The 53,309-nt window shown below is 31.0% G+C and overlaps 4 protein-coding genes across 4 annotated transcripts; 2 read left to right on the plus strand and 2 right to left on the minus strand.

Moving 5' to 3' along the window:
* Positions 1-6,772: 6,772 nt before the first annotated feature.
* On the minus strand, positions 6,773-8,740 carry LOC113859261. The gene is made up of 2 exons (XM_027492072.1): positions 8,186-8,740; positions 6,773-6,955 (listed from the first exon to the last, which is right to left on the minus strand). The coding sequence occupies exons 1-2, from the start codon at positions 8,714-8,716 to the stop codon at positions 6,866-6,868; spliced, it is 621 nt and encodes a 206-aa protein (XP_027347873.1). The 5' UTR covers positions 8,717-8,740; the 3' UTR covers positions 6,773-6,865.
* Positions 8,741-12,599: 3,859 nt separating this feature from the next.
* Positions 12,600-15,526, plus strand: LOC113859788 (ethylene-responsive transcription factor ERN2-like). Its single transcript, XM_027492476.1, has 3 exons — positions 12,600-13,569; positions 14,763-14,902; positions 15,491-15,526. Exons 1-3 carry the CDS (start codon positions 12,600-12,602, stop codon positions 15,524-15,526), a joined length of 1,146 nt encoding a protein of 381 aa, XP_027348277.1.
* A 1,653-nt stretch (positions 15,527-17,179) lies between these two features.
* LOC113858864 lies at positions 17,180-19,501 on the minus strand. Its single transcript, XM_027491649.1, has one exon. It carries the CDS (start codon positions 19,134-19,136, stop codon positions 18,051-18,053), a length of 1,086 nt encoding a protein of 361 aa, XP_027347450.1. The 5' UTR covers positions 19,137-19,501; the 3' UTR covers positions 17,180-18,050.
* A 17,504-nt stretch (positions 19,502-37,005) lies between these two features.
* LOC113859790 lies at positions 37,006-38,410 on the plus strand. The gene is made up of 2 exons (XM_027492477.1): positions 37,006-38,013; positions 38,150-38,410. The coding sequence occupies exons 1-2, from the start codon at positions 37,006-37,008 to the stop codon at positions 38,408-38,410; spliced, it is 1,269 nt and encodes a 422-aa protein (XP_027348278.1).
* The last annotated feature ends 14,899 nt before the right edge of the window (positions 38,411-53,309 follow it).

Below are 53,309 nucleotides of genomic sequence, written 5' to 3' on the forward strand. Positions count from 1 at the left end.
TCGATTATTGTATAACATCTATGTACATTTTGATGTCCCCCTTTTTCCTTTTCTTGATTTACTTCCTTTTTGTCCAAGAATGAACATGGAATGAAATAGAAAATCACTGTTTTTGGTGTAAGCTTTGCTATGGGGGAAGGATCTTGGACAATTATCTTTGATTGAGGTGAGGAATATTTCATAATGATTTGTTTTATTTTTTTTGTTCTTTTGGCTGAGATTAAGTTGATTTGTTTCTTCTTCCATTTTAACAGGGGTTTACAGCAGGTGGATTTATATACATCGCAATTGCAGGAGTACTTTTAGAAATGAATAACAGTGGAAATACAACATTGAAAAGTACAATTGTCCAAATAACATTACTGACATTGGGGCATGGCTGTTACACTTGGTATTTCTATTGTAGAATGAATGAAATATGCTCTCTTTAGGACTTGCATATCATGATTCCTGATGTGCTAATTATTTCACCAAAAGTATGCATCCTGTCTAAAAATGTTTTTTTTATTTACTTTCTGCAAAATTGTGAACCCTAAAAGCTTGTAGGAAAAGGGAACTGAAGAGAAAATGATAGATCAAATAGAGTGGTCAGGCTTAAACTTAGTAATGATTCCTTTCTCCCTAACATAGTGAACTTTGTACAAAAAATCAAAATATTGTAGTCTTTCAATTTTAGTGCTTTTTTTCCCTCTAAATATTGTATAAAAAAATTGGTTTTTAATAAAACCGAATTTAAAACCAGTTTTAAATAAAACCACATTTAAAACCAAATCTAAATTTTAAAACTGATTTTAAATCAGTTTTCAAAAAATAAAATAAATTGGTTGAAGATCTAATCCATATATTTGGATTTGAAATGGATTTGGATTGGTTTTGCATAAATCCAATCCATGCACACCTCTAGTTTTGGTTGACATGCAGAAAATAATTTAAATAACTGAAAACTAAAAAAGGGAATGGGATGGATGTCGCTACGCAGATCAACATGTCGTTATTCTTTGGCATGTTAGGTTTTCTGATATGACATTGTGATCATCCAATTCCTATTCTTTTTGGTTGAAGGAGGAGGAATTTTTCATGATCCTTATTTCTGTCACTACCAATCGGAGAGTGTTTGAATCCAAACGTGTTGTCACTTTTTGGTTCATCGGCTCAAGTCTTTAACCGAAGGAACAAATTTTCTTGTTCCTTGTCTTTCCTAATTTGAAATGCAAAAGAGGAGTTGGAGAATTCAATAGTGGAACAAAGGTCTAGAAGAGGGGGTAAATTTTGTGGTCATTTTGGGAAAGTTCTCAACAATTTCACATCTTACTTTTTTACGAATTTTTCACTTGTCACTGGTGTCTTGGCCTTGTGGCAAGTGTTTCAACGGTGGAGAAGGTGGTTGATGTTTTCATACCACAAAAGAGTGACAAACTAGGACGTCACTTTGGTTTTGTGCGTTTTGTGGATATGGTGGATGACAAGAGTTTGGAGGTTAAGCTTAAATCCATTGTCATTGGCAGGATGCGTTTGTCCATCAACTTGATGAGGCATGCAAGGGAGAAAATTGTGGGTCCAAAGGTGTCTGCGAAGGGCGGTGGAATGAGATACTCCTTTGTCAAAAGAGCTACAAGGACGTCAGAGAATACGTATGCGGACAAGCTTAAAGCACTTCATCTAGTTGGGACACACACGAGACAAAAGTGGGTGCAAAAGAAAAAAACCTTGGACGCCTTCATAGAAAATAAGATTTGAAAAGTATGCGAGGGACTTTCTTACAGGAAGGTATGTTGGATATTAATCTCACGACCATGGGTGATGACATGGTGTTAGTGGAATCTGATGCGGGAATAGATTTAAATGATACAATATCGCTCCACAAATTGTAGTGGGAAAAATGGTTCTATGATCTACAAGAGTAGCACCCAAGTATAGTAGCTACACGAAGGGTGACTTGGGTACGTTGTTATAGGGTCCCTTTGCATGCTTAGGGTGAATTATTCTTCCGTAAGTTGGTTTCTTTGCTTGGTGATTTTATCCAGATAGACCATGTCACGACAGAAAAGCAGCGATTGAATTATGTGATGATACAATTAGGTACTACCATTGTTGAGCTTGTCAAGCAAAATATTACAATGAAAGTCAATGATCGTTTTTACTATAGTCATGCTTGAAGAGCATGCCTGTATGTTGTAGCTGCAATAAAGGAAAGCGTGGCTAACTCTTCTAAGGATGGCAATGACTCATTTGAGGTTAGTTCAATGAAGTTGAAAGCGTTGGATAACTATTCTAGTGAAGAGGAGAGTGTGCTACAAGGTGATATCAGAGGTAAGGGTTGTTTGGTTGATTTTGTGATTAGGGGTGAAGTGTTAGTGTCAGCAAAAAGGTGTTTAGTGGATGAGGGTTTAGGGGCTGGTGGTATGGATACTATAGGTCCGGTGGTGGTTATCTGTGATATTGTGAATAAGCCTTCTGAAAATGTGAAGAGAGGAGTCCCAATAGCAAAAGATGGATTAAATTTATCAGATCCGTTTGGATTAGACGCATTGATTTGGAAAAATCCAGAATCAAGGAGTAAGGAGGCAATTGGGACAACGCAAGTCAACCCCTTTCAATCAAAAGCTTGTATTGTGAAAGAGAGGGTCAACGTGCTCGAATCCCTTTGGAGGGCACGCTCTGTGAAAAGTAGTCGTCATAAGAGTGCAATTTTTATAGACCCCTACAAAAAAACCTTAGGGATCATAGTAGAGAAGCGTCAATGTCATCGCAACTTAGAAGAAAGGTATCACTAGCTGATGAAATCTCGACTAATGCTTCTGAGGGCTCCTGCAGATTGTGATGATAAGTTGTGGCGTCGAGGTTATTAGACATTGGTAAGAAGGTTGGTATGGTCGTACATAGGAACGATGAGCATGTTCGAGAGAAATTGATTGAGATGGAGGTATGTGACAGAACGACTAGGAAAGAACATGGGGTTCACTTTAGTTCTAAATGAAGGTTGGCTCATTTAATTGTCGATGGCTAGAGAGTAAGGTGAAGCAAAAGAAAGTGTGTGAGATTGCTTGCTCTGAAGGTCTGGAGTTTTTGGCAATTCAGAAAACAAAACTTGAGACATGTAATCGCAAGTTATGTGTGCGTCTGTGGGATTCTGTGGATTTTGATTGGATTGCCTTTCCCTCCGTTGGTAGAAGCGAGGGTATGCTTTCACTTTGGGATGCTTTCAAAGGTAAAATATTTTTCTCTTTTTATGGTACTGGATTCTTTGGTGTTTGCTTGCAGGTATTGACTACTAGGAACCTATGTGTTGTGGTGAATGTCTATGCATCATGTAGATTAAGTGAGAAGAGAAAGTTATGAGATGATTTACTCATGACAAGAAGGGGTTTTGGCAAATTTATATGGTGTATATTAGGTGACTTTAATGTTGTGAGACAGGTGAAAGAGAGGAAGGGTTGTCAGGCAAACCATGGTATCTCTAAAAGGGATGGCTTCAATTCTTTTATTCAGGAAATGAAACTTGTAGATCTTTCACTTGTGGATAAGAAATTTACATGATAAGGGAGGATGCTTCTATGATCAGCAGGCTAGATAGAGTCCTTATTTCTAGTTCCTGATTTGATTATTGGGAGATGGTTTTATTCAGGTTCTGAGTAGATATGTGTTTGATCATTGTCCCATTATTCTAAAGTACAAAGTGGTTAACTGGGATCTGAAGCTATTTAGATTTAACAATTGTTGGCTGACTCATAAGGGAGTTGTGGAGGTGGTGGAGGAAGTGTAGAAAAGAGATATTAACCTTCTATGGGTTGCCCAAAGGGCTAGCCAGAGGTTGTGAAATGTTAAGATTGCATTGAAAAAATGGAATATTGAGGTGTTTGAAAATGTTGATAAGGTATTTTTGATTTGACAACTGAGGTGAGCTTGATTGATAATAAAAATTCTGTGATGGAACTTTACGATGTGGAGAAGGAGCATCAATAGATATTGGTGGGTGATATTTGGAAGGCTAGGAAAAATAGAGAGAGTCTTATAACCCAAAAAGCTCAGATGCGATAAGGGAAGAATGGTGATTTAAAGACAAAGTTCTTTCATTTGTGTGTTAACAAAAAGAGGCAACAAAATAATATATATATATATATATATATATATATATATATATATATATATATATACGTTTTTTTAAGGAGGAAGTGAGGAGGATGATTTTGGAGTATGAGAGGGATAAAAGTTTGAGGCTTGATAGTTTTAATTTTGTGTTTTTTAAGAGGTTTTGAGAAGTGATCAAGGAAAAAGTGATGGGTATGCTTATTGAATTTTTTAGAAATGGTAAATTACCTAGGTCCTTGTTATCCTACTTTGTAGCACTTGTGCCAAAAGTGTCTTGCCCACAACAGATATTTGATTTTTGACTTATCTCATTGTTAGGCTGCCTTTATAAGACTGTTTCCAAGCTTTTGGCAAATAGGTTGAAAGAGGTTCTGGATTCAATAATTTCAAAACAACAATCAGCCTTTATCCCGAGAAGAAATATGTTAGATAGTGTACTTGTGGCTAATGAGGCAGTTGATTATGTGCAGAGGCATAACAAGAGGTGTTTTGTGTTAAAACTTGATTATTAGAAGACTTATGATTCAGTGGAGTAGGGATATCTTTTGTTTATATTACGTAGCTTTGGATTTTTAGAAAAATAGGTCAATTGGAAGGAAACTTGTGTGTGTGGAGGTAGCTTATCAGCTTTAATTAATGATTGTCCTACATTGGAGATTCATATTGGGCGGAACCTAAAACAGGGGGATCCTCTTGCCCTTTTTCTTTTTCTTGTGGTAGAGAAAGGGTTAGAAATTCTTATGCGGAAGGCAGTGGGTTGTGGGTTGTTCTCTGGTGTGAAGATTGGGATAAGGGGATCGGATATTACTTTGCTACAGTTTACGGATGATACATTAATTCTGGGAGAGGCTTCGGTTTAAAACTTGTGGACTTTAAAAGCAGTATTGCGTAGCTTTGAGTTAATGTCAAGTATGAAAATTAACTTTCATAAAAGTTATGTATTGGGAATTAACACTAGTGATGACTTTGAAAACTTGGCTGCGGAGTTTCTACATTGTAATCTTGGTAATTTCCTATTAAAGTATTTCGAGTTACAGTTAGATGTTAACCTGAGGAAGCCTAGTGCATGGAAGGGTGTGTTCAAGGCTCCTAAGAAAAGGTTGGCGTCATGGAAGCATAGGTATTTATTGATTGGAGGTAGGGTGACTTTGATTAATGTCGTTCTTAATTCTATGTCATTGCACTCGTTATTCTTTTCTAAGGCGCTGAAGTCGGTGATAAAGGAGATTGTCACTATCCAGCGAAATTTTTTATGGAAAGGTGTTAAGGATAGATCTAAAATCCTCTACGTAAAATGGGAAACGGTTTGTAGACGCGAAAGAATGGTGGCTTGGATATTAGAAATGTGCAGTGGTTTAACTGGACGCTTCTTGGTAAATGGTTGTGGTGAGATGTTAATTATTCTAGTTCATTGTAGGTGTGGGTGTTGGAAGCTACATATGATAAATTAGCTTCTTCTATTCAGCGTCCATCAGTCCAAAATAGATGTTCTTTGTGGTAACGTGATTTATTGGAGGTTATTCATCAAAGAAATTTATGGCTAGATGAGAAGTTGGATAGGAATGTGGGTGCAGGTTTGCACACTCTTTTTTGGAGTGATAAGTGGGTAGGTGGGGTGTGATTATGTGAAGCATTTTTGTGATTATTTGTGGTGACGAGGAATGTTGAATCTTGTGTATTGGAGAATAGTTTTCATGATGACACTAGGTGGGTTTGAAATGTTAGTTGCCAAAGAAGACTCTTTCAACATGAGATCTCAAGCTTTAATATTTTGTTGGAGCTTGTGGATAAAGTTTCTATTAAGGTACTACAAGAAGATAAATGGGTATTGAGAGTAAATTCTTCGTGTTGTTATTCAGTGCAATCTGCATATTTATTACTATTTGAACTTCTTGGTGGTCCTAATAGTATAGATCAATATACGGCTGACGCCTTGCAGAGACTATGGAGAGAGAATGTCTCTCTTAAGTGTCTGGTATTTTCTTGACAATTGTTATTGAATGCATTTCCTTGTAAAGGTTTGCGGATTGATCATGGTGTTCAAATTGATGATATAACTTGTTGCTTCTGTCATAGTTTAGAGAAACTTCCAACTCATTTGTTTTTAATGTGCTCAATTTCATCTCAAATCTGGCACTTTACTGCGTGTTGACTTGAATTCTCACTAGTTTTGCCTTCAAATTTTTTGACTTACTTGCTTTCTTAAGTTGATATTAGTTGTAGTAAAAGAGAAGGAATATATTTATTAATTATTTGGGTAAGTACAATGTGATTTTTGTGGTTACATAAAAATAGAATTGTATTTTCCAATAGTATTTTGGATGAGAGAGAAGTTTTATATTCTATTATTCTGAGGTCGTGGAAATGACTATCACTTGTTAGTAAGGGAGAAACTATTTTGTTAGCTGAAATGACTTTAAATGGCATAATCAATAATGAGAGTGACACAGGATTTCAGAAAAGAAAATCAACAACTGAAAGTAATTACATTTATTTAGGGTCATATTATTATCACTTGCCTGTCTTATAATAACTCGCATTGCCCGTTGGAGTGGTTTTCTAACAAATGGTTAAATACATGCTTATGTTACATTTTATTAAACCAGATATGATCAATAAGAATACAACTATAACTATATAGTAAATGGTTATATATATATATATATATATATATGCAAGTGTTCAGTTTCAAGCTCGTATATGCTTTGCAATACATAGTCAAAGTCAATAATGGAAAATTTGCATCACCCTCATCGATTCTGCAATAGCAATGTAATTAGTCGTTGATTCGATGCACCGGAACCTTGCGACGTGATGACAGCACTTCATTTAATTGTGCAATTCGAAGTAAGAGTTGCCCAATTTTCTGCATCAGGGTAATGCTTTCCATGTTACTACTTCGATTTTCAAAAGAAAAATGATCATCATGCAATTAAATATGTACAGCTACAAATACCAGACCTTCATTTAATTAGTTACTAGCTGCAAAAAAAAACTACATTTGATATGAAGAACATCAGGATAAAAGTCAAGAAATTAGTGTATCAATGAAGATGGACACACCTTAAACCAGAGAAGAGAAAGATTCCTTTAAAATGAGTTTGTATTTAGAATAAATACGTATGTGTATAATAAGGACGATAAAAAAAAATTATTTTGTTATAATTATTTTCAGTATAAAAAGTTGCTTAGTATAAATATTCTTAAGAAAAACTAAATTGTTAGTATTAATATTTTGAGTTTATGCAAACAATATCAAATAATACCATTAGTATATAATATTTTAAGTACATTAGTAATTCATAAATGTTAGCTGTTGCATTATTTATTAATATAGACCTTTAAAGTCATTATTAATAATTTATTTTTTGTTAAACAAAAATTTTATTATTGAAAGTTATTCTAATACTTAACAATTTTTTTGTCAATACATAATTTTTCTGCAGTGTCTATTATAGACTGTGAAAAAAATAATAACTTATTTTTTAAAAAAAATTATCTACAATCAATCAAGAGTTCAATTTTAGTACACTATATTATTCTTTGCACTATTAAATAATTATAATACACTATAAATATTACTTTCAAATAAATTATTATAAAAGGGAATAATTTTTAGTTAAGAAATGAAAAATAAAAATATTTTATAAGTAAACAATTAGTTAACAACACCCTTCTATTAATATGATAATTTATAATTGAGTACTATCAATGTATTTTAATTAAATTCATTGAATAAATATTTAGTAATAAGTTATTTAATGAAAATATAATTAAAAAATTTATGTATTAATTTTTAACATCTAAACATAGATTAATTAACATTTAATCATTAAAAAATTATAATATCCCCATGATAAAGAAGACACTGAAAACCATCATATAAAATTAATTATGTATACAGAAAATTGCTCAAAAGAAAATATTTAATAACTGTGACAAATGAGAATAGTAAATTAATATGAAAGATATTAATTTTTCACAGAAAAATAATTTCTCTCTTAAAAGCAACTTTGGAGAATGGTAGAAATGGAGATAGTGATGCACTTCCACTATGCTAATTTTACGTCAGTAAATAGAAAGATGTTATACTCACCTCATCTTTCTCTCTAAGAAGATAAACCCAATGATCCACGCTCTTCCGACGACGCTGTCGAATTCCCACGTAAACTAACGACACAAACACCGCCGCCACCACCGCAGCTCCGGTGACATACTTAAATGACCAAAACACCCCGGCATACATTCCCCAATTACTAACCTTGGAAGCCACCCTAACCACTTTAGCTCTCACAGCCTCCAATCTCAGCTTCAACAGCTTCTTCCCTTCATTCGCCACCCGCACCCGCCAATCTGACGGCGGAGGCGCGGGCACTTCGTCCTCTTCACTCACCGAACTAGACGACGCCGTTAAGGTCGAGGAAGTTCCATCTTCGGAGTCTATCAACATTGTTGGAACGATTTGTAACGAGTCTTCGTGATGGGTGGGACTTGAGTCGTTCGTGGAAGAATATTGGCCACCCTCTTGAAGCTCAACCTCAAGGTAGTTTTCGTTGATCACCACTGTGTTCCATTCAGAGATTTCGGGAATTTGTTGCCACTCGTGAATGTCCTCTGTGTACTCCATGCTCCCAGTTCTCGCTTAGAACTAACTGGTCTCGTGAAGAGTTTCTGCATGTCTCAATCTTACTTGATAAATATCTTAGATGAAAAAATATCTTTGCTTGAATTTTAAATTTTGATTTTTTTTATTTTACACTCTTATTATTGGATAAAATAAATTGGTGCCTTACATTTCGAGGATATGGTGGGCCAGGGCTTTCATCTGAAAGTATCTTCCAAGTAACCCAAAAATGGATGAATGTTTAGTTTCTATGGTATAATATTTTGATTCAAAAATCGAAATTGCTTTATTTTTTGCATATGTTTTCAAGCTGGAGAGCAAGTACTCTGTACATGAGAGGAGTTGAGTCTTCTTCAAATTGTTCTATGGATGCAACTTGAACCGTAGAGGTGTTCAAGTATCTCTTGAAGTGCTAACGGGAGTGTGATTATATTATATATACTTGTTGAGAATTGGGAAGAGTTATAAGAAAATTAAAATATAAAGAAGTTTTGTCCCATACAATTATAGTTAAATCTTAACTTCATTTATTGTGATCCCGTTTGTTGAAATTACACTGTGATTAGTGATTTTTCGAAGAGAAATGCTTAGTACGAAAAACATTTCGGCGAACTACAAGAGCACACCAGTTTGATCAAATTATATATATATATAACTAAAATCTAACATCTGCAAGAACTATCCTGAATGAGCTGTGATAGCTTAATTTAACTGATATTTACATCGTTCAATGATTTATGAGACATAAAGTGAGAATATGTGGATTCAAATCATGTGATATACTTTGTTCCTATTTTCTCTCTCTTTTATATCCTTTCAGCCAATTTTTTCATTTAAATAATGACATATAGATATTCTTTTCAATGATAAAGAATTCTTATTAAATATGTATTATTAAATTTAAATAAATTAAGATTTATGTATCATTTAATTGAAAAGCTTAATAAAAAATATATAAAGAATTTGATTTAATCTTTGTTCTCAATTAATTATAATAATTTTTTATTATTTAATAAATCGATTAATGCACCCAAAGTTTATGCAAATATTTATAAACGAATATTATGGTAAAAAATCAATTAAAATACATTAATAGTATAAAATAATGCTGATGGGAGTACAGTTATCAAACCAATTATTAGACGTAACAATGGCTATATTTAAACTTGCGAAGGTGGAGATATATTATTCCTCATGGGCATGGCTTCCATTTCAAATACATTGGATTAATTTTTTCTAGAGTAAACTCCCATTCTAATTTTTGAAGTTATAAATGTTAGTTATTTTAGTTTCTAACTTCACTAAATTCTTACTTTAACTTTTAACTTTACTGAAATGTTATATTTTAATTTTTTATATAAAATAATATAAAAAATTAAATGAAATAGAACAATTAAAGTTTTTTTTTTTAAACTTTTGACAAAATCAATTTTCTGTCGCTAATTTTTATCTGATTTTTGTCCCATCAATTTCTTGAATTATCTTAAGCAAAGACTTTATTAGTTTCCTATTAAACTAACTTGTTAGATTTTTCTATAACTATGGACATGACAAATAAATTTTCAACTTATTATCAATTGGATCAGTATTTGTCTATTTGAGGAATTTATGATGACAACGGAAACTAAAATATGTTATTCTTTGTGAAATAATGAATTGAAACCAAAAGTTAAATTTAAATTTGTAGAGACAAAAGAAAATTAAATCAGATAAAAAAATAAAGATAGATATAGTTTTTTTGTTTTAAAATTATTAAAATCCTCAAATATTACTCAATATCATGATAGTGTCATCTTATGATAATAATAAAAAAAAAAAAAAAACCAATAACTTGAGATGATCCATGAAATTATTCATACAAAATAATAAAACAATAAAGTGTATGATAAATGAGAAACTAAAGTGTGCAAACTGGTCCACTTATTAACGTTCATGAAGGCTTAAAACGAACTCTAAATATTAATTTGTTTATAAGGAATAGAAAATTTTAGGAAAAAAATTATAATTTTATTTATTTTTTGAAAAATATTTAAGATGAAAAAAGTACTTATTAATTAATATAATCAGTTTTTATTTAACATTTGCTTAGGTGTAGCTTATTAAAATAAATTTTCTTAGTTTGTTTAAATCAATTTTATTATAAATTTATAAGTTTGGATACACTTTTGTATAAGTACTTATAAGAGAAGAAAATGAGAAGATAAAACAAATAAATTTTCTTTCATAAATTAAAATCAACTTATAAATCTCATATTTTAAAGAAATAAAAAAGGGAAATTCTAAAAAAAATAGAAAAACTTAAATTAATTCTTACTTACAGAAAAGGAGATTTTTTATTTTTTTTATTTTTTTCTTGTAAGTATTTATTAAAAAATTAATTTAATGTTTCATATTATAAAAATTTATTAAATAATTACTTCATTAAATTTTTTAATAATTTTTATTAAGTTGGAGCAACTCCCCGTTGGTTAATCAACATGTTCAATAATAAATATAAAACAAATAAAATTGAAAAAAAAATTGACCCTAATCCAAATCAAAGAGGTTGTTTTTTTTCTAAAATAATGATAAAAAAAAATATTCTTAAGTGTTAGTTTTAGAAATATAGTTTAAAGTAATAGTTAATACTTAAAATAAATTCATAAACTAAGATTTCTAAAACTACATAATTCACATGAATTTATTTGACTGCAATTTGAATTGTTAATTTTTATTTTAGAAAAACAAAAAAAACAAAATAAGACGCATTTTCTTAATTAAAAAATCTAATCACTCGATAGATTACTATTATTTATAAGTAATCATTTTTTATTATAAAAATATTATTAATAAGTTCGTTATTGACTTATGGGTAGACCTGCTTTAGTTAAGTGGGGCCTGTCTGCAAACAAATTTTATCAGAGTTAAATAGTGCTTCGTATCAGATTTCATTGGATCTCATCGTACAAGCATCATGCTATGGTATATGCTTTTATGACTGATAAAGGGTGATCTCTACAAGGCTTGTGACATTGACAAAGGGTTCTTATGCCGGAAATTAATCTCATTTTATTATCTAAAGAAAGTCCAACTCAAAAATCTGCTACAAGAACAAACGCCCCACTCATGGACAGCATATTATAGGAAGAATATGGGTGTACCAAATCTGTTCTATAGCGGAACAGATACTGTAATGTTTAAAGATAAACTGAGAGAAGGAAAATGATACATTTTTCCTTATCTACTAACTATTTGGATTAAAAAGGGGAAAGGACATTTGGAAATTTTGAAATCCTAATTTAATATTTTGCTTCTCATCTGTTTTTCCTCCATCTAATTCAGATAAATTTTCTCTAAGTCCAGCCTACACAACATAAGGTTTCTGTTAAAAAAATTCTACATTTATTATTAAAAGGTTTTCTATATGCAAAGAGAAAAATCACCTCCTCAAGGCTATTAGTGGATAAAAGATACAGTCTACAATCTTTAATTACTATACAACCGAATGGAATAATATTCATTTTCATTTAAAATCTCTAATTTTTAGTTTATATCTTTAAGCTCTGGTTACTGATTACATGCTTGTGTTCCAATAGTTTCTAGTTACCGAGTGCAAGAGTCAGTTAATGCAAAAGTTAGTTTCCTTGTGAAACACAAATCTAGTAATTATCTCCCTTGGAATGAAAAGGAAAGCTATGTACGGTTCTGAAGCCTTTGTTTAAGAAAAAAAATAAAGTAAAATAGTGAAAGCCGAATTGGACATAGAACACAAGGGAAGCTACAAGCATTAGCAGCCTCCAAAGATCTCACTCTCAACTGAAGAGCTTCCGCTCACTGTACTATAAATGCGTGTTATCCCCTATGCTACTAGGTACCAAAAGCAAAACCAAGGCTTTTGAATATGAAGATGGTGAACAAGAAAAAGAAAAGGGAAGGTAAAGGAGGACAAAACAAAAGTGAAGGGAATAAAATTGAATGGGAACAACTAAGAGAGGAGGCAGCATCAGTAGCTGCTGTTCTACTTGGAGCAAGAAGAGCCAAAAAACGTTACATTGGGGTGCGTCAAAGGCCTTCGGGAAGATGGGTGGCTGAAATCAAAGACACCATTCAGAACATTAGACTATGGTTAGGAACTTATGACACTGCTGAAGATGCTGCTAGAGCTTATGATGAAGCAGCTCGTTTGCTTAGAGGTGCCAACACTCGCACAAACTTCTTTCTATGCCAATCTTCCCATTCTGTTCCTGCTCTTCCTCCAAAGATTGCCAAACTCCTCCTTCTTAGGCTCAAAGCTAGAAGCATTGCCTCTTCTTGCATGGTTACTACTCCTTTTCCTATTAACCACTTTGAGCAAGAAACAGAAGCAGACCCAGAACCTCATTTTCATCACCAAATAAAAGAACAGCACTTTGAGAATCTTCTAGATATGGCAGGAAATGGGGTTGTTGCTGAAGGTTGTGATGGTGCTCGTTCTGATTCTTCTACCATAACTACTTGTGACATCAGCTGTGGAACTAAAGAAGAAAATTGTAACCAAGAGGGTAGTAGGGAGGATTTCAGATTGGGGTATCATTGTGTTAACAGTGTTGGTGATGAAAACAATCAGATTATGAGGCCTAAAGGAGAGTTTGAAGTCTGTGATGTTGAGATCATGGACTTGCAGTTTTTGGATTCTGGCGGGTCATTGAGTTACTCTTTTTCTCCATTTGAGATAGCAGAGGAGATGATGGGACCAATGGAGGAAGAGAAATATGATGTGGATGATTCAACATTGCTTAGAGAAACTTTCAGGATGAAGTATGAACGTAAATTCTCAGCTTGTCTTTACACCATAATTGGGGTGTCTGAGTGTTTGAGGCTACAAGTTGGACCAGAAAGTGGAAAGGAATTATAAAATATTTTAGGATGGGAACTGTGACATTACCAGAATAAAGATACCACCAAAGAGGAATAAAATGAAGAGACATATCAATAGCAAGGGTGGATCACGGATGACATTCTTGATTTTCAATCTAGCAAGAATATAAAATTGGAATAGGATAGGTTATTTTTTTCACTTATTACAGTAGAGGATGACATCTGAGCCCGTATTTTTTAGTTTCATTACAAATAAAAGCTTATGCCGTTCTGCTATATGATCAATGGATTTCTTCCCTATAAATTCTCGAACCTTTCCTCAAGATGTTACAATACCGCTCTTGTCGGAAGTTTGGAAATTGAAACAACCACAAAATGTTTATATTCAGCAAAAGAATCATGATTTACATTTTGGCTGAAGAAAATATGAATATGAAAAGCTTTGATAGTGTTTATTAGAATAGAGAATTCCGTTTGAAACCAGAAAATAAGCATCTCGAAGAGTATAAAGTGATACAAATATGGGAGAGGATAGAATAAGTTTTAGCTACCATGCTTCTAGACAAAGCCCCCAGGGGATATAATCTTTGCGCAATATCTTCAAAATGGAAATATTCATCTATAAAAACTTTTCAAGATTCTTTTTTTGGCAATATGGAATTCAAGCCATTAGCCGAAAAAATATTTCAGGATTTTGAAACCCTTCAAAATCCATAAGGTTGGATTACAAATGAAAAGAAAGACCTACCATTGTAACAGAACTACATATATATATATATATATGTATATATATATGTATATATATATATATTACCGTGGGTTACATATGCTTTTTATATCCCTACAAAATTAACAAATTTTGGTACAGGTCCTTTCCCTTTTTTCATCCCCTGTTAATGTAAAATGTTTAGAATATCCTCGCCATTAATGGATCTTTGTTAGGTGTAAATTTTTCCAGCTAGCCTTCGTATCATCGTCTAAAGTCATGTAATTGTTTCGAGAGTAAAATAATTTTGTAATTAACATGCAAAATATGATGAGAAAAGGAAGTTAAAACGTGTGGTCACCATTGTAGAGAACCCATTTTCACCTGAGTCTCAGGGAACGGGTTTGAGAGTTTAAGTCTCGGGTTTTTAACGCAGCAAAGGAACTCCTGGTAGATGCGTGTTGTAGTAGGTGGTAGTTAAAGCCCATTGATACTATAATTGGACAGGGTGCATGTCAAAGAGGCACATGTTGAAGAGCGTAGCTAAGGTTGTGATTAGATTCACAAAGAAGAATATCTCTTTGAAGACAGTGATGGTGAATCTCCTTATAGAACTGGCTCTAAGACAAATTTTAAGACACCAGCTGGTATGTCTCTATATCAGTTAGTCTTTTGCATGGCTCGTTACCTCCCTATAGAACTGGAACATAAAGCATATATAGCCACGAAGTCCTTGAAATTTAATTGAAGAAAAAGTAGAGAGAATGGAGAGTTGCAAATGCATGAATAGGAAGAAGTTTGTCTCTACACATGAGAATGCAAGACCAAATAAGGAAAGAACCAAACAATGATTCGATAGATTCATTGTAAGGAAAAAAAAATTTGAGCCGGAGCAATTGATCATGCTCTTCAAAGAACCTTTCTTGATAAAGAAGTGCTTACGCATGGTGCCATTATTATAGAAGACTCGAACTCAAAGAAAAATTTCAAAGTCAATAGACAACGCTTTTAGCATTATTATTGTGGTGACTTTAGTGTAAGGCCTCTTTTAACTTTCATTATGCCCTTTGAGGCTTAGAACGTCTGCCTTGTGATATTAAAGCGCTATATGAGAAGCTGATAAGATAGTAACTCATTTGGTAGAGTCGTGCGTGTGTGTATGTAGGATTTTTAATAGTTAATTCAAGTTTGGTGTCTCTATGGATCTGATCCTCAATTTTGATATGATTCTGCAGGTTAAGCTTGGCGGTAATGAACCTAACACAGAATAATGAAAAGTAGTGGCTAAACTCCCAATTTTCCATAACATGTCAAGGAAATGATATATTATGTATTGTCACTGATAATTGTTCATATATACATCCAAAAGTAAAAGAATTTACGGGATCATGACTTCTTGTTTATGTGCAATTCAGCATGAACCATATCTCTTCAGAGAACTATTGTACATAGCTTTTAAAAACTAAAACTATTGCATTAGTACCTCATTTTTAGACTTAAGCAAAAATATCTCAGCTTTCACTAATCTTGGGTTGTTTTCGTCTTAATGGTCACAATTATATCAAACATTGATATGCGTATGTGTGCGGTGATTGTAACATGTTTTTGTGACCTTCATAGCAATTTTGTTCACATCTTAACAATCAAGTGCTTTTGTGCTGAGTTTGGAAATTGTGATGTGTGGCATCCACATGTATGAAGCTACAGCCATATACATGGAATTACGCTAAAGCTCACGCGTCTCTGCCATGATATAAAAGATGCGTACTTGTGTTTGCATGCCCACATGTTCCTAGAATGCAAAATCAGCATAGCTATGCTCAATCCTAACTCAGTAATAGACCAAGTCTCTCCACCGGCAACGCATGTTTCTATAGCATGTTATGAACGTAAATCCGCTTGAAAGATAGTAACAATGGTGCATTTCAGGTAACAAAACGTAATTCCGCTCAATTTGACCATAGCAAAGCCATCAGCATTTGAAATGTTGCTGTCAATCATGTGTTTTTATGCTGGTTTTGGGCATAGCTCTACTCTCAACACAAATCCACTGGCACATGTGTAATTTTGCTCAGAAACGGCCATAGTTATGCCAAGGCACTCGTACAAAAAATAAGATTTTTCAACAATTTTTGTTAGGATTAAACGTGGCAATGTCCACATTCAAATTCATTCGAAATTTACACTCCAACCTAGGATTAAAAACAAAATGAGTCAAGACATAAAACATTTAGAGCGAAAAAGATTATGCAAGATACCATAAAAGCCAAATAAACCTTGTAATTCTGCTATTCAGTTCAAAGAACTGAAATCCATGTGAAAGCTTTTTATAGGTTAGGTAAAAGAAGGAAAAACCAAAACTGGTGTTTGACAGAAATCACAAGAAATGGATTCCTATATATCCTTCCATTCATTTTTTTTTGTACCAAGTAGTATTACTCTTACATGTGCCATTAACCAAACCAATTAACCAAACCAACATTGGAATGAAATACCCTGCCTGCCTTATGAAACTGGCCTCAACTGCAGTATTGTTTGCTCTCTAATAGATCAACAAGTATGGTACCTCTAGTCTGATCATCCAGTGTAGTATAAGAAAGGTTCATGAAGGCAATTCAGAAGTCAGTAACTCGGTATCCATTTTGTTCAGCACATGTGTGCTTCAATTATTGATATAACTTAAGTATTCCAGTTCCAGCAAATGTTGCTTCTTTCACACAGAAGTAGAATCAACATTCTCACTTTTGTTGCAAATTGCAGGGGAAGATCACCAAGAGTGAAGAAAACAACTTTTTTGATGAGTTTAACAGATACTCACATATACAGAACTAGAAGGAAGAAGCAGTTAGGCACACGGAAACTAGAAAGATCACCCGATGCAAGTGAGGCAAAATAAAAGGTGAATCCCTTTGACAGTAATCTAAATAATGAGATTTTTTAATTCAAATGATCTTGGTATACATTTTCAAGAATCCACTTAGTACATACTGATTATATTCATTATATGTATAAAATTTAACAATAAATTCAAAATTGTAAAAGGCATTAAAGGCCATTGAATTACATAACAAACTTTGAAACACGACTGCATGTACTTCCCCTTGGTAGGTGGATTTGTAAACACCATCACAAGACAGCACTGAAGCTTGTGGCATGCCCTAGCCTTGAAAGACCCCTAATCTATTTAGAACAAAAGAGGAGAAACTTTCAAACATCAGGAGATATTTGTAAACAATGGAGGCAGAGAAAAGAACATAATTTAATACATTTGTCTTTCTCAATTGGTACAGACAAAGTGATGAGCATATAAGTCAAAATAAATTAACTGTAGTTCATTAATGGTTGAAACAAAAGATCAATAAAACATAAAATGTCCCAACGTTACCCTACACAGTATTAAGGTAGAAGCTTCCAAGAGATTGGTAGTAACTATGTGTCAACTGGGAACAATGAAAACATGCTTCAATTCAAATGAATTTCTTCTGTTTGTTTACAAAATATTATCTTTTCCACTGACACTGAAGAAAACAAAAACATTGATTACCCTGCTTTTAAGGTTTTCCATGCTTGTAAAATAACTAAAAGAAGCAATGTCCATGTATCTGAAATGAGATATCTCATTAAGGTAAAAGCCATTGGAAGTCATCCACCCTATATAGCTCTCGTATCCAATGTTCTGAGGAAGTATTGTTGCAAGGTTCCTCAATGGCAACACAGTTTGCCGGGACAACCTCTTACAGCTTGCCTCTTCATCTTATTAATTCAATTGATATAATCAATATCATGCTGTCAATGTCATTGAATGCCCATTGTTTCAGCAGAGATGGCCATAGTTTCTAAAATTGAGTTGCCTTCACCATCTGAGGTCACCATGCAAGAAGATCTACAACTGAAATAGAAAACTGCATTCATCATGGAATCTATAAGCATCACAAATGAATACATTACCACCAAGAGGGGTCCTTCCCACACTCTTGAAGATCCATCACCATAGCTCAGTGTCTTGACTCTGTGCTCAAACAAGCCCTCCACAAAGGCCATTCCTATCGTTGATCCAAGAAATATTAGCAAACCCACCTGAGTTTGACCCTTGATTAACATACTAGACCGCAGCATTGCCTGTGCCCCCGATACATCCTCCAGCACAGTGATCACCATTGCAATGTTGCAAATGATTATGGCATTGGCAAAGACGACAGAGAAAACTAGCCCAACCATCACTGCACAACACACAATGACATCCGGAGAAAACCCAAGAACAGCCAATGCACTGCAGAACGCGACAAGGAAAACACAAAACATGGTGACACAACCAACTACTACTGTACACACCCACATATAGGTCGAAAGGATCTTCCTCCAAAACTTGCCAACAATCACACAAAACTTGGAAGCATCAAACTTCTTCCTCGAATAAGTACAATCTACAGAATAGACAACCGCAGCTTTCGACAACAACAACAATGTAGCATACAAAGGAAAGCACATACCCGAAGAAATCACAGTTTCCGCAAAACGCTGGCAAGATTGTTTGATAATAGGTCTCAGAGGGAGACCACTAGTCTTAGCAACCAACATAAGCCTAACAGAAAGGTTCCTCACAATAGAATCATCCACTATTACATTAGACAAAAGCACAGCAGAAACAGGACAAATAAGCATAACAGTGATTGCCATGAAACCCCATGAATTAAACCTAAGAATCCTCACAGTCTCTCTTAGAATATCCAAAGCATTCATTGATTGGATTTGATAATTGTTATCACGATTAGATAGTTCCAACTCTAGACCCTGTTCTTGTAAAGGGGTTCCCCCGGATCCCTCTTTCCGAGTATGATCGGACCTAATCCTAGGAGAACAACCTCCACTAGAAATCTCCATTTTCTGACTTAAAAATAAAAAAAAGAAAGAATAATTATTTCATTGGAATTCAAGATTTGCACGAAGTTTGATTTGAAACCCAAGATCTGAACCAGCTAGATTAAGCTCGGAAACAATGAATGAAGAGGTGGGGTGTGATCAACGAGGGCGTTATGGGCAATGGAGGTTGGATAGAGAAGAATTGAAGAAAGAGAATGAGGGAATTGAGGCGATGCAGCACCTAGAAAATGGAGATGGGAATGAGACGCGTTGAAAAGGGTATAAAGTGTAGCATGAAGGTGGAGGCTAGAAGGGTTCCATGGAAGAAGAAAAGTGAGCATGAGAATGAGTGGGAGAGGAAGAAAGGGATTTGTTTGTAAGTGCTGAATTCGGTGTCCCTTACACAGTAACAGAGGAAGGGGTTGGAAGTCAGATTTGGATTCTTGCTCGGCACTGCTTAATAATAAAAATTCATATTCGGTTTAATTATAATCTTATTGTTTCAATTTGACACTTACTAACGTATTAACCGGTGCCATACACGAGTTGTTACCTATTATTTTTAAAATTTTATACATTTTAAATAAATAATAAAATAAATTAAAAATTTAAGAAACAATAAAATAATAACTATCTAACATAAATATAAAAATTAGTTTTTATCTATATTTTAAAATTATGTATCTAATAAGAATTATATATATATATATATATATATATATATATATATATTAACTTTCTTATTTACAAGAAAAGATAAATTTGAAAAATATATAACTATTTGGTACTAAAATTTTAAAATAATTATCATGATCAAAGAAAAACCTAAAAATCGCAACAAAGGAGAGTATAAAACTATATCCCCTGCCTACAGCAACTAAGAATAAAAAGTCATGTAAATGTAACTTGTTAAATAAAAATAAAAATAATAATTTTTTGACTTAAATAAATAAATAATATTTACAAATATATTTATTTTTAAAATTAGTATTTATAAAATTTTTTGATCGATTTTAGTCTTATAAAAATGTATTTTTTTAAAATAGTATTCAATGTTAATTAAGTATGGTTAAATAATAATTAAACAAGCAGTATTTTACGTAGTACTTATCACCTAGAATGTTAATTTTAAATATTATATAGGGCTTAAATAAGTAATGAGTCCTTAAAAAATATATTCTTTTAGAATTAGTCTCTATTATATTTTTATTTTTATTTTATTTTAGTAAAAATTTTAATTTTTTAAAAATAAATCATATAATTATCTCTTAAATTAACATTTTTTATTTAGGTAGCATATTCCACTTCATTTCTCTTAAGAATATTTGCTATTAGATAAATGTTATTTGAAATAAAAATATCATTTTACAAGAAGAATTTTTAAGATAGGAAAAAAGAAATTGAATTGTGTGAGATAGGAAAACTTACATGAATCTAACATTTCACATTTCAAGTATTACATGAAACATTATTTGTTTAATCATTAACGACTTTCAATTAATAGTAAAAACTATTTAAAAATAATAATTTATAAGACTAAAGTCAACCAATAATTTTATAGTCTAATTCCAAAACAAAATATATTTTTAGGAAGTATTTGTTCATTTAAACTTAATTTTAAACTAACAAAACAGGAGGTGTCACTTGTTAGAAATTTGTCTCTTCATTCAAATCTTCAAACCAAATAAAATAAATATCTAAAAATATGAGAAGAAAAATAACATAAAAAATTGCAATAACTCATCCTATATCTAAACTTATAAATACTGAATAAAAAAATGAGAAGGAGAAAATGAAATTATTAATTTTTAATAAAGAAAATACAAAAAACAACAGATATGAGAGATTAAAAAGAAAATAGAATGAGGAATGAACTTAAAGATTAAATAAAAATAAAAAGGAAAACAACAAATATGAAAGCCAAAAGCTCTCTTTCAAATTTATTGATCTGTATCAAATCTTGAAATGTATTGATTTAGTAGCTACTCAAATTGCTTTACTTTCATTTCTTCAGTACTTTCATAATATTATTTATTTTAATGTCAAAACATAGTAAATTTAGTTTTAATCTTTCACACATGATTGTCAAAAAAATTAGGAGAAAGAGGAGGAAGTTGAGAGGAAGTTAAAATATTTATTTTAGATTCACAAAAAGGGAAAAACTTTTTCTTTTTACAGAAAAATCCAAAATTTTATGCAAAAATAAACAAGACTAAAATGTGAGGAGAGGAGGGACAACAAAGCAAGAAAACTTTTTTTATTTTTTAAAACTATAAAAAAAATTATAAAAAATAAAATTTTATTAAAAATATTATAATAAAAAAAATTTATGCTAACTTTATTTTTTATAAATATTTTTAATATAATTTGATTATTTTATTTAGCTTTCTTTTGTACTTATTCAAACAAGTAGAAATTATATTTTCTTTTTCTTTTTATTTTAACTTATTCAAATATTAGATAAACTTTTTTACTTTCACTCTTTTTTTATTTTTTGTCTTTTATTTTTTCTCTCTATCTCATCTTACATTCAAATATAGCTTAAAAGTACTAATTTATAAAATATCATCGGTAAGAATTAGAGATAAGAGAAGAAAGCAAGTGAAAAAAAAAAGAATAAATTTTACCAATTAAAATTATCTAAAACAAGATTAAAAATAGAGACACTAGATAGATTTGATGAAAAAGTCTAATTTTTTAATGTTAGTAGATTTTAATGATGAAAATTTTAAAACCACGAAAAATGCTTCGTTTAGAAAGTAAAATTATTCTCTTTTATAGTTTGTTGCATATTTTTTTAAAAATTAAAACTAGTTGAAAATGATATGTTTTACAAAAATGCTCCAAGATTTCAATTTTTTGGCCATCATTCAATCCCTTGGTTACTTGATATAAACTCCAAACTTGTAAATTCCCATTAACTCGTGGTAACTCCATAATCTTTCTCTTCTTTGGTGAGTTGAAATATGATCATTTTACGCTCTAAAATCCATTATTAATAATGTATATTTCTTTTCTTCTATAAAGAGTTCTAGCTCTATACGGTGAGAAGTCAAGATTTTGAAAATCACTTTCAACTCTCTTGCAATTTGGACTTAAGTAAAGAAGGAGATTAAGCACAAATTTAAAGTAGTTTGAAAGAATTTGAGCACAGACTCGTGATCTCTCAACTAATATATTTTATTGGCTTCAATTGCTATTTAATTTGGTTGACAATTGATTCATAAATCAACTAATTTATTCAATGGCTAGCAAACATCTCAACTAATGCATGCGCAAGCTACCAAGCTTCCCAATTAATATGTTCTTCAAACTATCCAAGCTTTTCAATTGATGTGTATGTCCTCTGTCATGTTTTAAGCTTGTCGATCGAAGGTTCCATTAGCTAAATGGCTAATTTGTTTAAATTATTTGCCTCAATTAATTTAGCTATTTTATAAGTCAAAAGTCACTTTTAACTCATATTTGATCACTTAATTTAACTCAATAACTTTATTGTGTGAACTTTTTTTTTTCATTAAAACAACTTGTCTTTTCAAACTTGAAGTCAAGAAAGATATAACTTTAACAAATTATCATATTTCATAATGATTGTCTTATTCAATGATTTTCAATTGTTGAAAATTTTTTGATAAAAAATTCTAACTCCAAAATTTAAATAATTTATATATTAGGCAAAAAAAAAATTATATTGGTGTAAGTTTAAAAACTCTTACCTTTAATCTGAATTTTTTATTTAATTTAAACGTAATGAGTTATAATTTACATGACATCTTCTTACTTTTTATGTCAATTTTTTTTAACTCTCTTTTATTATCGTATTATACTATTTGTTATATATATTTTTATATCTTTATCTTAATATCTAAACACAAAGTATAAATCAATAATCTTCCTTCATACATATTCCGCGATATACTATTGATATTGACAGTTTTCAAACTCCACCACAATAATGATATTGCGATATTTCAAACGGCAAGTTTAAGTCATTAAAAGGTTAATAAAAGGCAATATTAATTTTACATGTTTTCTTTTTAAGAAAAGAATATATTAAATTGGCATATTAATATAAAGTAAAATGACTTCATTAGGTAAATAAAAACTACAAGCCAAAAAATTATAATAAGAACTATTTTAAACCTACAAAAGGTATCAATTTTTATTGTGATATTTTTTTTATTTTGTTCACAATCAAAATATTATAACAATGTCTAATATTCATATCAATCTCTCTGTTTCTTGTTTCTGCGTGTCTTTGATCCCACCTAATATAAATTTTGGGTTAGATAAAGTCTTTATTCATGTATCTTTCTTAGTTATACTTCATATAAAATAAAAGGGATAAGCATTACTCTCCTTATCTTCGTTATTATGTTATATTCTCTGATGTTTTTTTTTTTCTTCACTGTCTCATGTTTTATAATTTTGTATTTTTTTGAGTTCTTATATAATTCTTTTATAATCTTTGCTTATTTTTCTTTTACCATGAGTCTTCAACATCATTTGTTTCACTTCCAACACCATTTGTACAATTTAAACTAACCATTTTACAGATTGTGAGGTGTTAATATGAAGGAGAGGGTTACGATAATTTATATGCTCCAATATGAAGGAGAGGGTTAAGATTAATTTATAATAAAGTAACTAAGAAAATAAGATAATTGTATAATTAACGTAATTTTAGATGACAAATACTGTATAAATATTATTAAATATTATATAATTATCATTTATTATTATTATATATATATTTAAACATACAGATTCATCATATGCCTTTGCATTTTTCTTTTTCTCAACAACCATAAGATTAACTACATTAAGTGTGAACAAGTAATGGCTAGAATTGAGTTTACAGTCACTAATATCAAGTAAATGAGAATCCTTATGCAAAAGCTGTTGCCAAAAAAAAAAAGAAAAAGAAAGAAAATGCAATATTATATTTGATGAAGAAGATAATGAAGAAAATAATCAACCAATTGGAATAACCCTAACCCAACGATATTGTTCATGTAACATTCTCATTTTTTATTATTATTATAATTTATTACAATTTTAAAAAAAATATAAAACTTTAAAATTTTAAAAATTGTAGGAGATTTCACTCAAGCGAGGGTAGGTCATTCAGGACCACTTGCAACAGGGCACTCTCGCTTAGGCAAGATTTGTCTCGCACAGGCAAGAATAAATAATATTGACCCAATTTGTCCTCTTGCTTAGGCAAGAATACACAAGAAAAAATGAGAGCTCTCTGGATTAGGTCTCTCTCAAGTGAGTTGGCTTCTCGCTCAGGTGAAATTATTAGAAAATTGAGTAAATTTTTTGTTTGGTGTTTTCGCCCAAACAAAAATGCATCTCGCTCAAACGAGAAGTTGCGAGCCAAAAAGAGTATTTAAGGAATTTTCTTGTTTTAAAAACCTGTATTACAAACCAAGTAATATCTCCTCACTTTTCTCTCTGTTCTCTCTCTTTCCTTTCTCAGAGAAAACTCCTTTGAACTCTAAACATTTCTCAAATCAGAGCTTAGACGTTTGTTCTACTCAATTCTAAGAAGGCTTAATCCTTCAGACGATATCTTTCGTGAATCCTTTCACAAATAATCTCATTGAGGTAAGCAAGGTTTTGTCCCATCATTTATAAATTTAACTAAAGAATTTACTTTTGTTATTGTACACATGCTTTGTTTAGTAAATGATTATATGATCTTTATTTCAAAAATCTAAAGTTAAAAATGAATGATTGCATGATATTGTATTTTGAGATAAAAAATACGTAGTACAAATAATTGCATAGTGATGTACTTCAAACCCTAGCATAGATAATTTATATTTTATAGTGATTATAGCATGTAAATATGATTGGAGTTGAGTCTGGAGGTGTTCGTCCTCTAGCAATTTGTTCAATGATTTAACTATATTTAAATGGCATGTTATCATGATTGTGGATCTTTATTTGAAAGTTGATATATGTTTGATTGTTTTCTTAATGAAGTAGAAATATGATTTTTGAAAATATATGAACTAAACTGAGTCTAACGGTGTCTGACCTTCGACATGATTTTATGATGAAAATAGTGAATTTATGTTATGATGAGAAATAAAAAAGCAAAGGGATGAAAGTTGTACTATCACGAAAGGTGTTAAGGATACGTATATATGGTTATAGAGATACATGTAGAAGACAGAGGCGATTTTGAAAATCTGGAGGAAATATAGGGTGGTGAATACTTTTCATTAGATGTGCATACTTAATGAGTACGAAAAGCATTATAGGTCTCACACTCATTTTTTTTATCTAGACTCTTGACTATACTTTTGCTAAAAGAGACCCTGTTGGCACGTGTATCTGTATTGCTACAGCTAACTAACGACTGTCCATATTTATGGAAGACCTCAAGGGATCCTAAGGGCAATTATTGTAGAATTGTGATATATGTGTTCTAACACAATAATTGTATAACTATAATATATGACTTGTATCATATTGATTGATGTGATTATAATATATGTTGTAATACATCGACGGTGTGATTATAACACATTTGTGACATTGATTTGTGTGATATAATACATGTATTATGGCATACTGATTGTGTAAAAATGTAACTTAATATATGTTATAAAATATTGTTAATGTGATTGACTTAGTTTTTTATCTGTTGTGAATTTGTTAAATCATTATTTTAGTTGGATTTTTAGTAGTTAAGAGAAGACTCATCCTTACTTACAATTTTTCAGGAAGATAAAGTATGACTATTCTAAAAAGACTAGTTAGATTAATTTATGATGTGATCATATTTTTTGAATTTTAGTGTGTAAGTAATTTGCTCATTATGATCTAATATATTTTGGTTTTCTTCTTATTATAATTATTTAATTTGAGTTTTAATTTATTTCGACCATAACTTATAAATATTATCATTAGGCTAAGGCATCATCCATCCACTTTTATACTCATTGCACTAGACTGAACGCTCCCTCTTCTTTCCCCAATAATTGATGACAAAGGGAAAATCATCAAGCATTGAGCACTTCCTACCCTTTACTTCTCATTCATAAAGTCTAAGTTGTTGACTAATACACGATACAACAAGCTTTGACCCAAGATAGACACAATATAAGCTAATGTTCAATTATCTTTGGTTTATCATAAAGTATGCATGATTGCACAAGCATATATATATATATATATTGTATTAAGTTAAGTCTTATGACAAATTTTTTGTTAGGATACAAATTTAAAAACACAAGTTATTTCAATTTAAAAATAAATTATAGCAAATTAAGGTGAATCAAAAGTTAAATTTGCAAACATTCATTAATTTTTACTATATTTATAAGTTTTATGTCTATAATTTTTATAATGATGTTCATTTAATTTTTTTAACATATTAACTTTCATTTAGTTGACTCTGTGAATTTAGCTAGGGTTGCTTTTTGTTATCAACTTTATGTATTTTTTGTGATTATATTTATTGAACATGAAATGTTAATGAATCCACTTTTTACTAAATTTTTATATATCATTTATTACTTTTTATAGAAAAGAATAGACTTAGATAATGTAAATAAGATGAACATTCTAATTAGGCTAAATAATATAGGTTTCTTAGTTTTTGGTTAATTTATATTGATTTAGATAGTTTATTTTACATGTTTTAATCATTTGAATAATGTGACAGGAATCCCCAAGCTTATTTTGAAGAATTATTGGATTTTGAAGAATTTGAGGTGAAAGTAACTACTTTCAAGATTGATAGTAACCACTACAGCAAGCTACTTTCAGCAAAGGGACCAAAGTGATCACTTTCAAAGTTAAAAGTAATCACTCCAGAGAGCCCAGAATCCACTAAGCTGCGCGTAATCACTTTCAAAGTGATCACTCCAGAGAGTGTAGAATTTCAGGACGCGTAAACACTTTCTAAGTTCAAAGTGATCACTCCAGAGGGTGTAGATTGCGCGTGGTCACTATGAAAGTTCATAGTGAACACCCTAGAGAGCTCAAAATTCATTGATGCTCTGCGCGTAAACACTTTCTAAGCTCAAAGTGATCACTCCAAAGTGTGTAGATTGCACGTGTTCACTATGAAAGTTCATAGTGAACACTCTAGAGAACTCAGAATTCATTGATGCTGCGCATGTTTACTCTGAAGATTGTTATCAACTTTATGTATTTTTTGTGATTATATTTATTGAACAGGAAATGTCTTTACATAAACTAAATATTTTTTCACATAAAAGAAAAATAAAATCTTTAATACTTTTAATAATATAAATATATTACAACATAAAAAAATTTATATTTAATACTCAAATAATTTTTTTTTAAATGCTGAAAATTATTTATAAAATTATATAAATAAAATTATTGCACTTATTTACTAATTATCAATAATACATGTAAAAATTAGAGAAATATATAATTTAATTTAATATTAAATTATTATATTTTATTTAATATTATTTGATAACAATAATTATTAGAAATTTTTAATATTATACAAATTTAATTCTTCTATATATGTTTTTAAGAAATTTTATTTGTCTATAAATTTATAATAAAAAATGTTGTATATATTTCATAAGATAGTATATCATTATCCTATTAAAAAGTGAGCTAAAATATAGATTAACCATATCCTACTTAATTTTATTACTAAATTCATTAGAGATAATATATTTGACTATTCTAATTAGAACAACTTACTTGCTCTAAATAGATTGTCAATAAAAATTTTATTGTTTATCTACTCTTATTAGAGTCTTTTGTTATGAGCCAACAATATATTTTTAATAAATTTATGTAAAATATGAATTTTGATAATCTAATTGTTGAATTATAACTATATATTACCTTGAATATTTATGTTAAATTTTGTCAAAAGTGAATAACTATAAGAATATTTTCAAAGTGTTCTTATTTTTATATATTATTACATTATATTAATTTGAATATATCTGAATGATATATCAAATAATTTTAAATTGATATAAAAATGTGCAAGCATGATCTACGTGATAGAAGCTTTTAATTCAACAATTATTTTTAAAATAAAATTATTTAATAAAATTTTATTAGTTAAACAATATAATTTTTAGTGTAACTTACATGTAATTTAATTCCTTCTCTTATATATAAGTTAGAATTTATTGACACTTTGAGTTAAACTTGTACATTTATACTACTAAATAATTTTTATAAAATGTGAGATTAATTAAATTAACAGTTAATTTAAAATTTCTTATTAAATATATAATTTTATAAAATTTTATAAGAAAATAAAATTATTAAATACTTTATTGTATTACTTTATTTAAATGAATAATTTCTTTTAAAATATGAGATTTTATTAACCTCTTTCTACACGCATATACTTTATTACTTTGATTAAATAATAGGTAATTTTTTAACTGTTAAATTATTTATTTAAAAAAAAAAAAAAAACCTGCTACCATTATGAATAGGCACTAAAGGATGCGATTATAAGTATATATGATTGTCAGTTGCAATTTAAAATGGTGTTGCCTTGTCTTTCTGCGAAAGAAAGGTCCCTCAGGCTGTGAAGACTTCGAACACACCAAAACCATCTCTATATTCTCCATTATTTTCTGCTTAACTACTCCTTGAAAGCACAAAACTATGCTTCACATGTATGAACATCTTTTAAGTTCACATACATGTATATCTTTAAGGACCGAAACACGTTCAGCTTATTTTCAGCTAAGAGTGTGTTTGGTTTTCCGTTCAAATAAGTAATACTTGTGTTTGAGTATATGCTACTTTACGTAGTTTCAAAGAAAAATGCGAGTTTAACTGCATGAAAACGCATAATTACGCATGTGCTAAAGTTTGAGTTCAACTTTTTTCTTTAAGATGAGTTTGACTTCAATAAAGTAAGAAGGTGCTGATAAATTTATTATTATTTTAAAATAAATTAAATTTATGAAGTATTTTAATTTGAATTATGGATAGAAATGTTTTTAATTTTTTTTTCAATTTACACAATTTTTCAACAAATTTGAATTATCAAAACATTACAATTTGCATATGTAGCTGCAGTTGAAGATAACATTTTGATGAACAGAAAAACAGGTGATGAAATGCTTCTATGTCGATTGTGTTTAAGTTTATTTTATTCCGACCTCTTTACAAAGCTCAGCATCTGCTAATTACTTGGGGGCTCTTGCCAAGTGAAATCTGCACAAATATACGGCAAGGATTAACAGTGAAAAAGAAAATGCTACACCAAATATTTTCTTTTACAATTTAGCGTAAAGAGTTGGTATTCAATTAACTTTTACAATATATCATTCTATCTTAATTAACAGTCCTTATTAAATCCAATCATTATCTTATAAAGCTATGTCTAATCCTTTTCACTCAGCTGTGTAATCTATTTAGTGAAGATTGTGAAAAAGAAATATATACAAAAGGAGGAAGGGCTTGTTTGGCAAACAAATAAAACAATATGACTTTGTTAATTATTTTATACATGTATTGTATAAGGTTATCCATCAAAACTTCCTCTATACACCAAAACGATGGACAATTTAATCAAGCTTAGCGGGTAGGATTAATGTTGATTAGGCTTTGATGAACAAGTTTACGCAAAAGCATTTTTAATTATAACAAAATATTTATTTATTGTAAAAGTAACGATTAATTTTGAATCTTTTATTACAAATTATTTTATATTTTTCATAAAAATAGTTACATTTTACTTTAAACTAAAATTTTAAGCTTTGACTATATACATAAATAAAAACAAGGGATCAACAAGCCAGCAAATTATGCATAGAAAATTTTTAAATAACATTTTATTAAAGTAATAAATTACATAAAGTAAAAGAATAAGATTAAAATTTAATACAAAAATATATAGTAACGCAAGGAAAAAGTAGTGAATTCAATTAATAAAGAAAAACATTTAATATAGATATATAAATAATTTTAAGCTGTCACGAAGTAATTAAAAGACTCTTCATTAAATTTATCATTGACTATTGGGTCTAGACTCTCATTGAAATTTTGTTAATCTCGGTATGCAAATTTTTTAATGTACGTGATGGTCATCAGTCTTTGCTTTGTACTTTTATTTTTATAGAAAAACAAATAATACGTATAACAAAACAAATTTTGACAAATGTAGTATATTTTTAGTAAGGGATGTTACCATAAAAGTTATCTCATAAAAATCAACGAAGGTTGGTCGAGGGACCAGCAGTAAAATTTTGTATTTAAATTTTTATATATATAAAAAAATTTTAATAATAGACTCATTTACTATATCTAAGTGCTGATTCAGGTCAGATTTGAATTCAATTAAATAGGAAATAAAAATAAAAGTTATCTTATAAAATTATATTATATTTAAAATTCTTCTATATTTATTCAAATTGAATACTTTTCAAAGGATGAATATTAAATTCTTATAATTCAAATTCTAAATCATTTAAAATTCTTTGAAATTATAAATTGTTTCATCCAAACGTTGTTTTTTCACCCACCGCCAATTAAGGATACATGCAGCACATACGTACCAAAATTTTGATTCTACCATTATTTTTCTCCTGCATTGCTCCACCAAGCACAAAAATACAGACACAAAAACCATTCACATAAACTCGTACAAGAGTCTTCTCTAGCTGGTTGTTCTTTCCTCGTTTCATCAAGTACCATTACCGATTATTCTAGCAAAGATTTTACGTGAGTCTCAATTTTAATTTAATAAATTTTTTAACATTTTAGTTAATAATTAAAAAGATATGACAAAGAGTTTAATAAAGAGTATATTGTTAGCATAGTTTAAGTTTCCAAACTTTCATATTAAATTACGCGTGCCCTATTTTGTTAAAATTGTTGTTACATTGCTTCATTCCTCGAAAAAAAGGGAATGTGATATGGTTTTTCTTTCATTTTCTCGTGCTATGATACACTACACTGCATTAAGTTATGGGAAAAAAACTACAGTGACATTATCAGTGTATTAAATCCCAACCACAAAATATATTATTATAATAAATTTTTATTAAATAATATATTTTAATAAGTTGGACGTTTAGATTGGAATTGGAAACCTTTGCATATAATTGAAATGAGAGGCTCTTATCCATCAAGTTATAAAGTAATCTCATATGGAACCCTTCTTTTCTTTTATTTTATATTTATTATTGGTTAAATTAGTACATTGGTTATTTAATTATTAATTTTGTTTTAGTTTTTTATTTAATTTATTTTTATTTTTAATTCTTTACAAAATTATTTTAAAAAATTTAATTTTATTAAAAATTATTATTCATTTTTTTATTTTGTGAATTTTGGCAAAAAGATATTATATTCTGACAAATTTTTTGATTGCCTCTTTACCTTCTCCATCTCACCCTTCATCAACTTCTCTCGACCCAATTTTCTCCTTTGAATTTTGATTAAAAAAAATACTTATTTTTTTCTTTCTTTTATTTATTATCGACACCTATTCTTCTTTCAAATTCCAACAAAAATATATACTTTTCTATTCTCCTTTTGTTGTTGTTACAAAAAGAAAAAGAATTTTTTTGTTGAAATTTGAAGGAGATGGATAAGAGGAGGGAATAAATAAGAAAAAGAAAAATAAAATTGAGAAAAAAATTTATAGAGTTTAAAGAAAGAGAAAATGAGTAGTGGAAATGTGGAGATAAACTAAAAGAAGAAAGAAAAATGAAAAAAAAAAAAAAAAGACCGTCAAAACTTTGTCATAATATAGTTCATAAAGAGGAGAAAGACCATAAATAATAATTTTTTTAACAGAGAATGTTTTTTTTTTCCTTTACAAAAAGAGACTTTTGTAAGTTAAGAGACTGGAATGAGAAAAAAAATTAGAGAACCAAATCAAAACTAAATCAAAAGTTAAGAGATTAATTTACTATTTTGTGTAATCACCAATGTTGTTAAAATTGTCATCTTAATTGCAAGATTGTGCGATCTTACGATCTCTCCCTTGCCCCACGATATTAATCGGAAGCAGGATCAAAAATTGGCAAAATCACCTAGGCTTCCAATCTTTCTTCTTAGGATTGTAGGATCAACGGTCTAATCTAATCATGACAACATGAATTTCTGGGTCATGTTTTTGCGACTCAGGTTTCTGGGTCAAGTTTTCGCAACCTAATTTTTAAAAACATATTTCTAGGGCATTGTTTACCCCATTTTGAACTTTTGTTCCAGTGCAACAACTCCTTTTCCAGCAATGCCACATTTTCTCTCATCTTTTCTCCATTTTGAACCAACTTGTGCGATGGTTGCTATTTGAGGGTTTAGCTTTGGTTTCTACAACTTCTATACTATGGGTGTTCATTGTTCTTTCTCTTCTTTTTGCCATTAGTTATATATTGTAGGTGTTCGTTGTTTAGTGTTTACAATTCTAGTTCACGGCTCTGGTTCACAGTTTTGTGTAAGTGTGGTAATTTTGCATGGGTGGGTCTCGGTTCTGTGAGTGTGGGTGAGTCTTAATTCTTTATTTTTCTTTCGTTTTTGTTCATTCATCTCTACATGCCATCCAATATTAAGAATGAAGTTAGAGGCAATGGAAAAGGGAAGAAGATTCAGCCAAGTAGAGCTTCAAGAGTGGAATTGTTGGTGAAAGTGGAACTTTAATATTAAAATCAAAGAACAATATTGCTAGAACAAAAAATGATGTGACATAAAATTATGATGTTTATATTTTTGGATATGTTATAAGAATTAAATGTAAATATTGTGAGAATGAATATATTAGAGGAGTTTATCGTTTTAAATATCATTTGACAAGAAAAAAGCAAAATGTTAGAACTTGAATGACTAGGAACCCTACGACGTGATTGTTGCTTTAGGACCGTTTTTCACAAAGCTCTCACAAATGACGTAGTTGCATCTCTCCGCACAACGTACTAATTTGGAAACCGTACAATGTGATTATTGCAGGCCATATTTCCTAGTGTATCTCTCAACACACCATTTGGAGTTAGTTTCATTCTTAGAGTTAGGATGCATAAGCAGAAAGTACGTACTTCACCGTTAAACAAGGTTCGGTTTCTTTGATTTAATCTAGTTTTTCATTAGATTTGACTTGTTCTAATTTTACTTTCGTACATCTTTAGATTTTCACTAGTTTTGATCTCTCTCCATGTTATCGTTAGAATTAAGTATAAATTAAGTTTGATATAGAATATGATAAGATTAAGTTAGGGGTTTATAAGGAAATGAATGCATGTACCTATTTCCTTAATATTTTTGAGTTGTATTGTGTGTTCTACCCTTTAAAGGCTCTCTACTTAACTATTCTCCAATTCAATATGATATTTGTTCTAGGTGACTAACTCAGACGAGTAAATGAACTGCGACTGAGTGAGTCTACAGTATGAACTCATGGTCAGTGTGAAAAATGAATCGTAAAAGAAATAATGACACTAAATGATCAATGTGTGGAGGGTGTGGAGCTAAAAAAATATCATGGATAACAGTTCATATAGTATAAACCATAGATACTCGTAATAAAAAAAAAACTTTTGTTGTGGAGAAAGCCTATATAAATATATAGATTCACACTTGATTACATTTGAGATGAGTATTAGAGTTAAATACGAATTGAATCTCATATAGAATGTGATATGAGTAAATTATGAGTCTATAAAAAAATAGATCCATACACTTATTACCTTAAAGTTTTAGATTATATTGTCGTGTATGCACCTTGTAAGGCTCTACCAAAGAAAACTTCCCCACCCAACAGTTATTTGTGTTACTCTTCTTTCTTTTTGAAAATTGATCTGTAAGATTCACAGTCTGTAGACTGAAGTGTATGGGTAAATGTAGTATAACAGGACGAGAAGAAAATTTTGGTTGATGGGGCATAAATTAGATAGATTACTATATAGATTTTCCAGTTTGTTGTGTGTTAGTCGAGGCACGCATAATTTAATTAGTCTTTGATCCTTTTATTGAAGCCTTTCTTTTTGCTATTGTCTCTATCACATGTATTCTTTTAGATCCCTTAAGATGAAACAATCATCCATATTCCAGACTATTTAAAGTACTCAAAATCTATTTTTTTTTCTAATTATTATTGTTTTGGGTTAAAAAATGAAGTAAAAGCCCAAAAAATCTATTTGTTATACACACTATTTGACAACAGTATATTATGGACAAATAAGCAGTTACCAAGCCAATATTTTCACTAAATTGGAAGAAGTAAATGTTATAAAAAATAACTCATAAAGAAAGGAGATTTCAATTGTTAAAATTTAGACACCAAGTTCAACAGCATAAAAATGACCTTGAACTCCAAAGCTTAGTCTATGTTAATACTGTAATGTTACAGTTTTAAATAAGGTTCTTTAACTATTTTCATCTATCACCTTTGGCCTTCAGATTTCTGTTATATATAAAACTTCTGAGCTTTCTTTACCTTCAGATTTAAAAAGAAAAACGAAGGCTCTTGAAGCTTTTTCATTGATTGCATTCGATATTTAAATTGATTACATTGATCCTAACATAGATACATTTTCACAAAATGCTAAAAAACTGCATTTGAATTTTTATTGTCTAAAGAATTCCCTTATTTGAATTTCAAAAAATTGACATGTAAGATATTATATATAATTATCTTTATTTTTACTTAATTTTCTCCTTTTTGTCGTATACATGTATAAAGTCTAACTAAAAATTAAAGTGACAATTTTTTATTGTCCCAATTTATGCTCAAAAAGTCATTTTCTTATTGAATACCTCTTTATAGGAGTGTTGCTATGAGTTAAATTTTAATATTGTTTGTATGATATTAAAAAGAACAATTAAATTTTGTAGGTTTTCCTTGTTTTGGGCTTTCTGTCATGTTTCTTTCTTAAAAAGCATTAAATAAGAATATTAAATATTGTTTAACTTTTATAATTATCCCACTTAAGATAATTTTTAAAAGTCAGTTACGATAATCTTATCTCTCAAGTAGAGAAAAATGGGAAGATAAATTTCTCGAATAAGAGAACTGAGTCATTATTTTGTTATCTAATTTTTGAATATTATATATAATAAAATAATATGAGGAAATAATTATTAATTTTTTTATAAAATTGATGTATTTATAACAACTTCAGATCGATTATTAGATTTATTAATCTTTTCTTTTAAAAAATGTATTAAATAATATTGATTTATATATATATATATATATATATATATTTGGCGATACAAACGGAAAGGATTAAAGCCCAAGATATTCTATCAAATCAAATATTTAATCTTATTTATTAAATCTTAACAAAATTTATTTTAAGAAATTTAAAAATAAAATCAAGCAGTAGTATATATTATATATGAAGACAAAACTTAGTTGCACAATACCGAGGCTATTTTTTACATGAAAAAAATAAGAAAATTTATTAAAATATAGTATTTTGAAAAAAATTATAAAATATATTAATCTTTATTTTTAACTTTTATTACTGTCGCAATTCTGGTGAGGACTACCAATAGCTGCCCTTAAGTTTCGTTGGATATATAACAGATGGGATGATTAAGTCGGTGTCACAGTGTGGTGTATATATAAAACGTCACGAAACGTGACATCAAATCTTCAGAACTTGAAGCTTGTTACGTTGTCGCTTTCTAATTCTTCAAAGGTTTTCTTCTTCTGTTGTTTTTTTTTTCCTTTTTCGACACCAATTAACCCTGCTACCTAATCTCGTCTTGCTTTGATTTCACTGTTTTACTATCGTCTTGTATGCTTTTGTTTTATGCTTTTTTAGGATTTATTATTATTACTATTAATTGACTTTTCCGGTTTTAAGCATTCGCTGCCGAAACGTTTAGTTTTCTTGGAACCAAAAATGCCATCATCTTTTAATTGTTTGTTTGTTTTTCCCTTAATTTGTTTTATAGTATGCCTCGGCGTTCATTGGTCGAATGCTTATTAAAAAATTAATTAATAATCAATTTGTTTATTGATTTGTTATTTGGTGTGAACGGGTGCATGCATGCATTGGGTCTAACGATCGATGGAAAGATAGTAATGGGAACCAAACCATTATTTTGAAGAATGAAGGAATGGGTCTGTTTGGGGGTAACGGATCATTTGTTTGGGCTACATTGATAGTGGGGATTGGTATGGAATGTGATCATGATGGGTCTTGGGAATGTGGTTTGCTTGTAGTAAAGGATATTGAACTTTCAGTTGAAAGTGTGTATAATATGTGGGTAATTGGAACTTATCATTCATCTGGGTTATCCCAATGGGTTTGGGTAATGGTGTGTGGGTTATTCAATGAATATCAAGTTTTGTTCTTTGGAATATCTTTTACTTTTGCCATCAATTGCTGGTTCAAGTTGATGTTTTTTAATCTTTATGAAATAACATTTTATCATCTTATTCTATTGTTCTTTGTATTGAAGATAAAATGAGTAGAATGGGTATGAAAATGATTGTTGCTGCTATATTTTTCAGTTGTGCATCTCATCTGATCTTGCTTTGGAATGTCTCTGCAGAAAAACTACACTTGTGGGTCTGGTTTTTTATTTAAGAAACCCCCTTTTTCGTTTTTCACAAAAAAAGCAAAAAGATTGCATGTTGATCAAATTGTTATTGTATTTAGTTGAGAAATAATGCCTATTGACGCATATTAATATTATTTGTATGTGCATCGAACAAAATGGGCTGTTGTCTAGCGTTGTATTTATGTTTCTGTATTGTATCCGTCGTTTGGATTCAATTTGTTTCCTATAATGCACAAGACAAAATGTTCTTCGTTAGAAAATCAGCTTATATTCAATAGAAGTATTTTTTCTCACAGTAACATAAGGACTGCTTTTTTTATTTTATTTTTGGTCTTTACAGTGAGTATTCTGCTTCAAAGGAGGACACTGTTCTCAGTAAACGAAGATGGGGCGTGCTTCGATCAAGATTAATCCAGGTGATTCTCAAAGGAGTGAGCATCAGAAAGGTCAGAATTCTGAGGACTATAAAAGATTAGAAAGACGATGGAGAAGATGGGAGCTTTCAAATGAACGTTTGAAGCACAATCGCGGTGGCAGTGCTACAAAATCAACTGTGAAGGATTGTGGAAATATGACTATTTTAACAGGAAAAAATGGTCATATATCAGAGGATGAAATAGATGAAGATTACAAAATGTTTTTGGATACCTATGTTTCTGATAATGACATCAGCGCTGGCCACAACAGTAATAATAATGATGATTACGATCCTCATTACAATATGTTCTTGGAGAATTTGAGGGAAGAAAGGGGTTCCTATTTATACTCTTGTTCTGCAGAAAACAAGTCTGTTCATAAAATGGACCGGGGTCAAGCAGAAGATCAGTTGCATAAGATGACAAAGGGTTTAAAACTAAACGATGAGACTGGAAACCTAAGAAATAAGGGGAGTGATTCAACGAGAAAACAGACTGGTTGCCCAATGGGATCTCAGCAGAATTCAGAGACTGAAAGAGGACCTTGTAACACAAGGCCACATCAACATGTTTGTAAAGTCCCCAAGAGCATTTTCCACAGTAATGTGGGATTACATGATGTGGATGAAGATTACCAGATATTCCTGAATTCTTGTAGGATAGAAGATGATGATTTGGTCTATATGGGTAGTGAATTAATAGGAAAGAGTTCAACTGATAGGCAAAATTCACAAGTTTCTGATCATGTATCTGGTACTCCTGAAGTGCCAAATGAAATTGATGATGATTACCAACAATTCCTGAATTTTGTTGAGATTGTTGATGGTGATTTGGTTTATATGCCTGAGAGGATTATCTCAAAGACAGACAATGTGGAAGGTGGCAGTAATTCCTCAGACTCAGATCTTATTCTTCTAGAACCTAATCAAATTGATGAGAACACTCCATTTGTTTCTTCAAAAACATATGATGCATCTGTAAGTGTTTTGCACTTCAGTCAGTGTAACTGTATTGTTCATAATCTTCAATATGTTTCACACACAAGCACATTGTTAAGTATTTTTGAAACAATTATGTTTAACTTATCTTCATAATATGTCTTTCTGTGTTTAGTGGTTTGAAAATAAAATGAACCACGGAGACAGCTGGCAATTCTCTGCTTATGATCATTCTCAGTTTAGGAGAAGACTCATGCAAGATATTCTAAGACCGTATGACCAAGAAGAATGTGATAGACTTATGCATGAAGTACGTCAGAAAAGGCAAAAGGAACGCCATGTAGAAACACGTCAGGGGGTGGTTAAGTCTTATCACACCAAGGGTGTCAATCAATCATATCTTGAGTTGTACCCTGGTAGGTCCAGTGTTTCCTAAACTAGTTTGACTTTTCAGATATTCCTTTTTTATATATAAATTGGGAGCATGATGTTTAATCCTAATCAAGCAGTCAAGACTAAATAGTTTTGATTCATTCTTCATCTCTAACATTAAACATCTCTCACATGATATTTTGCATGGACCAACCAAAACTTAGTTGAATTATACGAATTAAGAGCAAGTTAATCTTTCCATCCCTTTCGTTTTAAAACCTACAACTACCTTTGTTTTTTGGTATTTGCTATGTAATGAGATGGCTGTTTGTGTCTGCTGAAAATATATAAATGGGCAGTGGTCTGAGTAAAACTGAAATTTTAATATAGGAGGTTAAGCGTAATTTCCATAACATGGGTGGTGAAAATAATTTGGAACCTCGGTAATAAATGTAATATGGTAATTTGCGCATGAACTTCTATTCACATAATTTGCTCATGAACTTCTGCTTCTTTTGGACTTTCAAGAACTTCTATTCACATAATTGTATAACTGTCTTTGCTCAATCTGATGCCATTCTCTGTCAAATATTTGTTTCATGATTGTGCAGATCTAGCTAAAGCAATTTCTGAACTCAAGGAACCAGAAAGGATTTTGTTTGTCTTGCGTGGATTTATTTTCTGGTTGCAAGTAAGTCAGTAGATTCATCATGTTCACATAATTTCTTGTTTTAAGTCACTTAATATGTTCAAGCAAAGCTTCCTCTCATAGACCTTTCTAATCGGGATCAATTCCTATCAATACCCTCCTCTAAAACTTCTCTTCCTGAAGGTGGAGATGAGGAAAGCCTCCTGTAAACTAGAGACTAATTCCCATTTCCCAGTTTTTATAAAAGTTAGGAGGTTCTGCCGCTTCACCACAGCTTCTTTCTTACCCTATCTTGATATGTGAACTACTACTCCTAACTAACTAACTTTTGGTTGGTTGGTTAGTTTTACTTTGAAAGGATCATTAAGGTTTTAATGTCCTTCGGCTGCTCTATGCCTTCTTTTGTAGACATTTTGATACTGGATATCTAATTAAGAAGAAATAGAGATAAACCTCAATTACAAAGATTGGATACTGCAGTTCTTCAAGGGACTGCTCCTCCCAAGCTAAAGCCTCTAACTCTCACAATTGACACTGTATCCCTTCCTCAATCCCTTTTACTTATTTATAGGCATGGTGCCTAATTAATCAAGTCAAGCTAACTGACTAATATATTATAATTAATTACTAATGGGTAACTAACATGTTGTAACTACTAAGGTAGTTTACCTAACAACACTCCTTGGCTAAACAATTACCATGTAAGGTGAATAGCTATAGCATCTACCAAACAAAGTTCTAGTGGGTTTCCTTCTGTAAGCATGATGATTAAGTCAACTCCACCTTTTAGCTTAAAAATAGCTTCTCCTCCTAGGTTAAATACAAACATGTGAATACCACTATCTCTCTTAGTGTTCTGTTTTCTGTGGTATTTATGGCCATGGAATAGGCATCAAAGGCTGTATAATGATACTGAGACCCCATTACTCCTTTGCAAATTGCAATATTACCCATAGTTGCAAACTTGCAATTGATGATTATCAAGACCGTCTACTCTATTTTCCTTTTGTGGTAGGTTGATTATACTACCTAAACCCAAAACCTTCATTGTTGCTGTTGTTTGTTTCCTTGGCTCTCCCTTTGTGCCAAACATAGAGCCTCCCTCAATTTTCGCCTCCTTTTTGCAATCCAACGATAGACCCATTTCATTGTCATCTCTGTTGATTCTTGATGTCAAGCACATTGTTTTTGTTTCTGTTTTCTACTATTTCCAGAACGTTACTGGGTTGCTTCTGTCAGATTCCTCCCAATTCCCCTAACTAACTATTAATGGGTAACTAACATAGTAGTAATAGTATATACTAATGTGGGTACCTAACACCTTCCTAATTTGGGGGTCTGTTCCTATCACACTGATTTGTAGTTTCATATTTATATGTTCTAACACAGTGGTGAATATGTGATGTGTTCTTGTACATATCATCTGCTAACTAATGTGAATTTCATGCCGCAGCATTATGTTGATGTTCTTTGTTTATATTTTTGTAGAATATGACCCACGAAGGAAAATTTCGGCCTTGGCTTGACAAATCATGTTTGGAGATTATACGGAAAATGTAAAAATGGAATCTTGCTATTTCTAAGATTTGGAAGCAAGAGTTTAACTAACTAACATAGTCAACATAGTTTATGTACAATTAAATTTGTCTCGGAACTTTGACCTTGTTGGTGAAAGAAAGATTGCTAGGTGTTCTCATTAGGAGTTCTTTCAAGATGGAAGCCACATGTTATATGAGTTCTTTATGTTTTATTATTTTTATTTTCTGCTGTACCGGTGATTCTCTTTTTATCTATTATTTTATTGAACCATTGAGAATAAGATAAAGGGTGACAGTGAGGGGCTTAGGTTGCTAAGACATGCAGAAAAATATTTTGTATGCTTCCTGAACATGTGGTTGTTGGAGCTGAAATGCTAGGTGCTTTCGTGTTCTTCAACTACCTTGTTCCTTCAGTTCAACACACCATTTCGTTGAAACCATGTATCTAGTTGGTGCAATTTTATAGGGAATGAAAATTCAGATAGTTTCATATTAATACCTAACCTAGCTATAGTAGTATAGTTTATATGACCGTTTTATTAGTTTTTCACTAGCTTGGCACTTTCCATGCACAAATGCATCATATTACTCAGCAATCCCGACTCGAATTTGGATGCAAGGCACAAGTAGCTTAGTAAAATTGGGCAAGCCTAAATCAATAACTATATTGTTTTCAGTAGATTTTTCACTAGTAATGCACGTGCATGTATTTTTTTATTGATAATTATTTTAAGTTTATTAATTATGTAAATTATTATACATTTTGATAAATAGTGCTACGGTTAAGAAAAAGAACAAACTACTTTTCTAGTTACTTAAATATTAAGTTTGACATCAATTTTCTAATAAGATTTTGAAGATTAAAAATATTTACAACAATATACTTTTGATATACTTATAACTATTATTTTATATTTAAGATATTAATTATTTAAAATTTATTAATTATAAAATTAATTAGGTTAATATTATATAATAGATTATAATATAAAATTGATATTATTGTATATATATGAATCATGATCTTATTACACTAGTGTAAGTTTAAAAGTTCTTATATTTGGTCTAAGTTTTTTTATTTAATTTAATATAACGAGTTATAATTTATTATTTCATTGACCGTTAAATATAAGTTTGATTGTTATGTGTGTAATTATTTTGCACATATACTTTGTTATTCAAAAAAATAAAATAATAAAGTAATAAACATTATATATCACGTTAGTTCTAATATTAGTTATTTCCATTTATATTAAAAAAAATGTTTTTGATTGATGATAAAAAATAATAATAAAATATCGAGTTGCATGTTAAATGACAATGTAAATTATATATAGGACATGAAAACATCATTTTAAGGGGACAAAGTTTAGGAACTAAAAATTTAAACGCATCTCATTTCTTTTCTAACATTCTCTTCTTCTATTGCTTTCATCTTTGTTTTCACTTTCTAATATCTTATTGTTTCACTTACAACTAGGTTAGTTTTTTTTTTTTCCAGTGGAGGTAAAAAACAGAAAATGTCAAGTAGAAGAAATATGTAACCATTACTATCATGAAGCAATGTATTATGAAACTATTTTCTAAGTTATTTCCAAAGGCAATGGCATTGGTGTCTATTTTAGAGAAAATAATCCAAAGATTTGTTATTGTGGTCGAAATACTATCCTAAAAAATTAAATACTATGGTAAATTCAAGTAAACTCTTCCACGGATGCCTTAATTATCAGGTAAGTCATTTGAAGTAAATTTCTACATTATGTTATCCTTTACCAAAATTGAAAGAAACTTCTATGTTTATATGGAGATGACTAATCATTGGACCTTTTGTTTTTAGGTTGACGACGGAGAAGGAAATGTCGATTTAGTTGAAAGCACTTATGATTTGGAGAACATATCTAGAGACCATAAATATTTAGAGAATGTCACTTCAAGATTTGTTATTTGGAAGTTGAAGTTAGAAGCTTAATATGTGTCATAATATAACATTGTATGATATTGATACGCTTAATGATAAGGTGTCGTTTGATTGTTTTATCCACTGTTATCTACCATTTTCTTTGTTCTGACCATAGATCTATGACTTTTATTATAATTTTACTGAACAATGAAAATACCTAACCAAATGTTGCCTCCAAATTGAATTGTGGAAATACCTCCTTACTATTTGCATCAGCATCTAAATTTTCTTTTCTATCATTTGCATTTTCTAGCCTTACAGGTTATGTTCCTACGTGTTCAACTTCAATATTGTCTTTATGATGTTATACTTCTTTGCTTCCTTGATGTCGTCATTTTGTTCATAAAATTCTGTTGGTAGTTGGAGTTGGTTCAGATACAAGGTGTTCATAATAAATATGAATTTCACCCTTATTTCACCTTGATGCAACCTCAATTTTTAAAACGTCACACTCTACCTTTAAAGACTTCAATTCATTATCTAGTTTTTCATTAGAGACTTCCTACAAAAGATTACTTAATTCACTCTTTGTGTATCTATCGTAGTATGTAATAATTCAACTATGAATGACAGAAACCGTAACAAGGAGTAAGACTTTCTCTCACAACTCACTCTCTGCACTCAAGCAAAAAGAGGGAAAAACTTCAATTAATGATTCAAAATTATTCACAATGTACAAGAGGGTCTCTTTTATAACTCTTGTGTGGCAGTTTCACAACCAATTTTCCGCTATTCTTATTCTTTTCCTAAAATAGCCTTCCTTTCTACCCTGACAACTAACTTTGGGCCAAAAATAGGAATCTTATTTATTACCATAAGACCCTTTAGTTTCACTTATTACATTTGTCCCCCCTTCAAATAAGGACTTGACCTCAAGTCTGTGTAGTGATCCAAGCAAAATTAGGAAATTGTTGCTGCATTTTATACAGCGCTTTCCATTCAGCATCTTCAGGATTCGTGTGAGTCCATTGTACCAGCACTTCAGTTATTGCTCTACCCCCTTCTTTTTCATCCTCCTATCCAAAACAGCCAAAGGTTGCAGCTGGAATTCTCCTTCATCATATAGAGGAAGTTCTTGTGACAATGGATGCTCTCTATGGTGTTTCTTCAACAAAGACACATGAAACACATCATGGATTTTACTCCCAACAGGTAATGCTAACTTGTATGCAACCTGACCAATACGTTCTAGTATTTTGAAAGGACCATAAAATCTGGCTGTTAGTTTATGAAAATGAGTATTTGTAACACTCTGCTTTTTGTAAGGTTGTAATTTCAGATAAACCCAATCTCCCTGCTTAAATTTCCTGTCAATTCTTTTCTTATCTGCGTACCCTTTCATTCTTTCTTGTGCTTTAAACAAGTTCTCTTGCAATGTCTTGGTTATCTGTTCCCTTGTTTTCAGAATGTATTCTACTGTCTCTATATTGTTGTCATCACTTATTATGACTGAAGGCATTGGTGAAGGGTATCCATATAGGGCTTCAAATGGTGTGAGCTTAATTGCAGTATGGAACTTCGTATTGTACCATAATTCTGTTGATGCTAAATGTTCAGACCACCTCTTTGGAACTTCTCCAGTAACACATCTCAGATAAGCTTCCAAGGCTTTATTGATTGCCTCTGTTTGTCCATCCGTTTGAGGATGAAATGCAGTTGATTTCAGCAACTTCACTTGATTCTTTTTCATCAGCTCGGTCCAAATTTTACTCATAAAGATGCTATCCCTGTCAGATATGATTTCATCTGGCCATCCATGTAGTTTTATAACATTTTCATAGAAAATTTGGCTCACTTTAGCTGCTTCAAAAGGATGAGTCAGGGCTACAAAGTGTGCATACTTTGTGTACCGGTCACAAACTACAAAAATAACTAAATGACCATTAGACTTCGGTAGACCAGTGATAAAATCCATTGAAATGGATTTCCAAGCTCTATCAGGGATGTTTAAAGGGTGTAATAAGCCAGCAGGTGCCTGTAAGAGTGGTTTATTTTTCTGACAAGACACATATTCTTGAACCCATCTCTTTACATCTTTTTGCAATCCCTTCCAATAAAAAAGCTCCTTGATTCTTTTGTAAGTCAGATCATCACTTGAGTGTCACCCCACATCTGTATTGTGAAAATGCTGCAGGATTTGTCTTCTGATTGCAGGATCAGTCCCTATCATCATCTTGCCTCTTCTCCTTAGTATGCAGCCATCAAAAGAATACTGCTTGTAAGGAGCTTGAGTTAGTCTCATCTTATCCACCACTTTTCTAAGCTTGTTATCACTCTTCCAAGAATCCTTTGCCTCACTAACCAGCTGAGAAGTTACTTTGTATATGGTTGCAATGCTCCCCTTAGGTTGCTTCCTGGATAAAGCATCAGCTACTATATTCTCTTTACCTTTCTTATATTCGATGTTGAAATCCAGTCCCATCAGCTTTTCTAGTCCCCAATTTTGCATTAATGTTATAGGTGGTTGTTCCAATATATGCTTCAATGCTTTCTGATCTGTTTTGATTACAAAATGTTGACCCAGAAAGTAGTGTTGCCACTTTTTTACCGCAAACAGGATTGCATAAAACTCCTTTTTGTATGCTGACAGCAATTGATACTTTGGTCCCATAGCCTTGCTTATGTAAGCAATAGGGTGACCATATTGAAGAAGCACTGCTCCAATTCCCACACCTGAAGCATCAGTCTCTATTGTGAAGGTTTGATCAAAATCAAGTAAAGACAAGATTGGTGCTGATGTTAAAGCTGATTTTAACATGTTGAAAGCTTCATCAGCTGCTGCTGTCCACTTAAATTTAGCATCCTTCTGAAGCAACATTGTTAGAGGCTGAGCTATTTTTTCATAATTGTGGATGAACCTTCTGTAGTAACCAGAAAGACCTAGAAACCCTCTTAATTCCTTTACTGAACCAGGTGTAAGCCATTCTTTTACTGTTGTAACTTTGTCTGGATCAGGTTTTACTCCTTGAACTGAGATCAAATGTCCCAAGTAGTCTATCTTTGTTTGTCCAAAGCTGCACTTCTTAAAGTTTAGAGCCAGACTATTGTCCTATAATATCTGTAAAGTAGTATTCAAGCAAGCTAAGTGTTTTGACCATGTCTTGGAATAAACCAGGATATCATCAAAAAATACCAAAATAAATTTTTGTAGGTACTTTTTGAAAAGATCATTCATTAAATTCTGAAAGGTTGCAGGAGCATTGCATAAACCAAATGGTAAAACCACCCATTCATAATGTCCATTGTGTGTTCTGAAAGTTGTTTTGTATATGTCTTCCTCAGCCATTCTCACCTGATTATATCCACTTCTGAGATCCAACTTTGAAAAGTATTTAGCCCCATGTAAGTCATCTAATAAATCCTTAACCAAAGGCATTGGAAACTTATTTTTAACTGTAATTGCATTTAGTTTCCTAAAATCTGTGCAGCACCTCCAAGAACCATCTTTTTTCTTAACCAAAACCAGTGGTGAAGCATAACAACTTCCACTTTCTCTTATGAATCCTGTGTGCAACAAAGCTTTCACCTGCCTTTCAATCTCTTCTTTTTGTGCATGTGGATATCTATATGGTTTTAAATAGAAAGGTGTATCACTGAGTAAGGATATTTTATGATCAAACCTTCTCTTAGGGGGTAATGTTATAGGTTCCAAGAACAAGTGCTGATAACCATTCAGAAGTTACTGCAACTCCATTTGTTAATCTGCTGTCAGTACCATTGTATCATATGCACGACTCACATTGTAACAAATTGGTCCTTGCACAGCAAGTAATAATGCTTGACACTAAGCTCTTTTCAATTTACCTGTACATTCACCAATATCCACTGCTAGTGATTCCCCTTGTAAATACACTTCTTTCCCTTGATGCTCAAACTTCATTGTTAGTTTGGCACAATTCCAGCATATTTCTCCCAGAGTTTTAAACCACTGCATCCCAAGTATCACTCCAAAGCTTCCACTAGGTAATACCAAAAAGTTTTCCTGAAACCTATGATCACCAAACCTCCATTCCACTTGACTGCATTTTCTTGTAATCATCAGTTGCTTATCCGATGCTACCATCATAGGGAAGTTCTTGACACTTTGAGCCTTCAATCCCAATGTCTTGACCCAAGTGGAACTGATAAAATTGTGTGTGCTCCCAGTATCCATTAGGAATGGTACTGCTTGTTTCTTAATGAAGCCCTTCATTTGAAGAGTATTACCCCCAACTATTCCTTGTAATGCATTCAGTGAAATGTGGACATCAGCATCTTGAATTATAGCTAAACTATGTTCAACCAGTTCTGTGACATGATCTCCTTCCAATTCAGATTGATCCTCCTCTACCTCATGATCCTAGGTACTAAATATGGCATTTAATTTTTCCCACACTTTACATCGTTGCCTATGATCCCTCTCCCATTTTTCACCACAAAATCGACACAAACCCTTAGAAATTCTATCACTTGCTTGCTTTCAAAAGAAAGAATTATTAACAGTTATATTTGATTCGGTTCCATTTGTTGCTGAAACTGTACTTTGTGGCTGAGATTGTTGGAGGGTTGTTATTGGATGATTTCTGACTGGTTAATATTGGTTTGACCAAGAACGACTAAATGTGTTAGATGGGGAAGCAGAAACCGTCTTTCCTAGAGAAAGCTTCTTCGCCATTTCTTGAAGCACCTCATCTTGCAATCTTGTGATCCTGATTGCCTCTTGTACAGTTAAGGGTTTATGCATATGCACATATTTTTTCAACTCAATGTTCAATCCCGATAAGAAGAAGCTCAAAGCTAATTCTTCAGAGATTGATATACGAGCCAACAAGGTATCATATTTTTCAAGATATTCCAACAAAGGATCTTCTTGTTTCAACCTTGCTATTTCCGCAACAGGATCATCAAACGCACCCGTATCAAACCTTCCTCTATTATCCTGGAGAATTTGTTGCCATTTTTTGTCTTTGTTCTTGATATTCTTCATGTAATGCCTTTGCCATGCAAAGGCTTTTCCATCCATTGATAGACGTAATAAACGACTTCTCTGTTCTTCAGGCGTACCTTCAATTTCAGAAAATTGTTCTACCTTTGCTTTCCATTCGCGAAAATTGGTCCCATCGAATGTTGGAAATGGAATTTAGGCCCGTTCAATGATTGAAGGAGTCGTGTCTGGGTTGTGGCTGTAAACGACTTCATCTTCTTCCAAATTGTCTGTTCGTTGCACACGTAATGCCGCCATTGATGTCACCAAACCCTTGATCGTCTTCTGCATCGTCTCCAATGATCGTTGCATTGATTCTTGTTGATCAGCGAGGTTCTTTTCGTAAGAATTCATTCTTGTTTCTAATTCTTTGTTGGTCACCATCGTTCCTAGCTATCTGATACCAAATGTAATGATTCAATTATGAATGACAGAAACCGTAACAAGGAGTAAGACTTTCTCTCACAACTCACTCTATGCACTCAAGCAAAAAGAGGGGAAAACTTCAATTAATGATTCAAAATTATTCACAATGTACAAGAGGGTCTCTTTTATAACTCTTGTGTGGCAGCTTCACAACCAATTTTCTGCCATTCTTATTATTTTCCTAAAATAGTCTTCCTTTCTACCCTGACAACTAACTTTGGGCCAAAAATAGGAATCCTATTTATTACCATAAGACCCTTTTAGTTTCACTTATTACATATTACTCTCCATCTCTATCTAATCTCACAATCCTGATTTTCTTTTTGTATTGTAGTTTTACTTTAGCGTTAAAAACTTTAAAGGTATCAAAAGCTTCATTTTTAGAACGAATTAAGTAGAGATACATATATCGTGAGTAATTACCTATAAAAGTGATGAAGTATTTCAGACTACTTACATTCATATCTAAATAACAAATATTTTTATGAATGATCTCTAATAAATTTAAACTATTCTTAACACCAATTTTTAGACTTATTTATTTACCTTGATGTAATATACACAACTCTTAAAATCAGTAAAGTTCAAAACACTTATAACTCTTTTATTTACTAATAACTTAATTCTTTCAATGGAGATGTGTCACAAGTTTTGATGTCATAATATCAAGAATTCTTGATTCACTAACACATCATTTTAACCCAGCAGTAACATGCATAAAATTATAAATGACATTATTTTATAAAATAATAAAATAAAGATCATCACATAGTTCACCAAAACTAATAATTTTATATTTATTCTATAAAGTAAAATCAGAATTCAAAAAATTAAAAGAAAAATTCAAAGACTCAAGTCTTGAAATAGATCACATAATGTTTTATCCTACTTAGGTAAGATCAGCTTAATGGATCACATAATATCATTAAACTCAGTCAAAAATTAAATTTTTAAAAATATTATTTATCAATAGATTTCTTTTTTCTCTCTAAGATTTTTTTGTATTAAAGAAAAAAAATAAAGCTACTCTTTTATCCTTCATGTATTTATTAGTTTTATATAGTTCTTGTGTATTTAAAGTTGTTTAACAGCTTGCAAGTTAGTTCTCTGTTAGTTTCTGAAACATAAATTAGTTTCATTGTGATAGATGCTGCTCATAATAGCTCTATATAATTTAGGAGTCCTCATTATTGCTGCTTTTTTCTTTTACTCAAAATTCAATAATAGAAATTTCTCTCCATACTTTTTCTAAGTTTTCAATCTCAGTCTCAAACCTTCAATTTCAATTTTACAATATGGTATCACAGAAGCCAGGAAGGCTTGTGCGTCTAACTTTCTGGGTTTGTTCTCTGAGTTCTTCTTGAATCAGTATTCTGATCCTGCTATTTGGATTGTGACTTTTTTTTATTCCTATCTAGTTCTTTTCTGCGATCTCAATCTCAATATTTTTCATCAAAGGTTGTTATTTTTCATGGTTTTTTGGCTCACTTCTACGCTAATTTTCATGTTTGCCTGCAAACTCGTCCTGTTCCTGAAATTTTTTGAGAATTCTTGTTAATTCTTGATCGATTCTACCTGAATTCTACATCGCTCTGCTCATCCTGGTTGTGCAATCTTCATTTTTCTATTTCTCCTACAAAATGATGAATCTCCATGTTGTTTGGCTCACTTTTCAAGATCTGTTTTGATCATCGCTGTTCACCATTTGCTTTCTTCCATTTGTTGGACATTCTTACTGTTTAGTGTGTTGTTGTCTGAAACCTACCTTATTATACTTGTTTCATTTCTCCTTACTCAAGTCTATGTATCAATGGCTGCCTCTGCGCCAACTATGGTCTTTGCTAATGCATCAAATACTTTTTCTAAACAGTCAACTGTAAAATCAGTGATAACAACTTTCTTTCAAGGCAACAACAAGTAAATGTTGTCTTGTGTGGTCACCAGCTTCAACACTTTGTCAATAACCCTAGAATTCCACTTAGATATGTCTCTAAAGAAAATCGTGATGCTGACAATGTTAATCCTGAGTATGTTGCTTGGGATCGCTAGGATTCACTGATTCTGTTGTGGTTATTATCCACACTTTTATATTCTATTCTAGTACTTGGTTGTCACTTATAGACACACTCTTATCAAGTGTGGGATTCAATAGACTCATAGTTTTACTCTCTCACCAGAGTAAAATCCACTCAACTTAGGCTTGAGTTACAAACATTGAAAAAAGAAGCAAGAACCACTTCTGAATATCTCCAAAAGATTACAACAATTGTAGATATGCTTGCATCTATTGGAGATCTAGTGTCAAATAGAGAGCATCTAGGTGCAATTCTTGGAGGATTGCCTCTTGAATTTGATTCTATTATATTCACTGTTACTACCTTTCTCAGCCGTGGAGAATCCATAGCTCCTTCACAATTGGAGACTATGGTGCTTGCTCAAGAAGCTCGTATTGAAGCAGCCAAAGCTATTGTTCAAGAATCTCCAAGTCTTAATCTAGCAACAGGAGCTCGAATTTCAGAAAATGGTTCCATAACAAATTTTGCTTTTGCTCAGCAAAATGCTAATCCACCTTCTATTTTTCGTCCTTCTTCAAAAAAGAAGGTGAAGATACATGAAGGGATGCAAGAAGACAGTAACTTATTGATCATGGAGGCTAAGACCATGGTTATTCTTTCATCTCTTGAAATAGTCTCAATGGTAGAAGAGGACACGATGCTACGAAGCAAAAAGAAAGTGAAGACCAATAGAGTAATGCAGGAAAATAATGATATTCTAGCCAAAGAGGTGAGATGTTGGCTACTCTTTTGACTTCACAGGTGTACTCGAATCTTGTTGCTCCTAATTTTATTTCTTACAAAGATAAAGTTATTAATCCACAATGTGTAGATTTTAGGCACAATGAGATTGTGCAATCAATTATAAAGAAATAAAATATTTCCATCAACTCTAATGAATAGAATATAATGATAGTTTAAATCCAATTCTTTTTTATAAATTAAAAATATCTTTGAAAGATTACAAGAATTTATGTTCTCCATAAAAATTGACACTAATTATTAAATATACAAGACAAAGTGTTAAACTGAAATATTTGGATAACAAACTAAGGAATATTTAAGAAAAAATGAGAACCTAAAGATTTTATATTTGAATGATAAATTTTTTTTGTGCCAGTTTGATAATATAGAATATTATTATTATACTCTTTTTGAATGTCTTTGGTTAAAATTGAATCACTATTTGTTAGTGCAAGAGTGGAAACCGTTGTTTAAGACAAAAGATTAGAATTTTAGGAAGATTGTTACTTAGGTTCAAATACTGGGTCTCTCTTTAGAATTATATAATGAAAAGCTTTTATAACAAGTAAAAACATGTCTAAGATTTATATTAAAAATAAACTTTCATACTTCTTTAGTATAAAGAGAAAAAAATTACAAGATGGTGTGATTAGATCTTAGAAGGAAAGGATACAACAATTTAGAGTAGAGTATAAAAGTCCTCATCTAATATGTTTTTCTTAGGACAAGTATAGACATAGACTGGAAGAGTGCTTAGAAGATAATTTAGGCAACCAAGATAGAAGTTTGAATAAACAAAGAAATGGAGAAGGGGTATAATAATAAGTCTCTAATGGTTCCAAATGTAGAAGAAATTAAACCAACAAAGATAAATGAAAAAAAGACGAGTTTGAAAAACCATACTTTTGGGTCTTGGATGTTAGTAAAATGGCCACAACAAAGGAAAGGGAGTTAAAATAAACTTATAAAAAGTTGATAAATCAATATTTTAATGTATTTTTACTGTCTATAGTTACATGTTTGACCAATATTTTATTAGGATTTTAATCTAATCTTTATGTTAAATATGCAATTTAACATTAGAATGTCACAAAAACCTTTTGGTGCATTTTATATCCAAAATGAATACAAATAAAGCAAGTACGTCCATGCTAGTAGCCAACACACCCATACTTTGAGGCATATGCATGGTCGTGCATAATAGTGTACACAGTCATGCTCTTTATCGAGAGAAACAAACTTAGAAAAACTTTTAAGATTTTAAAGCCCTATTTAAAGAACATTGTGGGCAATAACTTGGACATATTGATTTTGGTCAACTGTTGATGACTTTTGGAGCTTTACGAGCATGTTTTGGGATCAAGAACTCTCTTTATCTCTTCTCTAATGGGAACTTCTTTAGTTTACATTTACTCTTCAAATGATTATGAATTTGTTTAATATTATTTTAATTTTTGTTTATATTATGTCTAACTAGATTCTTAGTTACAATTGTGGTAGATCCTTTGCATTAACTCTATGTATTTTGTGATTAATGATAATTTCAGTTTGCTCTATTGATTGGTTTTTATCCTATTACGTTATATTTTGTATGTTTAGAATTAACAATTCTTAACATATTATAATTAATTATATTGTAAGTGAATGTATCACATATAGTTAATTGATTTATAGGATAAAACAAAATAAAGAATTAAGTGAACCAAGTTTAGTTCTTCTCTTTCAATCATTATTAAATAAACAGCCAATAAGCTCTTTATGTTTTCTCTTTTTTTTGTCTTACATGATCATTAGAAGTAATATCTTAAAAAAAGGGTGTTAATAAAATGTAGAATGAATGGTTAGTAAAGAAACCCAAATTGGAATTAATCTAAAAGTGAACATAGAGAAGTGTAAGGGTGAAATCATATGCCCTGGAACTCATCTCAAATAGTGTATTGTCATAAATTGTGCTGCTTTCTTTATTCTCTAATTTATTTTAAATTTAAATTCTTATTTTATTTAATTTCGCATCTCTTAAGTTTAAACAATTGAATTAAAACATTCTTGGTACTTGGATACAATCTTTGTGAGATAATATTTCGAAAACTTATTTTAGAAATTTCTATTACTTTTTGACGAATACACTTGTCCACAAACACTTAGCGTGACAAATTATCACTTTGTTACTTAATTTTCTCGTCTCTTAACAAGAAGGACTAAAGTTATTGACGGTTATTAATTTTAATGACTAAAATTTCAAATTTTAAATTTTGGGTTTGTATATTTTAGAGACTAAAATAGAGGTTTACATAATACTCTTTTTAATAGTTAGGTTTAGTCTTGATTTCAAACCTAATTTATGAGTACATTACCACTCCCTCCATGTATAAAATGGAATAATGAACTTTTAGATAAATTTTGTCCTTTTAGAGGTGTTAAGCAAGGGAATCATCTATTCCTTTACATTTTTTATGTATTGAGAGAAGTCTAATGCTAGTGTTTAGAGGCTAATAATATTCACAAAGTGTCTGATCAATTTTGTATTGCTTCTAGTCAAAAGATTAGTAGTGAAAAATTTAGTCTTTTTTTTTAATAATATAGGTAATTTTCTAATTAAAATTATTAGCAAAAATTATGTAATTTAATA

This window comes from Abrus precatorius, unplaced genomic scaffold, assembly GCF_003935025.1.
Source record: "Abrus precatorius isolate BTA unplaced genomic scaffold, Abrus_2018 Scaffold2, whole genome shotgun sequence".
NCBI lineage: Eukaryota > Viridiplantae > Streptophyta > Magnoliopsida > Fabales > Fabaceae > Abrus > Abrus precatorius.

Excerpts from the sequence above, each read along its gene's own strand:
- LOC113859261 (XM_027492072.1), bottom strand. The coding sequence starts at position 8,716 with ATGGAGTACACAGAGGACATTCACGAGTGGCAACAAATTCCCGAAATC. Across the intron at positions 6,956-8,185 it reads TTCTTAGAGAGAAAGATGAG|AAAATTGGGCAACTCTTACT; the intron begins GTGAGTATAACA and ends ACCCTGATGCAG.
- LOC113859788 (XM_027492476.1), top strand. The coding sequence starts at position 12,600 with ATGGTGAACAAGAAAAAGAAAAGGGAAGGTAAAGGAGGACAAAACAAA. Across the intron at positions 13,570-14,762 it reads GCTACAAGTTGGACCAGAAA|GGTGCATGTCAAAGAGGCAC; the intron begins GTGGAAAGGAAT and ends ATAATTGGACAG. Across the intron at positions 14,903-15,490 it reads AAATTTTAAGACACCAGCTG|GTTAAGCTTGGCGGTAATGA; the intron begins GTATGTCTCTAT and ends ATGATTCTGCAG.
- LOC113858864 (XM_027491649.1), bottom strand. The coding sequence starts at position 19,136 with ATGGAGATTTCTAGTGGAGGTTGTTCTCCTAGGATTAGGTCCGATCAT.
- LOC113859790 (XM_027492477.1), top strand. The coding sequence starts at position 37,006 with ATGGGGCGTGCTTCGATCAAGATTAATCCAGGTGATTCTCAAAGGAGT. Across the intron at positions 38,014-38,149 it reads CAAAAACATATGATGCATCT|TGGTTTGAAAATAAAATGAA; the intron begins GTAAGTGTTTTG and ends TTCTGTGTTTAG.